This window comes from Lolium perenne, chromosome 3 (genome assembly GCF_019359855.2).
Source record: "Lolium perenne isolate Kyuss_39 chromosome 3, Kyuss_2.0, whole genome shotgun sequence".
NCBI classification, from domain to species: domain Eukaryota; kingdom Viridiplantae; phylum Streptophyta; class Magnoliopsida; order Poales; family Poaceae; genus Lolium; species Lolium perenne.
This window is the reverse complement of record NC_067246.2, coordinates 302,520,011-302,592,099: the sequence shown is the minus strand read 5'-3', so window position 1 is coordinate 302,592,099 and position 72,089 is coordinate 302,520,011.

Sequence of the window (72,089 nt, the reverse complement as noted above, 5' to 3'; positions counted from 1 at the left end):
TGTGAGTACCGCATCTTGGGGTGAGGCCTTTGTGGCGTTGGTGTGCATCGAGCAACCACACCTCAAGGTGAGCCTCTTGTGGCGTTCGGGAGCACTAAGCAACCGCACCTCTCCACCGGAGATTAGCACTCGCAAGAGTGTGAACTCCGGGATAAATCATCGTCTCCCGCGTGCCTCGGTTATCTCTATACCCGAGCTCTTTACTTATGCACCTTACCTTGTGATAGCCATCGTGCTTGAAGTTATATATATCTTGCTATCACATACTTGCTTGTATTGCTTAGCATAAGTTGTTGGTGCACATAGGTGAACTCTTGCTTAGAATAAGTTGTTGGTGCACATAGGTGAACCATAGTATATATGCTTTGGGCTTGACAAAGTAAACGCTAGTTTTATTCCGCATTTGTTAAGCCCATCTCGTAAAAGTTTTAAATCGCCTATTCACCCCCTCTAGGCGACATCCGTTTACTTTCAATTGGTATCATAGCAAGGTCTCTCATTCTTAGGCTTCACCGCCTTGAGAGTAAAGATTTCGGTTAGGGGATTAGATCACAATAACTTGTTTATATTTGATGGCACAAATTATGATCTATGGAAAATTTATGTGCTTAATATTTTGCGGGGTATTTCCCGAACATGGAGCGATTTCTTGACATGGGTTTTTCTTCTCCTAAGGATCCCCAAAATTTATCTTATGAGGAGAAGAAAAACTCTTGTCTCGATGCTCTTGCTTCTCATGTGTTTTCCATTGTTGTGAGCAATGTAGTTACTTCTTCAATCATGCCTTTTGGGAGCGCTCATGAATTATGGACAAAGCTTCGAGATAAATATGATGTGTCCAATATCATTGAGGATGATTGTATTGCTTCCACTTCCGGCCGTGATGAGTTCTCATCTTCATCCACTTCACCAAAGTGTTTCAAGACACAAGGTAATGATATGGTGAGTGGTGATGGAAATTGCAATGTTGGTATTGAGCTTACTATTGATGATCCTTCATCTATATCTCATTGCAATGGTTCATCTTTGGACTTAAACACATCTAGCACTAGAAATGATTTACATGCTTGTGTTGATAGTCCTTGCATATCATGTGTAAGTTGCTTGAAAAATCTAATGATGATATGCTTGCATTGTCTTGTGGCCATGATAAAAATGATTCTATTTCCTCTAGTTGTTGTGTGTCTAACAATGTAGAGGAAACCAAAGATTCTATTGGTCAAGACAAGATCTTGAAAGGAGCCTCAAGTAACTCCTCATCTTTATTTCACGGTCCTCATATATGCCTTATGGCCAAGGGTTACACGGTACCTCCTACCATGGAACCTAATATGTCTCGTGGTGATAAGAATGAGGATGAATATGAAGAAGAGGATTGGGTTGTCTCTCTACGCGATAAAGGTGAGAGTGTATTCAAGGTTCTTTACAAAGATAAAATTGCTAGCTCTCACTTCTTTGAAATCTTGACTACCGCTATTGAGAGCCAAAAACTTATTTGGATGCATGAGAACACCATTGATAAAAAGGGTGCTCTTGAACGAGAGTATGCCGATGATGTAGCATCTTTAAAGAATGATCTTGAAGAAGAACAAGAGACCGTAGCCTCTCTTGAGGAGCAACTTCAAACCCTTGAGGTGTCTCAAAATGAAATATTTGCTAAACTCACTAAAGAAAGAGACCATGCTAAAGCTAAATTAAAATTGCTTAAAAATGAAAAGTTCAAAGTTGGTGTTGGCCATGATAAACTTGTTAAGGATCTAGATGATCTAGACAAGGCCCACAAGGCCTTGGAGAGCGAACACTCTATCCTCACCAAGTCTTATGAGCAACTACAAGCTTCATATTTAAAAGAGCATGCTATGTTACCTTCTCTTCTTAATATGTCTTGTGATGATGCTTGTGCTACTAACTCTACTTCTTGTGAAGCATCTATCTTGAAGGAGAATGTTGAGCTAAGGGCTCAACTTGAATTGCTAACTAGCAATTATGGGAAATTGGAAGAAAATCATGGAAAGCTTTCTAGCTCCCATGAGGATCTTCTAGCCTCCCATGATAGGCTAAAGTTAGCTCATGAGACTATCATATCGAAGGCAACACCTTGTGAGCCTCATGTGGATACTAGCACTACTACCCAAAATGCTATATTGCCATGTGCTAGTCCTAGTAATTCATCCACTCATAGTATTGCTAAATCTTGTGATGAATTATCTTCCTTGCCTTGTTGCTCTAACAATGAAGGTTCTACTTCCTCTAGTACTTGTGTTGTTACTAACCATGTAGAGGAAATCAAAGAGCTCAAGGCCCAAGTCACTTCTTTGAAGACCGACTTGGTAAAGAGTCATGAAGGGAAATGCAAACTTGACACGATGTTAAGTGTGCAACAATCCCCCAATGACAAGAGTGGACTTGGATTCAAATCCAACAACAAGAACAAGTCCAAGAACAACAACAACAAGAAGGGCCAAGTACAAGTCAAAGACCCGGCCAAGATTGTTTGCTTCAAGTGCAAAATTGAAGGGCACCATGTTAGATCTTGCCCTTTGAAGAAGAAGCAAAAAGGGAAGCGGCCTCAAGCTCAAACTCATATTCAACCTCAAGTTGAAGAAATTCCACTTCCCAAGAAGAATCAAGCCAATGCTCCCATTGTGGAGAAATCTAGTGAGAAGAAGGAGAAGAAAAGAACTTGCTACATATGCCGTGAGAAGGGCCACATCTCCTCTTTTTGCACTATTGGTACCTCATCCAACTCTATCTCCATTGATGATGTTTATTCTCTTTGTAAGGATGAGGGTGGCAATGTGTTTGCCAAATATGTTGGTGCTCAAAGTGGTGTCAAGAAAAGAACCATTTGGGTTGCCAAGCCTATTGTGACTAACCTCTTAGGACCCAACTTAGTTGGGGACCAACAATCCAAAACTTGATCAATAGGTGCTTTTTGGAGGGCATTGGAGACTTGGCTACATCATGAAGAATTAAGGGATCTTCATCATTTATATTATATCAAGCCAAGTCTTTTGATTATCTTGCTACAATCATATATCCAATGTTCCTCCTTGCGGTAACATGTTCTCAACTCATTTATATTGAAAGTTACTCGCCCCTTTGCATGTGTTAGTTTTGTTCCTAACATGTGTTTGTATATGTTGTGCTTCCTAATAGTTTTGCTTGAGAAATCAAGTCTATGAATGTTGGGTTGCACACCATGTATTTGTGTTTGTGTTGGAGCCTCTTTGCATCTTGGTGTATCTTATATGGCTCTTATGAGCGATTAATGGACAATCCCATTTTGGGGGAGTGATATTCCTTTGGGAATTTCATGATCCTAAACAATGTGTGTACATGAGGAATGTCACTTAGAATTGATATTGCAAGATTATCTAGTCGCTATGTGGTATGTCATCTTCATGAGAAATTCAAATTCTAATGTCCATTAATATCTCTACTTGGATCTTTTTGCCTCTTGTGAAAATAAATTCCTTATCACATTATGGGGGAGTAATAAGCTTTGTGCATATTACAAGCCTAGAAAATGTGAACATTTGAGGTTGTGTCACATAGAATTGATACCGTAAATTATCTCTCTCCTATGTGGCATGTTTGCTCAAACAAGCTCCAATTTGCTTAAATGGCTTCATTGCTAATATCTTTGTGGATCTTATTTGTGAAAGTTTTTCTTGGCATGGTTTTTCACAACGTGTCCCTCAATACATTTTTGGAAAACCATGTGCTTCAAGTCATACTATTAATTGCTTTGCATGTTGGTATGAATACTATTAATTGCTTCGCATGTTGGTATGAATACTATTAATTGCCTTGCATGTTGGTATGACTAAATGAAGCTATCAAGAAACTATCTTTGCATGATGGTTAACTCTTATCTTTTACCATATGCTTTGTTCATTGTAAATATGATCTTATGTATACTTACAAACTACCACCGGGAAATATTTCCTAATACCTCTTATCCTAGGACAATTGGCAATCTATTATTGGGTAGAAATTTATTGATCATATTTACATTGGCTCTTGTGTTTAAATTGTCTTATTTATTGCCATGAATGTGTTGTGCTTTGACTCCCATGTGTCTTCCTTGCATCTTATGGATCTAATTTGTCTATTCAAACTTTCTTAGCATTTTAGTAGATATAGGTAGCGTGATGATCCTAGTTTTGTGCATTTAGTATTCATATGCAAAATCCTAGATAATGCACTAATCTTGGGGGAGCTCTCCTATATTTGTTAGAATGCTTAACATCTCTTGATCATTATCAAAATTTGGTTTTGGGAGACATAAATTTTCTTTTTGGTACTTTGTGCCATCATAAAAAGTATCGAGGGTTTGGTTTATTTGTTGGAACCTTGCTCTCTTGGGAGTTGGTTATCTCATTCCTTTGTGCTTAGGTTTAATTAGCTTCTTATAATGAGATAAGTCTTTGGAGTCAATCTTGTGTTGATTTGATTCTTTGATATAATTTGGACAACCATTGTCTCTTGGTTTATTTGGTGTTTTGTCCAAATTGTATCTTCCTTTGGTTCTTGAAAGTATTGTGCATGCATATTTAATATATGTATATCTTATGGCATGTGTCACTTTCTTTGATCCAATATATAGGGTAAACTCCATCAAATCCTAATTTGGCTAAGATGTGCATGAAATTCAATTTCATACCTATATGCACATAGAATTGTGGAGTTTGTCCTATATGTTGTAGTGTGTCTAACTACTTCGGACCCAATTAGTTTGGGGACCATTTTGTACTTACCTTTGTGTTAGGTACAATGGATATGCATTGAATGCTTGTCTCACTCTTGGAAAGAAGTGGTGACTCAATGGTAACGTGAGGCAAGCTAGGATGATCAACGAACACATATCTACTACATCCACACCAATGCTATCTTGGTAACAAGTATCTTCTCATGCATACTTTTCTTGTATCCAACCTTATGGTTGCATCTTGGCATGAATCTCTTGATTTGCAAATGTTGTGCTTCTTGCAAAAGTCTTAATGAAACCTCTTTATTGTGAATGTGAGTAATTTGAGATGAGTGCATGTGTTGGGAAGTATTTTAAATCATGCTCATGATTCATCCATCCCAACTATGCCTATCTAGCAATTTTGTTGCATATCAATTCCTCAAGGCTCTCACATGTGCAATATAGATGAAAGTGCAAATTTAGTTACTTCTTTTGGTATCCCCGTTTGTGATACTTGTTGCCTTTCTCAAATGCATCCCAACTATCTTCTATCCCTTGTTGATATTTGTGATGTATTTTAGTTGTTTGTGGTTGAAGTTCATGAATGTACAATAAGATAATATTGAGCCTTTGGCCATGCTATTAAGCAAAAATCTTATTGGTATATTGCATGACTTCGTCTTGGATATCATGCTATTTTTCTTGTGTATCTATTTGGTGTGTGCATGTTTCTTTGTGGATAAATATCTTTGTGATATTGTCCACTTAGAGAAACTTATACACATAAGAGATGATACATCTCCATTTGATATCTTTTTTATTTGTTGCATGTTGATTGGTCATGCTAAGAAATATAATTCATTGAAGACTATGATGATGCTTTTTGCTCATCCATATAATAGTCTTATAATATGCTTTATCATGCCTTTCACATATCTTCTTGGTTGAGCCTTTTATTATGGTGCCTCTTACTTTTTGCTCAACTATTTGTTTGTTGCAAGTGTTAAGCTTATTTCTCTATCTATGATCTATTCCAAATGTTTGTGTTTTAAATGGTAATGAGGGAGTGAGGATTCCATGTTATGCATATTGTATTCAAATACAACATTTTAATTTATGCATGTACCTTGGGGAGCTTCCTCATTTGATTTAGAGCACTATCTTGTGGTGATCATTAGAGTTTGATTCACTTGGTATCTTTTGTTTTTGAATGATATTATGGGAGTGATGATTCCATGTTTGTGCACTTTATACTCCAATGCAAATTGTCTAGTTTTGTGCACAAACCTTGGGGAGCTTCCTCATATTATTTAGAGCAATCTTCTTGATCTTATCATAATATCTATCTTTCTTTTGGTATCTTCTTTGTGGTTCATTTGGTTGCTTGCTTCATTTGTTGAAGCGTCTTGACTTTGTTATCTTTTTGCAATTGTTGATCCTATCTATGGTGTGATTCCTTCCGAATATTCGTAATTGGATATGTGCATTTGATTCCACTCAAATTATGAGAAATGCACACGCTATGGAGGAACTCTCACTATATTAGCCTTCTAAATTTTTCACCCATTTCGGCAATTGGTGCCAATGGGGGAGAAGTTTGGAGGGTTTAAGGGAATTTGGTTATGTCTTTGCTTTGTGCTTAAGCATGTGCCTTCATTGCATTGCATCTTGTTGCTTTGCATAGTTGAATCTTTAGAGGAAACTCCACTAGGCTTTGAATGCCAATATATGCAATGAAAGTCAAGATCATTCACACATGCATATATTATGGGGGAGTTTGCTCTATAGATCCAACTTATTTGTTACTTAAATTCCTTATATAAACCCTCTCAAAGAGATTGTCATCAATTACCAAAATGGGGGAGATTGAAAGTGCTTGGAGCCCCCATGTGTGGTTTTGGTAATTAATGACAATCCCTATGGACTAATGTTTGCATTGAGTTATATTTGTAGGAGTTGTCCATAGGCAATGCTTGAACCATATGTTGGCTTCAAGGTTGCAATAAGAAGAAATTGATGAAGGATATCAAGTGTCAAGTATGTCTTGAAGATGAAGATGAAGTGAGCCCTCAAGTTACTTCAAGACATCAACATGATGAAGAATGAAGAAATGAAGTGCAAGTTCAAGATGAGCCATCTCGAAGAGATCCTTTGCTTGAGTCTTGCCATCCATATGGTGATCATGGATATGTGAAGATGCGCCGAAGAAGAAGTTCTCCCATGGTGGATTATGGGGGAGCAATCCACATGGTGGTCATGGTTATGTGAAGATGCGCCGAAGAAGAAGCTCTCCCATGGTGGATTATGGGGGAGCAATCCACAAGACTTCGTCAAGCAAGCACAAGCAAGAAAGGCGTTCCATCTTGTTGAGGTCAAGATCGTCGTCATCGAGCTCAAGTGGAATGCGCAAGTATAAGGTTTGCTCTTGATAGGGTTTGTTTCTCACCGGTCTCATAGTGTAGTTGGAGACCGGTTTATAGTTTAGTTGCCGTACTATCAAGAGGGCTCTCGAGTGAGTAACTCGATCGTATCGTTCGGAGAGAGCTCAAACCTTTGCATCCTTGCATCATCTTTCTTGGTTGTTATTTGGACCTTATCCATGTGATGTTTTAGAGCTTGTGCTTATTCTCATGACAAGCTCTAGTTCATCGAAAACGGATTTCGCATAGATCACTTGTTGCGTTTTCGAGTTTGGTTCATCATCTTTCTTGGTTTTATTTGGATCTTATCCATGTGATGTTTTAGAGCTTGTGCTTATTCTCATGACAAGCTCTAGTTCATTGAGAATGGTTTTTCCATGGGCAACTTGTTGCATTTTCAAGATTGGAGGTTTTACCGGTATGTCTTTTTGAGATAGGTCAAACCTTTCTTCATTTGTTTCTATCCTCCTTTGCTGGACTATGATGTTTCTATGCATATTGTTGTAGAGCTCATTGTTGTGATTTCAACGAGCCCAAGATCATCGAAATCGGAGTCCGGATGCAAAAGTTATGCCCGTTTTAGTTTTGGTGTTTCTGCAGTTTTCTTAGGCCGGATATTTTGGAAATATCCGGGCCGGATTATCCGGGCCGGATATTTCGGAAATATCCGGCCCCCCCGAAATCGTCTAAGGACCGGAAGAAAAGCAGCTCTGGATAGGGGCCGGATTTTTGGCCGGATTTTGTCCAGGTTTTGTCCTGAGGCCGGATTATCCGGCCCCGGATAATCCGGCCCCAACTTGGGCCGGAATATCCGGCCTGTTTTTGCCCAAACGGCTCGATTTTCTTGGGGTATAAATACCCCCTTCTTCCTCCTTGGGCTGTGCTTCTCTCACTCTCTCTCCCTCCATTGTTGAACTAGAGAAGCTTGCTCCATCTCTCAATCCCTCCATGATTCTTGCCCCCATTTGAGGGAAAAGAGAGAGGAGATCTAGATCTACATTTCTACCAATCAAATCCATCTCTTTGTGAGTGGAACTCTCTAGATCTTGATCTTGGTGTTCTTTGTGAATTCCTTTGTTCTTCCTCTCTTATTCCCCCAATAGCTTTTGTAGCTTTGTTGGAATTTGAGAGAGAAGGACTTGAGCATCTTTGTGGTGTTCTTGCCATTGCATTTGGTGCATCGGTTTGAGTTCTCCACGGTGATTCGTGGTGGTGAAAGCAAGAAGGTTGTTACTCTTGGGTTCTTGGAACCCTAGACGGACTCTAGGCCTTTGTGGCGGTTTGTTGGGAGCCTCCAATTAAGTTGTGGATGTGTGCCCCAATCTTTGTGTAAGGCCCGGTTTCCGCCTCGAAGGAAATCCCTTAGTGGAACCGTGACCTAGGCCTTTGTGGCGAGGGTCACCGGAGATTTAGGTGAGGCGCCTTCGTGGCGTTCGGTGTGTGGTGTGAGTACCGCATCTTGGGGTGAGGCCTTTGTGGCGTTGGTGTGCATCGAGCAACCACACCTCAAGGTGAGCCTCTTGTGGCGTTCGGGAGCACTAAGCAACCGCACCTCTCCACCGGAGATTAGCACTCGCAAGAGTGTGAACTCCGGGATAAATCATCGTCTCCCGCGTGCCTCGGTTATCTCTATACCCGAGCTCTTTACTTATGCACCTTACCTTGTGATAGCCATCGTGCTTGAAGTTATATATATCTTGCTATCACATACTTGCTTGTATTGCTTAGCATAAGTTGTTGGTGCACATAGGTGAACTCTTGCTTAGAATAAGTTGTTGGTGCACATAGGTGAACCATAGTATATATGCTTTGGGCTTGACAAAGTAAACGCTAGTTTTATTCCGCATTTGTTAAGCCCATCTCGTAAAAGTTTTAAATCGCCTATTCACCCCCCCCCTCTAGGCGACATCCGTGTCCTTTCACTTTGTACAGGTGGCATAGAGGTACCCCTTTGTGACACTTGGTTGAAACATATGTAATGCAATGATAATCCATGGAAGTCCGAGCTAATTAGGTCAAGGTGCGGGCACTATTGGTATTCGATGCATGAGGCTTGCAACTTATAGGAGGTTTTATGCATAACACATATTATTACTACCGTTGACTAAATTGTTTCCATGTTTTCAAAATAAAAAGCTCTAGCACATGAGTAATCCCTGCTTCCCTCTGCGAAGGGCCTTTCTTTTACTTTATGTTGAGTCAGTTTACCTACTTCTTTCTATCTTAGAAGCAAACACTTGTGTCAACTGTGTGCATTGATTCTTACATGTTTACTTATTGCACTTGTTATATTACTTTATGTTGACAACTATCCATGAGATATACATGCTACAAGTTGAAAGCAATTGCTGAAACTTTAATCATCCTTTGTGTTGCTTCAATGCCTTTTATTTTGAATCTATTGCTTTATGAGTTAACTCTTATGCAAAACTTATTGATGCTTGTCTTGAAAGTACTATTCATGAAAAGTCTTTGCTATATGATTCAGTTGTTTAGTCATTATCTATTTGTTAACAAACTATAGACCATTGCTTCGAATCACTTCATTAATCTCATATGCTTTACAACGGTATTGATCAAGATTATGATAGTAGCATGTCACTTCAGAAATTATCCTTGTTATCGTTTACCTACTCGAGGGCGAGTAGGAACTAAGCTTGGGGATGCTTGATACGTCTCAAACGTGTCTATAATTTCTTATGTTCCATGCTAGTTTTATGACAATACTCACATGTTTTATATACACTTTACATCATTTTGATGCATTTTCCGGTACTAACTTATTAACAAGATGTCGAAGCGCCAGTTCCTGTTTTCTGCTGTTTTTGGTTTCAGAAATTGGACGAAACAAAAGCCCACGGTCTTATTTTCCACGGAGCCTTCCAGAACACCGAAGAGGAGACGAAGAGGGGCCACGAGGCGGCCACACCATAGGGGGGCGTGGCCCCACCCCTGGCCGCGCCGCCATATGGGGTGGGCCCCTCGGGCGCCTCCCGACTCTTCCCCTTCGCATATTTATTCCTTCCGTCGCGAAAACCCTAGTACCGAGAGCCATGATACGAGAAAAGTTCCAGAGACGCCGCCGCCGTCAACCCTACCTCGGGGGGTTCTGAAGATCGCCTCCGGCAGCCTGCCGGAGAGGGGAATCATCACCGGAGGGCTCTACATCACCATGCCCGCCTCCGGACTGATGCGTGAGTAGTTCATCTTTGGACTATGGGTCCATAGCTGTAGCTAGATGGTTGTCTTCTCCTCTTGTTCTATCATGTTTAGATCTTGTGAGCTGCCTATCATGATCAAGATCATCTATTTGTAATGCTACATGTTGCGTTTGTTGGGATCCGATGAATATGGAATACTATGTCAAGTTGATTATCGATCTATCATATATGTGTTGTTTATGATCTTGCATGCTCTCCGTTGCTAGTAGAGGCTCTAGCCAAGTTGATACTTGTGACTCCAAGAGGGAGTATTTATGCTCGATAGTGGGTTCATGCCTCCATTGAATCTGGGACAGTGACAGAAAGTTCTAAGGTTGTGGATGTGTTGTTGCCACTAGGGATAAAACATCAATGCTTTGTCTAAGGATATTTGTATTGTTTACATTACGCACAGTACTTAATGCAATTGTCTGTTGTTTGCAACTTAATACTGGAACGGGTGCGGATGCTAACCCAAATGTGGACTTTTTAGGCATAGATGCATGCTGGATAGCGGTCTATGTTCTTTGTCGTAATGCCCTAAGTAAATCTCATAGTAGTCATCATGCTATGTATGTGCATTCTTATGCCCTCTCTATTTGTCAATTGCCCAACTGTAATTTGTTCACCCAACATGCTATTTATCATATTGGAGAGACACCACTAGTGAATTGTGGACCCCGGTCCATTCTTTTACATCTGAAATACAACCTACTCCAATCATTGTTCTCTGTTGTTCTTTGCAAACAAGCATCATTCTCCACACCATACGTTTAATCCTTTGTTTACAGCAAGCCGGTGATATTGACAACCTCACTGTTAAGTTGGGGCAAAGTATTTTGATTGTGTTGTGCAGGTTCCACGTTGGCGCCGGAATCCCTGGTGTTGCGCCGCATGATACGTCTCCAACGTATCTATAATTTCTTATGTTCCATGCTAGTTTTATGACAATATCTACATGTTTTATCCATACTTTATATCATTTTGATGCATTTTCTGGTACTAACCTATTAACAAGATGCCGAAGCGCCAGTTCCTGTTTTCTGCTGTTTTTGGTTTCAGAAATCTTACACAGGAAATATTCTCGGAATTGGACGAAACAAAAGCCCATGACCGTATTTTCCACTGAGGGTTCCAGAACATCGAAGGAGAGTCGGAGGCGGCCAGCAGAGGCACCACACCACCTTGCGGCGCGGCCAAGAGGGGGGCGCGCCCCCCTAGGGTGTGGGCCCCTCGGGACTCCACCGACATCGCCCCTTCGCCTATATATTCTCTCCGTCGCGAAAACCCTAAAGAATCAAGTCATATTCCATGAAGAGTTCCGTAGCCGCCGCCATCGCGAAGACAAGTTTCGGGGGACAGAAGTCTCTGTTCCGGCACGCCGCCGGGACGGGGAATTGCCCCCGGAGTCATCTCCATCGACACCACCGCCATCTTCATCGCCGTTGCTGTCTCCCATTATGAGGAGGGAGTAGTTCTCCCCCGAGGCTAAGGGCTCTACCGGTAGCTATGTGGTTCATCTCTCTCTCCCATGGTGTGATCTTTATGTGATCATGAGCTTTGTATCACTATTTATCTATGTGCTACTCTAGTGATGTTATTAAAGTAGTCTATTCCTCCTCCATGATGTAAAGTTGACAGTGTGTGCATCATGTAGTACTTGGCGTAGGTTATGATTGTAATCTCTTGTAGATTATGAAGTTAACTATTACTATGATAGTATTGATGTGATCTATTCCCCCTTTCATAGCTATTGTTGATAGTGTGTATGCTATGTTAGTACTCGGTCTAAATTGCAACGGTCTATTATGCACTCTAGAGGTTACTTTAATATGAACTCCGAACGTTGTGGAGCTTGTTTACTCCGGCTTGAGGTGTGCTTTTGTAGCCCTACACAATGAATGGTGTTTGTTATCCAACAAGAGAGTGTTTAAGAGTAGCATTTATTTATTCAATTATGTGATCATTGTTGAGAGTGTCCACTAGTGAAAGTATGATCCCTAGGCCTTGTTTCTAAGCATTGAAACACCGTTTCCAACAAGTTCTGCTACATGTTCGCTTGCTACCATTTTTATTTCAGATTGCAATTACTACTTATAATCATCCATATTACTTGTATTTCACTATCTCTTCGCCGAACTAGTGCACCTATACATCTGACAAGTGTATTAGGTGTGTTGGGGACACAAGAGACTTCTTGTATCTTAATTGCAGGGTTGCTTGAGAGGGATATCTTTGACCTCTACCTCCCTGAGTTCGATAAACCTTGGGTGATTCACTTAAGGGAAACTTGCTGCTGTTCTACAAACCTCTGCTCTTGGAGGCCCAACACTGTCTACAGGAATAGAAGCGTGCGTAGACATCAAGCTATTTTCTGGCGCTGTTGCCGGGGAGGTAAGGTAAAAGGTATTCACATCCTCCGACTACTAAGCTATTTCCTAGCACTGTTGCCGGTGTGTGAGTGCTCGAAGCTATTTCCTTTAGATCCTGCAATTATATCTTTTTGTTTCTTGTTTTTATTTTCACTAGTTAGGCTTAATGGAAAACAACAAAAAATTTAGTGAACTTTTTAATCTTTTTCCTGAGCTAAGACATGAATGGTTTGATGCGAAAATTAAAAAACCTATGGAACCTTATCTGCATGATAGTAGCAATGTTATTAGTATGAATGCAATTACTGCTAATGCTATGGAAAAGTCTAAGCTTGGGGAAGCTAGTTCTTATGATCTTTTTAGCTTCCCATCTTTAGGGGAGAAAATTTGCTCTGATAATACTTTATCTCCCATATGCGATAACTCTAATGATGCTTGTGATATTTTAAATCCACCTGCTGAAAGTATTCCTTTCAAGATACCTATGAAAATTGTTGAACTTGCTGTGAACAATTGCTATTTTGGAGATGGGACTGCCCATCCTAGTGATCATTTACTCTTTATACATGAATTATGCGAGTTGTTCGAGAATGCAGGTATTTCAAAGGACCAAGTTAAGAGGAAGCTATTCTCTATATCTCTCAAGGGCAGAGCTGCAGAATGGTATAAGATGCTGAAGAATGGCCGATCTATTGGTTGGGAGGAAATTGTACCTCTCTTTTATTCTAAATTTTATCCTCCTCATGAAGTGCATATTGATAGAAATTACATTTATAACTTTTATCCTCGTGATGGAGAGAGTATTTCCCAGGCATGGGGGAGATTGAAGTCACTAATGCTCAAATGTCCCATTCATGAGCTCCCCCATAATGTTATTACTAATAATTTTTATGCAAGGCTTTCAGGACACCACAAGGACTATCTAGATGCCTGTTTGGAGGGATCTTTCACAAGCAAGGAGGTTGAAGCTAGATGGGATCTTCTTGAAAGAATACAAAACAATACTGAAGATTGGGAGAATGACAAAGGTAAAGAATCAGGTATAAACTACGAGTATGATTGCATTAAGTCTTTCGCTCAAACTGCTGATTTTCAAGAGCTTAGTGCTAAATATGGTCTTGATCCTCAAATTATGGTCGATTTCTATATAGCCTTTGCTTCTCATATTAATGTTCCTAAAGAAAATTGGTACATGTATCATGAACCTTTTAAAGACACTTGCATGGAAAATGAAATTGTTGATAATGATTGCAATAAACATGCTCAAACTTCTGAAAATGCTATTTCCTATAAGCATGTTAATTTTTGTGGAGTTCATAGACCTTGTGAAAAGAATAAAATTGAAGAAGAATATTGTATCCATCACAGGAATGAAAAAACTAGAAAGTGGTCTAGGGCTCTAGATGATCTTGGTGAAAAAGTTTGTGCCCTCTATCCTTTTATTTGTGAACTTTGCCATAGAGTGGGTCATTTTAATTTTCAATGCTCCTTCAATGATAATTCGAACCTTATGAGTGCTGCAAATTTGTATTGTGATGATGAAATCACTCCTAATCAGCATGATGAACTTACTTTATTTTTGGGGTGTGAAGAGTTATTGAGAAAAACTTCTTTGGTGGATATGAGTGCTCTTGATATTAATAGTGTCCTGCATGGGTGTCTTTCTTATTGCATTGATAATTGCCACACAAACACTTACATACAAAATATTTTAGAAGATGACACTTTGCCAAAATATGATAGGACCGATGTGTGTTTCGAACTTATTAATGAAAAGGAGGAATCCTCCCAAGTTTCTTCTATTGTTTTTGGAAATAAATCAGGTTATGTGGAGAAGCCTCCCTTCAAGCCTCTTCCTCCTAAAGAAGGGAACGAGCAGAAGGAAAAGAAGAAGAAGAAGGGAACGAATAAGAGGAAGAAGAGGGGGAATAAAAAGAAAGAGGTAACGACATATCCCCGCGTGTATGAGATAACGATAGGTAACCGTAAGTATGTTGCTCCTAATGATTATTATGATAATGAATCTGAGTACAATGATCTTCCTATGCCCTTTACCTATATTAGTGATCATGATTTGGAAGAACACACTACTTTTGATATTGAAGATCTCTGGGACACTAATTCTGAAAATGATGATGTTAATAATTGCCATAGTATTAGTACTATCCATGTTTCTTTCCATAATATAGAAAGTTCTAAGCTTGGGGAAGCTGGTTTTGATGAGCATGATATTTTTAGTTCCCCAAGCATGGAGGAGAAAATTTACTTTGATGATACTTTACCTCCTATATATGATGATTACAATGATGACTATCATATTTTCAGTCCACCTACTATTGAGGGGAAAATTAATTATGATTACAATATGCCTCCTATATATGATGATTATGGTGATGAGAATAATAATGATAGCTATTTTATTGAATTTGCTCCCACTACAATTAATAGTAATGACTATGCTTATGTGGAGAGTAATAATTTTATGCATGTAGCTCACGATAAGAATGTTTCATGTGATAGTTATATTGTTGAGTTTGTTCATGATGCTACTGAAAGTTATTATGAGAGAGGGAAACATGGTTATATGCATCTTAATAATATTAAGTTTCCCCTCTTTATGTTGAGAATCTTGAAGTTGCGCTTGTGTTGTCTTTCTATGCTTGTTGCATTATGCTTGCATGACTTGTTTATTTACAAGATTTCTTTTCATAGGAAGTGGATTAGACTTAAAAGTGTTTCTTATTTGCTTTTGATGCTCTCTTTTGCTTCAACTCTTATTTCTTGCGCGAGCATCATTAAAATTACTGAGCCCATCTTAATGGCTATAAAGAAAGCACTTCTTGGGAGATAACCCATGTTTTTATTTTGCTACTGTTTTGTTGTGTCTTGGAAGTTGTTATTACTGTATCAACCTCTCCTTATCATGTTTATTTTGTTTTTGTGCCAAGAATTGCCTCTAATGGTAAGAAAGTGGTATTTGGGAGATTTGCAATCTTGTTTACTGTTTCTGGTTCGTCACGAGAAAAATTGCCAAAAATCACCAGAACGTAAGTTTGAGCTGCCAATTTACGAGAATCTTCCCCAGGTATTTATCTAACTTTCATTAGTTCAGAGTTTTTCGAGTTACGCAGCGTAACTATTTTTCAAAAATCAATTTTTACGAACTGTTCTGTTTTGACAGATTCTTACACTGTTTTGCATTTGCATCTTTTTGCCCACCTTTTTGAGTTCTCTTGATCAAAGAACCTTATTGAAGTTGTGCTACATTAGCTAATGCTTATTAAAATGCTTTTTATGTCATACTAAACTTTGTAGATTTGATTAATATTATCATTGCACAAACGCTGCTAATGAGATTTGTGATGAGTTTTGTATGAAGGAAGTTTTCAAGTGTAGGAAAGAAGAATGATGAGATGAGATGAAGAATGGACAAAATCTCAAGCTTGGGGATGCCCATGTCACCCCAAGATATATTCAAGAAGTACAAGCGTCAAAGCTTGGGGATGCCCAAGGCATCCCCTTCTTCATCAATAAAAATATCAGGTCCTGTTTCTGTTCACTATATTTTTATTGCTTCATATACTATGTGTTATTCTTGTAGCGACTTTATTTTCTGTTGTGTATTTTATTTTCAATAAAGTGGGCACCATCATACCATGTTTGTTTGGGAGAGAGACACGCTCCACTTTTTCATATGAACACTTGTGTTCTTAATTCATGTTCATGGCGGAGTTGAAAACCGCTTCGTTGATTGCTATTTGGTTGGAAACAGAAAATGCTTCATGTGGTAAATGGTATATTGTCTCGAATAATTTGATACTTAGCAATTGTTTTGAGCTCTCATAGATCATGTTTAAGCTCTTGCATCATGTAGTTTAAACCTATTAGTGGAGAACTACCGTAGAGCTTGTTGAAGTTTGGATTGCATGATTGATCTCTCTACAGTCTAGATATTTTCTGGTAAAAGTGGTTGAGCAACAAGGAGACAGTGTAGAGTCTTATAATGCTTGCAATATGTTCTTATGTAAGTTTTGCTGTACCGGTCCATACTTGTGTTTGCTTCAAACAACCTTGCTAGCCTAAGCCTTGTACTGAGACGGAATGCTTCTCGTGCATCCAAAACCTTGAGCCAAAACTTATGTCATTTGTGTCCACCATAACTACCTATTATGTGGTATTTTTCTTCCATTCCAAAGTAAATTCCTTGCGTGCTACCTTTAAAATTTCATTCCTTGTCTTTGCAATACATAGCTCATGGGAAAATAGCTTAAAAACTATTGTGGTATTGAATATGTCGCTTATGTATCTTATTTCTTATAAGTTGCTTGTTGAGCGGTAACCATGTTTCTGGGGATGCCATCAACTTTTTACACCATTGTTGAATATCATGTGAGTTGCTATGCATGTTCGTCTTGTCTGAAGTAAGGGTGATTTATCATGATTAAATGGTTTGAGTATGCATATTGTTAGAGAAGAACATTGGGCCGCCAACCAAAGCCATGTATCATGGTGGAAGTTTCAGTTTGGACATTAAACCTCAATCTCTTATGAGAATATTATCTGTTGTTGAATGCTTAAGCATTAAAAAGAGGAGTCCATTATCTGTTTTCTATGTTGTCCCGATATGGATGTCCTCAAGTTGAGATCTATCAAAATTGAGAAATCAAATGCGATCTATCTCCTTGGACCTTTGTACAGGTGGCATAGAGGTACCCCTTTGTGACACTTGGTTGAAATATATGTAATGCAATGATAATCCATGGAAATCCGAGCTAATTAGGACAAGGTGCGGGCACTATTGGTATTCGATGCATGAGGCTTGCAACTTATAAGAGGTCTTATGCATAACACATATGAATTATTACTACCGTTGACAAAATTGTTTCCATGTTTTCAAAATAAAAAGCTCTAGCACATGAGTAATCCATGCTTCCCTCTGTGAAGGGCCTTTCTTTTACTTTATGTTGAGTCAGTTTACCTACTTCTTTATATCTTAGAAGCAAACACTTGTGTCAACTGTGTGCATTGATTCTTACATGTTTACTTATTGCACTTGTTATATTACTTTATGTTGACAACTATCCATGAGATATACATGTTACAAGTTGAAAGCAATTGCTGAAACTTAATCATCCTTTGTGTTGCTTCAAAACCTTCTATTAAGAATCTATTGCTTTATGAGTTAAGTCTTCTGCAAGACTTATTGATGCTTGTCTTGAAAGTACTATTCATGAAAAGTCTTTGCTATATGATTCAGTTGTTTAGTCATTATCTTTACCATTGCTTTGAATCACTTCATTCATCTCATATGCTTTACAATAGTATTGATCAAGATTATGATAGTAGCATGTCACTTCAGAAATTATCTTTGTTATCGTTTACCTACTCGAGGGCGAGTAGGAACTAAGCTTGGGGATGCTTGATACGTCTCCAACGTATCTATAATTTCTTAAGTTCCATGCTAGTTTTATGACAATATCTACATGTTTTATCCATACTTTATATCATTTTGATGCATTTTCTGGTACTAACCTATTAACAAGATGCCGAAGCGCCAGTTCCTGTTTTCTGCTGTTTTTGGTTTCAGAAATCTTACACAGGAAATATTCTCGGAATTGGACGAAACAAAAGCCCACGGCCCTATTTTCCATGGAGGGTTCCAGAACATCGAAGGAGAGTCGGAGGCGGCCAGCAGGGGCCCCACACCACTTGGCGGCGCGGCCAAGAGGGGGAGGGGGCGCCCCCTAGGGTGTGGGCCCCTCGGGACTCCACCGACATCGCCCCTTCGCCTATATATTCTCTCCGTTGCGAAAACCCTAAAGAATCAAATCATATTCCACGAAGAGTTCCGTAGCTGCCGCCATCGCGAAGACAAGTTTCGGGGGACAGAAGTCTCCGTTCCGGCACGCCGCCGGGACGGGGAATTGCCCTCAGAGTCATCTCCATCGACACCACCGCCATCTTCATCGCCGTTGCTGTCTCCCATGATGAGGAGGGAGTAGTTCTCCCCCAAGGCTAAGGGCTCTACCGTTAGCTATGTGGTTCATCTCTCTCTCCCATGGTGTGATCTTTATGTGATCATGAGCTTTGTATCACTATTTATCTATGTGCTACTCTAGTGATGTTATTAAAGTAGTCTATTCCTCCTCCATGATGTAAAGTTGACAGTGTGTGCATCATGTAGTACTTGGCGTAGGTTATGATTGTAATCTCTTGTAGATTATGAAGTTAACTATTACTATGATAGTATTGATGTGATCTATTCCCCCTTTCATAGCTATTGTTGACAGTGTGTATGCTATGTTAGTACTCGGTCTAAATTGCAACGGTCTATTATGCACTCTAGAGGTTACTTTAATATGAACTCCGAACGTTGTGGAGCTTGTTTACTCCGGCTTGAGGTGTGCTTTTGTAGCCCTACACGATGAATGGTGTTTGTTATCCAACAAGAGAGTGTTTAAGAGTAGCATTTATTTATTCAATTATGTGATCATTGTTGAGAGTGTCTGATAACCCACAAGTATAGGGGATCGCAACAGTCTTCGAGGGAAGTAAAACCCAAATTTATTGATTCGACACAAGGGGAGGTAAAGAATACTTATAAGCCTTAACAACTGAGTTGTCAATTCAGCTGCACCTGGAAAAGCACTAGTAACAGGGGTGATGTGAAAGCAGCAGTAATATGAGAGCAGTAGTAACAGTAACACAGCAGCAGTAGCAGTAATATGAGAGCAATGGCACTAGAAAATAGTTGATACTACTTCCAATGACATGTAGGACCGAGTATATGATGATGAGAGATGGACCGGGGTTCCCAGCTATCTACACTAGTGGTAACTCTCCAATAACAAATGTTGGGTGAACAAATTACAGTTGGGCAATTGATAGGATTGAAATAGCATTAAGACAGAACATCAAGATTATTAATCATGTAGGCATGTTTCCCATATATAGTCATACGTGCTCGCAATGAGAAACTTGTACAACATCTTTTGTCCTACTAGCCGGTGGCAGCCGGGCCTCTAGGGAATCTACTGGAAATTAAGGCACTCCTTTTAATAGAGCACCGGAGCAAAGCATTAACACTCCGTGAAAACATGTGATCCTCATATCTAAGCCTTCCCCTCCAGTTGTCCCAATTTCTGTCACTTTGGGGCCTTTGGTTCCGGACATAGACATGTGCATACAACTTGTAGATACAATCTAAGCAATAAGTATAGAGCTTAAATCTAAGATCATGCCACTCGGGCCCTAGTGACAAGCATTAAACACAACAAGATTGCAGCAACAATAACTTCACAAACTTATATAGATAGACTAATCATAATGTAACAATCCATCGGATCCCAACATACACAACACCGATTACATCAGATGAATCTCAATCATGTAAGGCAGCTCATGAGATCATTGTATTGAAGTACATGGGGGAGAGAGTACCAACTAGCTACAGCTAGAACCCATAGTCCATGGGGGAACTACTCACGGAGCATGATGGAGGCGGTGGCGTCGATGGAGATGGCTTCCGGGGGCACTTCCCCGTCCCGGCGGCGTGCCGGAACAGAGATTCTGTCCCCCGAATTGGAGTTTCGCGATGGTGGCGGCGCCCCTGGAGTCTTTCTGGAGTTTCGTCAATTGGTATCGATGTTTTAGGTCACCAGGGCTTAAATAGGCGAAGAGACGGAGTCGGAGGGGCCACGGGGCCTCCTCACACTAGGCCGGCGCGGCCAGGGTGGAGCCCGCGCGGCCCTGTTGTGTGGGGCCCCCAGGGCTCCCCTCTGGTCCCCCTCTGACTTTCTGGAAGGTTCCGGGAAAAATAAGGTTCTGGGCGTTGATTTCGTCGAATTCCGAGAATATTGCCCGAACAGCCTTTCTGGAACCAAAAACAATAGAAAACAGCAATTGGCCCTTCGGCATCTCGTTAATAGGTTAGTTCCGGAAAATGCATAAAAACATTATAAAGTGCAAGCAAAACATGTAAGTATTGTCATAAAACAAGCATGGAACATCAGAAATTATAGGTACGTTGGAGACGTATCAGTGTCCACTAGTGAAAGTATGATCCCTAGGCCTTGTTTCTAAGCATTGAAACACCGTTTCCAACAAGTTCTGCTACATGTTCGCTTGCTGCCATTTTTATTTCAGATTGCAATTACTACTTATAATCATCCATATTACTTGTATTTCATTATCTCTTCGCCGAACTAGTGCACCTATACATCTGACAAGTGTATTAGGTGTGTTGGGGACACAAGAGACTTCTTGTATCTTAATTGTAGGGTTGCTTGAGAGGGATATCTTTGACCTCTACCTCCATGAGTTCGATAAACCTTGGGTGATTCACTTAAGGGAAACTTGCTGCTGTTCTACAAACCTCTGCTCTTGGAGGCCCAACACTGTCTACAGGATTAGAAGCAGCGAGTTTTCCCTCAGTAAGAAACCAAGGTTATCGAACCAGTAGGAGATGAAGATCACGTGAAGGTAAGGTTGTTGGTGAAGGAGTGTAGTGCGGCGCAACACCAGGGATTCCGGTGCCAACGTGGAACCTGCACAACACAATCAAACTACTCTGCCCCAACTTAACAGTGAGGTTGTCAATCTCACCGGCTTGCTGAAAACAAAGGATTAAACGTATGGTGTGGAAAATGATGTTTGCTTGCAGAAAACAAAAGAGAACAATGGTTGCAGTAGGTTGTATTTCAGATGTAAAAGAATGGACCGGGGTCCACAATTCACTAGTGGTGTCTCTCCAGTAAGATAAATAACATGTTGGGTAAACAAATTACAGTTGGACAATTGACAAATAGAGAGGGCATAACAATGCACATACATATCATGATGACTACTATGAGATTTACTTAGGGCATTACGACAAAGAACATTGTCGTTGCCTATTCGACGGTACCTCGGAGGAGGGATCCTCACGAGGGGGAGAAGAAGTGGGGGCCATAGGGCGGAGTGCACACGGGATGGTGGTACGCGATTTACCCTGCTTCGGAACACCTGCACGAGGACAGGGCCTACTGCTGCTTGTCTGGAATTATCTGGGCGCTTTCGCGTTGTTACAATGAGTTGTGGTTGTGCCTCTAGGGCTCCCGGGATCCGGCTTATAAAGGCGCACGGATCTAGGGTTTACATGGAGAGTCCTAGCCGGATTACAGATTGCCTAACTACGGTACAATGTCTTGCCGTGTACGTCAAGGATCCGCCTTCCATATACGTCGTACTGGATCCGGGTTCCTCATGGGCCTCCCTGGATCCGGCTTCCTCCGAAGGTCGGTCCGGATCCGGCTTACTGATCCTGGGCTGGACTTCATCCTTCATGATCAACAGCAACTGGGCCGCCCGATGGGCCACACGCCACATCACTGTCTATGGGCCACCCGGGCTTGCCGGATCTAGGCACTGTCGATGGTACACCCATGAAGTATACCCACAACAGTAGCCCCCAGAGTTCTCCGAGATTCTCCCCTTGTTTCCGCCTTGCTAAAACTTTAAAGCTTCCGTCAATCTTGGTAACATGGGGAAACTTGAAGAACTCCAACTTTACATTTTTCTTTTCCAACTCTCAGTCGGAAATCTTCCCCATCCTGCGGGACTTCATCCATCGACAGCACACAGCATGTCTCCGGGTTACTCCCCTGCGGCGAACAAGAGTTCATTTATCTTCATGCTGCAACCCGGAATCTTAAAAGACTCAAACGGTTCCGCCAATTCCGGCACCATTTTCGCGCGATTTGAGCGGTAAATTATCCTTAGCCATTTTTACCGTTTAGGGTTTCGACACGTGTCGCGCATCCAACGGCGCGACGCTTGCATTCCGACCACAGGATGCGGAGCACGAATCTCCTCCCACGGCCTATAAATATCCACCGTCGACCCCTAACCTTCTCATTCACCCCCCCTTTTACCTCTCTGCGAAGCGCCACCCTCGAGCTCTCTCTCCGCCGTGCTGGAGTCTGCCGGAGTTTCACCGGAGCTGCTTCGCCACCGCATAGAGTTCATCCTGTTCTTAACTTCGGCGAGCCACCGCGCAAAAACCTCGTCGCCGGCGACTCCAACCACCGCGGAAACCATTACGGTGAGTTCTCGAGCTTCGCCCTTGCGTCGTAGTTGGTAGGGATGAGCTTTAGGATGCTGACGTTGGATCCGACTAAGATATGTTTCCGCCATTGTTTCTACTTCAGATGTCTTCTTCGACTCCGCCTCCCACTTCCGAGCCAGTCATGGCAACACCCATCTCCTCCGCGCCTCCCCCCTTCGTCCCAGTTCATCTGGAACCTTCCAAGGATTCCGGAAAGAACATAGAGGGGACATCCACTAACCCAGAGAAAACCTCTAGAGCGGATCAAATGGAGCAAAAGGCGGAAGAAGTGGCCGCCAAAAAATCCAAGGCTCGTCAGCGAGACAGCGAAGCCAAGGGGAAATGGTGGCCCTGCACCACCACCGAGATTGAACTCAAGAACCTCGAGGCGGAAGGCTTCCTGAAGCCCGGATCCTGGCGGACAGTTCCGGGTTCTTTGGCTCCAGCTCCCGAAGACGGAGAGATGGTGGTGACCAAGGCGCTGGTGGAGCGTGGCTTCTTATTTCCGCCATCCGATTTCTTCCTAGAAATCCTGAAGGCATATGGGCTTCAGCCCCACAACATATCCCCAAACAGCGTCTTGGCGATCAGTAATCACGTCACCCTTTGCGAGGGCCATCTCCGGGTACCTCCCGAACTTCCTCTATTTCATTATTATTTCTCTGTCAAGAAGGAGCAGATCCGACAGACCTCCGAGTTGGCTACTTGCGGGTCCATCACTTTCATGCTCCGCCCTGGCCACGTCTACCCTCCCACCGACCGCCACGAATCCGCGCGGTACTGGTCCGGAGGCTTCTTTTACCTAAAGGACGTCTCCGACCCGGCGAGCGAAAGGACGCTGCCGCCCTTCAAGAACAGCCCCGCCAGCGAGAACCTGGCCTGGACGCAATGTCCTCATCTTTCCGAGTCGCCTCAGCTGACTCGTACAGTTAGGCGGATTTGCAAGCTGATGGAGGAAGGTCTGACGGGGAAGGACCTCACCATGTCTTGGTTCACCAAGCGGATCCAACCACTTCAACATCGGGACCGCTTGATGTTCCAATATACGGGGCGCGACGATCCTATGCGTGCCTCAAAGGACAACCTCTCCCCCGACGCCATCGACAAACAGATCCGCCTCCTCATCAAGATTCAGCGTGATCTTCACATTCACGTGTCCAACAAGGACATCCACACCAACGGTTCCGGGACCGCGGTACGTTACCTTGTCATGCCTGTTGATTCCTTTATACTTTGAATTTTTTCTAAGTTTTGGCTTGGTAACAAAGCTCGAAGCCCTCGAGGAGGGCGAACTCGGAACTCTCCTCCGGGTCCCCCAAGCGGGCAATACCGACCCGGAGGCCGCGTCTGAAGCGGAAGCTCCCGAAGCTCCGCGTCTCTCCAAGAGGAAGAGGGCTGCTCCCTCCAGCCCTGCAGCCAAACGAGCCCGCGAGGTGCCTAGCACCGCGGCTACCCGTAAGGCGGAGGCGGAGAAGAAACGCCTCAAACTCATCGACACCAGCAACCGTGCTCGGCCCAACATTCAGCAATTCTTCATACCAACTGGGTAAGCGTCTGGTTTCCGTCAAAAGGTCTTGCTGCTGCTGTGAATCAACATACACTAACTTGTTATGCTTCTTTTTCTTTTATTGCAGCAAAAGCTCCGGAAGCCAAGCCCCCAAAATCACCAAGAAGAGGGTCAAGCCATCTCCGGCTTCTATTCCCGTTACCCTAGAAGTAGAGGTTCCGCCCAAGGCCACCTCAACCGCCAAGCCGGATCCAAAGGACGTCATCAATATTGATGATCTTCCGGAGGATCCAACTATCGAGACTGACAAGGGCGATTCCGGCAAGGGCGCCTCCTCATCTGCACCTCCACCTGAGCAGCCCGCTGCTACCTCCACTGACGCTCCGACTGACCAAGTCGAGAGAAAATTCCTCTTAAGCGGCGCCACTGGAATGCCCCAGACTCATCCTCACTTCTTCCCAATTCTGCAAAAGGCCCCCCTTTCACAGCGCCACGCGGAGATCTCCGCCATGATGGAGCAAGTGTGGGGGCCTGCGAACACGGAGGAGCAGGAGCTGACTGAGCTTGAGAGCGGAATCAAGGCTTTTTTCGCCAAGCACAAGAATGTGCGCCAGGTAACACCAGCCCCTAGGCATTGGTTAATGCATTCTTTCCGAGTAACATGTATGAGCCAATGTCTTAAACTTGTAGATTGTAGCAGAAAATCAAAATTTTCACATGCTAAAGATTTGAACTTCTGTCCAGCCCCCAAGAGTTTGAATTTCCGTCTAATCCTTAAACTGTTTTCACAGAACACGCGGAAGCTGCAAGATGACTTGCGCATCCATGTGCTGGAGCAGAAAAAGGAGATAGGACTACTGCAAACCAGGGATGCGGATAGTCAGAAAGCCATCGCGCAACTGGAGAAACGCCTCAAGGGTTATGAAGGTAATAACTCCGAGTGAGCCCCCAGGATCGTCAATGTAAACTATACTATCTGAACTAACTGTGTTGTTGTATTTCTGAATTGCAGAAGAATTTGCCAAGCGCCCCACCATCGATGCCCTTGCCGCCAAGGTCGAAGTTCTTGAGGCGGAAAATGAATCCCTCAAGAAGTTCCTGAAGGAATCCTCCGAGGAGGAAACCAAGAAGAAAAAAGAACTCTTGGAGAAGCATACTCAAGAGCTGTCGGATCTTGCTAAAAAACTCAAGAAGAGCCAGCAAAGGATCCAGACCTTGGCAGCCAAGATCAAGAACTACGAGGCGGAGGCGGAGGCTATTGACAAGATGATCTTCCGTAAGGATCTCTTTTTTCTTTCCTTGTGGCTCCGACTTCTTCAGACTTGTGCTTCTGCTCGCGGAAAAAACTAATCGTACATTTCACAGCGAGCCTTGGTTTTGAGTGGACAAAGGATGCCACCCTCAAGAGGACTGAAGCGTATGAAGAGGCGCAGAGCTCCATTGATAACCTCTTCGAGGTGTGTCGCGGAGTCGCCAAATCGCTATCCCTGAAGAGAGCCGGAACTGCGGTGATCGATACCATGACCAAACTGATCAAGCAGGTGCCGGAGCTCATCAAGGATTGGCAGGAATCTTCCGCCTGCAGAGTTGCTTCACTTGTGTTGGCGACGTGCAAGGCGCACTTCCCAACCATGAACTTTGCTGATGTCGCACGCGGAGACCCCAAGGGCACCAATATGAGGGTCCTTCTCGCGGAGACCCAAGGGTATGAACGGCTCTTTGTCGGACGAGTTAACCACTCATTTTGGTACAACAAGCATGATCTTCCCGCGGGATTCTCTGACGCGGAGGATGAAGATGAAGAGGACTGCCCCAAAGATTTCATTGAGGAAGGCTCCGGGTCGAGCGCGGATCATGAGGAAGAAGACTCCGGCGACGACTCTGGCGATGGCTTCGCCTATGTTGCTTCTGATGAGGATCAATCCTCCGAGTAGAACCTGTGAAACAGTCAAAACTGATGCATCATTTTGGCCCCGGAGTGGGTTTGTAATATAACTTAAATTTTTAAGTAGCTAGGAACGAAACACTTATGCATGGGCGGAAAACTTATCCTGCTATCCTTTAATGTTATTTGCATGTTTCGTTTATTGAAAGCAAGCGCTGATGTTATATTTTTCCGGCTTGCCCATTTGACCTTCAACGATCCGGAAAACCTGTAGCCGGAAACGCTCGCCAGCGGCGACGAAGCCCAATGGCAATCCGTCAATAACCGCGGAAACAAGCCCCCAGCCCAAGTGCCGGAAGTTGCTACCAGGAATCCATGAGTTTGCAACAGAAGATATTTCCACCAGAAAACTTAAGCTTACGTCCTAAAGGACGATTTTGAAAATCACAACTTTCATACACGCCTAGGCGGAAATATCCAGCTCTGCGGTTTTAGTCGGAAAACATACACGATCTAAAATGAACAAGTAAAGGAGGTAAAAGACTCAAAGAGTGAACCAAAAGCTTTATTTCATTGATCATGTATAACTATTAAAATGTATGTAATTCTATGCTAAGTGTGGAAAGGACGTAGCTGTGCAATGTTCCAAGGGCGTTCTGTTTCATCGTAGATATCATCCGCATCCTCCCTCTTGCATTTCCGGTGCCAATTAGTAGGTCTATCCTTTAGCTCTCGGAAATCGACAAGGTAGTATGATCCGTTGTGAAGCACTTTGCTAACGACGAAGGGTCCTTCCCATGGAGATTGCAACTTGTGATCTTTCACCTGGCGAAGGCGGAGGACCAGGTCTCCAGCCATGAACGAGCGATTCCGAACTCGACGACTATGGTAGCGTCGGAGCTTCTGCTGGTAAATGGTGGAACGTTGGTCTGCTAAGTTCCGAGCTTCTTCGATCAGGTCCACAGATAGCTGTCTGGCCTCGTCGGCAGTTTCTTCATTATAGGCGGAGACTCGCGGTGAATCGTGGATAATGTCGGAGGGGAGCACAGCTTCGGATCCGTATACCAGGAAGAACAGAGTGAATCCTGTTGACCTATTGGGGGTAGTTCGTAAACTCCACAGGACGGAGTCTAACTCCTCAGCCCAAGCTCCAGCTGCGCGGCGCAGCGGTTCTTCAAGGCGTGGTTTTATTCCGGATAAGAGGAGTCCGTTGGCTCTTTCGACCTGACCATTGGACTGTGGATGAGCCACTGATGCCAGGTTTAGTCGGATCCCAACGTCATGGCAATAATCCTTCAATTCTCCTTGGGCGAAGTTCGTGCCATTATCTGTGATTATGTTGTGCGGGATGCCGAATCTCGTCACGAGGCTGCAGACAAATTTGAGTGCCGTAGCACCATCGGCTTTTCTCACTGGCTTGGCCTCGATCCATTTACTGAATTTATCAATAGCGACCAGGAGGTACTCAAAACCGCCAGGAGATGATTTCTTTAACTTACCAACCATATCGAGCCCCCAGACCGCGAACAGCCAGGTGATGGGGATGGTCTTCAGCTCTTGGGCTGGAGCGTTTGGTTGAGTAGCGTAGTACTGACAACCTCAGCAGGTTTTTACCAACTTATCAACATCTTCTTTAGCTGTGAGCCAGTAAAATCCAAGCCGGAAAGCTTTGGCAACGAGGGACCTGGGAGCGGCATGATGCCCGCAATCCCCTGCGTGGATCTCTCTGAGGATTTCAATGCCATCTTGATTGGAGACGCACTTGAGAAATACTCCAGTTGCACTTTGTTTGTAAAGCTGTCCATCAACTATTGTGTAGGATCTTGCTCGTCTGATGATCTGCCGTGCGAGGACCTCGTCCTCTGGCAACTTTTGATCAATGAGGTAGTCCAGGAAAGGCTGCGTCCAGGCCGGAATGATGACCATCACTTCCTTTGCCGGAGACACTGCCACCTCTGGGTTTTCCGGGTTAGCGCCCTTGACTGAGGGTATCCGTAGATGCTCCAGGAAAATACCAGGCGGAATTGGTTTTCTGCAGGATCCGAGCTTGGATAGCATATCTGCCGCTGTGTTATCGTCGCGTCTGACGTATTTGACTTCGTATCCGAGGAAGCACTTGGCGATCTCATCAACTTCATCTCTATAAGCCGCCATGACGGAGTTTCTGGCGTTCCAGGTTTCGGCTACTTGTTGTGTCACCAGGTCGGAATCTCCGCAGCAAATTATGTGCTTGATCCCAATTTTCTTAGCGATGCGCAGACCGTGTAGTAGAGCCTCGTATTCCGCCATGTTGTTTGTGGCTTCGAAGTGAATCTGCAAAACGTATTGCAGTTCTTCTCCGGTAGGGGACTTGAGGGTGACTCCGGCTCCTGAGCCTTGATGCTGCTTGGATCCATCGAAGTGCATGACCCATGTTTCTGGTTCCGGCTCTAGATTTGCGTCCGGAGCCTCTATCCAATCTGCAACGAAATCTGCCAAGACTTGGGATTTAACTGCAGTCCTGGCTTTATAAGCGATGTCGAAGGCGGATAATTCGATGCCCCATTTTGCTGTGCGTCCTGTTGCGTCAGCGTTTTTCAGAATCGTCGATAGTGGAGCCTTGCTCACGACTGTTACTGGGTGCTCTTGGAAGTAGTGTCTCATCTTCCGGCTGCCTAGGAACACACCATAGGCTAGCTTCTGAAAGTGAGGGTATCTTTGCTTTGACTCCGTCAGTACCTCGCTAATGTAATAGACTGGTCTTTGGACGTCATATTCATGGCCCTCTTCCTTTCGCTCTACCACGATGACGAGACTGATGACTTTGTTGGTAGCTGCCAGGTATAGGAGCATGGGCTCTGACTCTTCTGGAGCTGCTAGGATAGGTGGAGAAGTGAGTATTTACTTCAATCCCTGAAGTGCTGCATCTGCTGCTTCGTCCCAGACGAAATTGTCTGTTTTCTTCAGCAGTTTGTACAGAGGTAATGCCTTCTCACCAAGACGGCTAACAAACCTACTGTATGCTGCGACACAACCGGTTAGTCGTTGCACATCTTTGAGACAAGTTGGCCTTTTGATACACAGGATTGCCTTGATTTTTTCCGGGTTAACTTCAATGCCTCTATGAGAGACGATGAAGCCAAGGAGTTTTCCAGCTGGCACGCCAAAGACGCACTTCAGCGGATTCAACATCATCTTGTACCGACGGAGATTCTCGAAGGTTTCTGTGAGGTTGCTGATCAAGTCGGATCCTTTCCGGGTCATGACCGTGATGTCGTCGACGTAAGCGTGCACGTTCCGACCAATTTCGTCCTTCAGGCACCGCTGCATCGTACGTTGGTAGGTGGCACCTGCATTTTTCAAACCAAAGGGCATGGTGACATAGCAGTAAGTGCCAAAGGGGGTGATGAACGAGGTCGCCTTTTGGTCGGACTTCTTCATCTGGATCTGATGATAACCGGAATATGCGTCAAGAAAACATAGAAGTTCCGCCCCTGCTGTCGAATCAATGACTTGGTCAATGCGCGGCAAAGGGAATGGATCCTTCGGACAATGCTTGTTCAAGCCGGAGTAATCGATGCACATTCTTAGTATTTCAGTGTTGTTTTTGGGTACAAGGACAGAATTTGCGACCCAGTCAGTATGGATAACTTCTACTACAAAACCTGCCTCTAGTAACTTAGCTAGTTCCATTCCTATGGCGCGGCGCTTCTTATCTCCAAAGCGTCGCATAGCTTGCTTCACCGGTTTAGCCCCCGGATTTATGTTGAGGTAGTGCTCGGCGAGTTCCCTAGGTACTCTGGACATGTCAGAAGGTTGCCATGCGAAGATATCCATGTTAGTGCGGAGGAACTCGACAAGCGCGTCTTCCTATTTGGGTTCCATGTTGGCTCCGACTGAAACCTGCTTGGAGGCGTCTCCTACGATGAGGTCGTGCTTCTTGGTTTCTATCGCGGCCTTGAACGAGGTCTTCTGTTCGGAGATCTGCTTCTTGGTGGTATGCATCTCAGTCGGATCCACCGCGGCTCTGTAGCCTTGCAGCTCCTCTCCAGATATCACAGACTCTGCGAAGGCGGCTTCGCCTAACTCGCATTCATGAGCCTTCTTGTAGTCTCCGGATACGGTAATCATACCTTTTGGACCCGGAATTTTGAGCTTGTTGTAGATGTAGCACGCTCTTGCGTGAAACTTGTGGTAGGTGGGCCTGCCAAAGATGACGTGGTAGGAGCTCTTGAAGGGCACGACCTCAAACGTGATCATCTCTTGGCGGAAGTTATTTGCATCGCCGAAGGCCACGGGAAGTCTGATGCTGCCCAAGGAATTTGCCTTTTTACCCGGAACCACACCATGGAATTCAGTGGTGCTGTGCTTTAGCTGTTCCTTGGTAAGGTTCATCCGCTCCAATGTTTCCAGGTACATGATGTTCAGGCTGGCTCCGCCATCCATGAGGCACTTGGAGAAATCATACCCATCGATGAGGGGACTTACAACCAAGGCGTAGCACTCTTTCGGAATGACAGTAGGGTGATCCTTCCTATCAAACGTACACGGAGTTTCCGACCACCTGACATACTGCGGCACAGCGGGAACTGTGGCGTTCAGGATCCGGAGAGCTGATTTGCCTGCACGGACTGTTGGAGTTCCAAGGAAGGTGTGGTACGCGCCCGCACTCTTTTTATCGAAGGGGTTAGGTTTAGCTGCGGATTCCGGCTTTGGGATCCGGCGAAGCATCATCCTCGTCCATCGCCTCGGAACTGTCTTCCTCCTTGTCCTTGTTTTTGCCCTTGCCTCCTTTGTCGCGTGGGAGGTGCTTCCGGGCTCGCTTGTATCCTGCTTCAGGGTCAGATTTGAGATCATTGACCCACTTGCAGTTGCGGTTGGTGTGAGTGGACTTCCCTCTAGCCGGATCCAGATGGGCCAGGCAGGGCATGTCTCTGTACTCTTCATAAGTTTGGGGGGCGCGGGTTCCGGCGGCGATGACCTCATCACCACGCTGCTGGCCCCTTCCGGCTCCTCCTCCGCGGCCGCGGCCTCTTCCGCCTCCTTGACCTCCGCGCTGGAAGGTCATGGCGATCAAGTCGGATCTGCCACTTCTTTGGTCATCAGGGGGATTTTTCCGCTTGGTGCCGCTGCTGCTACCGTTATCACGGTTCTTCTTTTGCTGATGCAGGGGAATTGCTATAGCTGCTAGATCTCCGCCTGCGTCGTCATCGGCGGCAGTATGATCGCTGGTGATGGTGATCATGTCATCCAAAGTCAGTTTGTTTGCGTTGACCAAGCAGGTCAGCTTGTGCCGCAGCAGTCCTCCTCTCTGCAAGCCACCAATAAAGGCGTGCATTGCTGTGCGGTTATCAACGTTCTCGCACTCGTTCCTGGTTTGCAACCATCGGGTGAGGAAGCTCCTTGATGTTTCACCCTTCTTCTGGATACATGCCTGTAGGTCGCTTGTAGTGGCAGGTCTCTTGTAGGTGCCCCTGAAGTGTTTCTCGAAGGCATTCTTTTGGTCAAACCAGCAAAAGATGGAGTTCTTCTCGAGGTCACTGAGCCAGATCCGGGCTGGACCTACAAGGTACAGCTGAAGCATGCGGCAGGCGATATTAGGGGTTCCTCCGGCAAAGGTTACTGCATTGTAATAATCCTCAATCCAGGTATCCGGCCTTTCCGTGCCATCATAATTCTTCAGGTTTCCGGGTAGCTTGAGGTACATCCTTGGCTTTGGTTCCTCTCGAATCATTCTGCCGAAGCACTTTGGGCCAATGTAATCAGTTTTGTACTCATTGAGGCGTTCTCGGGCATCACGTGGGCCGCCGCCCGGGGTTTTTGAGCGGGAGCGAGATCTCCGGCCACCGCCTCCGCCTCCGCCACTTGGTGGTGGTGAAGGAGACCTGCGAGGGGGCGTGTGAGATTTTTTGCTTCCGCCTTCAGATTCCCGGCGGTCTTCCCGTGGTTCGCTCCGGCTCCGGTGGCTGCCTTCACCTTGGTGATAGTCTCCTCCATCGTTCCGGCTTTGACGTGGTTCCGGCTCACGTTCTGCGTTCCGGCTCCTCCTGGGCTCAGGCTCCCGATCGCTGTTCCGGCTCCTTCTGGGCTCGGGGTCACGATCGTTGTTCTGGCTCCGACGTGGTTCCGGCGTACGCTCCCTGGTTCTCGGTGGTGGCATGTCGCGGATGTTGATTCCACCGGCCCCATGGGGCCTGATGTTTCCGACTGGACTGCGGCAGCGAGGGGGCGGGGGACGCGGGTACCCGTTAGGCAGAGGTGACGGGTTCTGGTACTTGTCCCTACCAGCGTACATTGCATCCTTTCCCTTCTTTGGATCTGACGGACGTGTCTTTGATGGTACGGGGATCGGATTTGGGTGCTCCCTTGTTTTTCTTCTGCGCTCCGTGGATCCGGTGCGCGATTCATCATCAGGGTGGCGATTGAAGCGAGCGTCCTTCTGCGCGGTAGAGACACAGTGATCCGGATTAGATTCCAACCTGCGCGAAGTATCTGCTTTACTCTGCTGCTTCATTGCTGAGGCAACGAGCGTACGAACGTAGTCGATGTCAATCTCCTCGTCCTTCTTTTTCAAGATCTCCGCAGCCTTTTTCATGTTGTCCTTTGGGGTCGCAAGTGGCTGTTGCTCAGTGGGGGTCGCGAAAGTGATCTTGCGAGGGGGGATAGCCTCCCGCCTGATTTGATCGACCTCCTGCTGGAGCTCGGTGACCTTGTCTCTCCAGTGCTGTTGAAGCTCCTTGACTTTTACGAGTTGTTGGTCAACCTCAAGTTCTCGCTGTTGGAAACCTTCCACGAATTGCGCGGCTTGATGACCCACAAGTATAGGGGGTGTATCGTAGTACTTTCGATAAATAAGAGTGTCGAACCCAACGAGGAGCAGAAGGTGTTGACAAGCAGTTTTGATGAAGGATTCACTGTAAATGCTCACAGACAAGTATTCAGGGGGTTTTGATATAGCAGATAAATAAAGTACGAGTAAGTAAAATACGAGAGAAATAATTGCAGCGAGTGGCCCAATCCTTTTTAGCACAAAGGACAAGCCGGTTTGTTTACTTATAATGACCAAACGTTCTTGAGGACACACGGGAATTTAGTCTAGTGCTTTCGCTTCATATAGCTGATTAATCTTCATTGTTTTGATAAGTGTTGTGTGGGTGAACCTATGCTAATGCACCGCCCTTCCTAGTACTAATACATACTTGTGATTATACCCCTTGCAAGCATCCGCAACTACAAGAAAGTAATTAAGATAAATCTAACCACAGCCTTAAACTCTGAGATCCTGCTATCCCTCCTGCATTGATATACCAACGGGGGTTCAGGTTGCCGTCACTCCGGCAACCCCGCAATTAGCAAACGAATACAAGATGTATTCCCCTAGGCCCATAAAGGTGAAGTATCATGTAGTCGACGTTCACATGACACCACTAGAAGAATAACGCCACAACTTAAATATCATAACATTGAATATTACCCAACATAATTCACTACTAACATTTAGACTTCACCCATGTCCTCAAGAACTAAACGAACTACTCACGAGACATCATATGGACAATCTGAACATAAACCTTGGTTCAATGGTTTCACTCAATAGCATCAATAACAAGTAGAAATCAATACCGGGAGAGTTTCCCCTATCAAACAATCAAGATCCAACCCTAATTGTTACAGCGGTGACGAGGTGCAGCGGTGGAGATGGCGGTGATGATGATGGGGATGATGGTGATGATGATGGAGATGATGTCCAGCTCGATGACGGTGACGATGGTGTCGATTTCCCCCTCCGGGAGGGAATTTCCCCGGCAGATTTCAGCCTGCCGGAGAGCTCTTTTCTCTCTGGTGTTTTTCCGCCCCGCAGAGGCGGCTGTGACTATTCGCGACTATCCCCCGGAGCTTAGGTTTTCGGGACGAAGAAGTACGCAAAGGAGAGGAGGCCAGAGGGGGTCGTGGGCCCCCTCCCCACAAGGCGGCGCGGCCAGGGCAGGGCCCGCGCCGACCTATGAGGGGGGCCCATGGCGGCCCTCCTCGGCTCCACCTTTTGGCTACCTCCGTCTTCTGGAAAAATAGGATTTTCAGTATAATTCCCGTTAATTGCTGATCTTCCGAAATATTGCATTCTGACGACGCTTTTTCCAGCAGAATCCTGACTCCGGTGCACGATCCTCCAATAATCATGAAACATGCAAAATAGATGAAATAACATAAGTATCATCTCCAAATACGAAATATATCAATGAATAACAGTAAATTATGATATAAAATAGTGATGCAAAATGGACGTATCAACTCCCCCCAAGCTTAGACTTCGCTTGTCCCCAAGCGAAACTGAACTCAGTAAACAAGACCACAGGTTTATGGAGTGAAGAGTCGATAAATAAAATATGGACAAGAAGCATCATATTAATTTACACAAGACATTCTAGTAGACAACTTCCGCATATAATTCAACTTGAAACAAGTAGAAGGAAATCACAAGTAAAGGTGCATAGGAAATCATAATTGGTGATGACAAACTTCGTTCTTGGTCAGAGAACATTTAATGGATTGTACTAATTTATCGAACAACGCTCTTATATTAAAGCTTATAGCAAAACCTGCATATTCAATCATAATAATCTCCTCATAATCATTGATAATCTTCAAAGCTATATTCATTCAGATAAAATTTGTACAAAACAAGGAAAAAATAAAAGGCATGATTAAGTAGATCACAATATAGATGGTTGGATCACAACAACTCAATTGCTTGCTTAAGATGGAGGGAAATAGGTTTACTGACTCAACATGAAAATAAAAGATAGGCCCTTAGTAGAGGGAAGCAGGGATTAAATCATGTGCTAGAGCTTTTCAAGTTTTGAAATCATATAGGGAGCATAAAAGTAAAGTTTTGAGAGGTGTTTGTTGTTGTCAACGAATGGTAGTGGGCACTCTAACCCCCTTGCCAAACAGACTTCCAAAGAGCGGCTCCCACGAAGGACGTTATCTCTACCAGCAAGGTAGATCATCCCTCTTCTCTTTTGTTTACACATGTACTTTAGTTTATTTAAGGATGACACTCCTCCTAACCTTTGCTTTCTCAAGCCATGGCTAACCGAATCCTCGGGTGCCTTCCAACATTTCACATACCATGGAGGAGTGTCTATTGCAAAATTAAGTTGCTTACTGATGAATCAGAGCAAAACATGTGAAGAGGATTATTAATGAGGGTTAATTAATTGGGGCTGGGAACCCCGTTGCCAGCTCTTTTTGCAAAATTATAGGATAAGTGGATGAAGCCACTAGTCCATTAGTGAAAGCTGCCCAACAAGATTGAAAGATAAACACCACATACTTCCTCATGAGCTATAAAACATTGACACAAATAAGGGATGATAACTTTTGAATTGTTTAAAGGTAGCACATGAAGTATTTACTTGGAATGGCGCAAAATACCACATAGTAGGTAGTTATGGTGGACACAAATGGCATAGGTTTGGGTTAAAGTTTGGATGCACATGAAGCATTCCCTCTCAGTACAGGTCTTTGGCTAGCAAGGTTGATTAGCAAGCATAAGAGTTGAGGGAAACAAACAAATATACATGTGATAGAAACAATCATGCATCTTCCTTGTAAGCACAAACAATTTTAACTTCAGAATACTAAGCTCATAGCTAACAAGAAAGATAATGAAACAACATATCTACATGTATCTCCTCTTTTCTACTTAAACTCAAAGTGTTGTTGCTATTGACCAATGCTAAGTTTGCCAAAACCAAATAGATTTACTCAATGCTCCCAAAGTGATACCAATACTTAACAACAAGATCAATCATATAATAGAGATTGCAAACTAAAATAAGATGTGCAATATGTAAATGATAAAACTTCTCATTAATAGTCCATAACGATAACTCACACCAAGGGATACATAGATAACCAACTAAAGAGAGATACTTCCATACCGCAACACATCTTATATGATAACTTCCCTACTCATGATATGACACTACTTGATAATAAAAAGGTAAAAGATAGTGATGATGTGATACCGCGGCACTCCCCCAAGCTTGGAACAAACCAAGGGGATGCCAATACCGATGATGAATTACTCCTTCGGTGGTGATGGTGAATCCTTGCCATCATCAGACTTCCAAGGAAGAGGCTCTCCATCAACAAACAACATCTTGGTCTCCGGAATCCTGAAACTAGCAGCATAACTTATGTGTTTAAACCTGTTTTCATACTCACAGTTTTGATTCTGAACATCATAGAGTTGAGCTTGGAGTTTGTTGGTAGTGTCGTGAAGCGAGAAGATATATCGTCCCACAACTTTGCAGTTTCCTTCTTGTGTCCATCAATAAGTTTAGACACAATCTTGTGGAAGATGTCCACTTCACGCTCAGCCATCTTCTTGTAGTTGAAGACCTCTTGTTCTAGTTTCTCCACCCTGTCTTCCAAGCTTCCTTCTCCTTTAGGACCATTGACATCTTTGATCTGCAACTCTCCATCTACGAGCAGCAATTCCTTGGGGTGCATCTTCAGCTCGTTCATGTACGGGTTGACGACGTCCTCAAAGAAGCTGTCCTTCGGAGTTCCCGACGAAGACATGGTGGCTCTAGATCCGAAGCAGATCCTGGCAGAAAACAGCTCGAAACAAAACACGACGAGAAAACGATATACGGACCTCCAGGGGTCCGGGAGATTATATAGCAGAAATTTCCGCGACAGAAGGAAAGTACCAGGTCGAACAAGAGTCGGAGAGGGACAACGAGGCGTCGTCCTCATAGGGCGGCGCGGCCAGGCTGGGGGCCGCGCCGGCCTATGGGGGAACGCCCTCGTGCGTCTCCTCCACTCCGTTTCGATCTCGTAATTTTTCATATTTTTCGAAACTAACAAAAACATAGTTCGGAAAGTTAAACGCGGACTTTTTATTACCAGTACTGTTGCCTATTCAAAGTCGAACTCTGCAGAACTGTCAATTTGACCTTTGATGAAAGCTTCCGGAGTCACCACTTGGATAACATCAACATCTTCATTATAAGAATCTCCAGAGATATAATGCTTGAGCCTTTGTCCATTCACTACTTGTGTGGCACCACCTTGCAGAGAACTAATTTTAATTGCCCCTGAACGATACACCTCCACAATGACATATGGTCCTTCCCATTTTGAGAGCAATTTCCCTGCAAAAAATCTGAGACGAGACCGATACAATAGGACTTTATCTCCAACATTAAATTCTCTTTTGATAATTCTTCTATCATGCCATTTCTTAACTTTGTCTTTAAAGAGTTTAGCATTTTCATATGCTTCATTTCTCCATTCATCTAAAGAACTCAATTGTAGCAATCTCTTCTTACCGACAAGTTTAGGATCTTTATTTAGTTCTCTTACAGCCCAATAAGCTTTGTGCTCTAGTTCTAAAGGTAAATGACAAGCTTTCCCATAAACCATTTTATACGGTGACATACCCATAGGATTTTTATAAGCAGTTCTATAGGCCCATAATGCTTCCTTCAATTTAATAGCCCAGTTCTTTCTAGATTTATTAACAGTATTTCCCAAGATAGATTTAATCTCTCTATCTGATAATTCTACTTGCCCGCTAGTTTGAGGATGATAAGCGGAAGCAAACCTATGATTAATACCATATTTAGCAAGAGTTTTTCTAAAACCACCATGAATAAAATGAGAACCTCCATCAGTCATAATATATCTAGGTACTCCAAATCTAGGAAAAATAATATTTAAAAGAATTTTTAAAGAAGTCTCACCATCAGCACTTTTTGTAGGTATAGCTTCCACCCATTTAGTAACATAATCAACAGCGACAAGTATATGAGTGTTACCTTCTGAAGAAGGGAAAGGACCCATGAAGTCAAATCCCCAACAATCGAATGGTTCAATAACAAGAGTATAATTCATAGGCATTTCATTGCGTCTGGAGATATTACCAACCCTTTGACATTCATCACAAGATAAAATAAACTTCCTTGCATCTTTGAAGAGAGTTGGCCAATAAAAACCTGATTGTAGAACCTTTTGCGCGGTTCTATCTCCGGCGTGATGTCCTCCATAAACACTACCATGACACTTACTCAATATCTCTTGTTGTTCATATTCGGGAACACATCTTCGCATAATACCATCCACTCCTTCTTTATATAAGTGTGGGTCATCCCAAAAATAATGCCTCAAGTCATAAAAGAATTTCCTCCTTTGCTGAGCTGAAAAGGTTGGAGGCAAGTACTTGGAAACAATAAAGTTAGCATAATCAGCATACCAAGGACTATCTCGCGAGTTCACCTTTATTACAGCCAATTGTTCATTTGGAAAACTATCATTAACAGGAACAGGATCATAAACAATATTTTCCAATCTAGATAAATTATCAGCAACAAGATTATCAACACCTTTCCTATCTATAATATGTAAATCAAATTCTTGCAAAAGAAGCACCCATCTAATAAGCCTTGGCTTAGCATCTTTCTTCGTCATAAGGTATCTAATTGCAGCATGATCAGTATGAATTGTAATTTTTGAATCAACAATATAGGATCTAAACTTGTCACAAGCAAATACTACAGCCAATAATTCTTTTTCAGTCGTAGCATAATTTCTTTGAGCAGCATCAAGAGTTTTACTAGCATAATGAATAACATTTAATTTTTTATCAACTCGCTGTCCAAGAACAGCGCCTACAGCAAAATCACTAGCATCACACATAATTTCAAAAGGTAAGTTCCAATCAGGAGATTCAACTACAGGAGCAGTTGTTAAGGCTTTCTTTAGAGTTTCAAAAGCTTCCTTACAATCATCATCAAAAACAAAAGGCACATCTTTTTGAAGAATATTAGTAAGAGGCTTTGAAATCTTGGAGAAATCTTTAATAAATCTCCTATAAAACCCAGCATGACCAAGAACACTACGAATACCTTTAACGTCCCTAGGATAGGGCATCTTCTCAATTGCTTCAACTTTAGCTCTATCAACTTCAATACCTCTCTCAGAAATTTTATGTCCCAATACAATTCCTTCATTAACCATAAAGTGGCATTTCTCCCAATTAAGAACAAGGTTAGTTTCTTCACATCTCTGCAAAACTTTATCAAGGTTTCGCAAGCAATTATCAAAAGAATTCCCATAGACATAAAAATCATCCATGAATACCTCTACAATATTCTCACAAAATCCATGAAAAATAGCAGACATGCATCTTTGAAAAGTAGCAGGAGCATTACATAAACCAAAAGGCATACGTCTATAAGCATAAGTTCCATAGGGACAAGTGAAAGTGGTTTTCTCTTGATCTTTAGTTTTAACAGCAATTTGTGAAAACCCAGAATAACCATCAAGAAAGCAAAAATGAGTATTTTTAGACAACCTCTCTAACATTTGATCAATAAAGGGTAAAGGGTAATGATCTTTCTTAGTAACCTTATTAAATTTTCGATAATCAATGCACATTCTATACCCTACAACTACTCTTTTAGGGATGAGCTCATCATTATCATTAGGCACAACTGTCATTCCTCCTTTCTTAGGAACACAATGCACAGGACTAACCCATCTACTATCAGCAATAGGATATATAATACCAGCTTCAAGAAGTTTTAATACCTCGTTCCTTACCACATCCTTCATCTTCAGAATTAGACGACGCTGATGTTCAACAACAGGCTTTGCATCATCTTCCATATTGATAGCATGTTGGCAAATAGAAGGAGAAATCCCCTTCAAATCATCAAGAGTATAGCCAATAGCTCCTCGGTGTTTCTTCAATATTTCCAATAACCTTTCTTCTTCAAATTCTGAAAGCTTAGAACTAATAATAACAGGATATATTTTCTTATCATCAATATGAGCATACTTAAGATTATCAGGCAGTGGCTTCAATTCGAAAACAGGATCTTCCTTTGGTGGTGGTGTTGTACCTAAATCTTCAACCGGCAAGTCATGTTTAAGAATAGGTTGACGAAGGAAAATTTCATCAAGCTCATTCCTTTCTTCCCTAAAGACTTCATTCTCACTATCCTCCAAATGTTGCTGCAAAGGATTATTAGGAGCAAGAGCAATAGACGCACATTGTTCAACTCTAAAATCATTATTAGGCAATTCAGCTTTATAAGGAGTTTTGGCAAATTTAGAGAAATTAAACTCATAAGATTCACCAGAAAATTTAGTCACAATTTTTTCCTTCTTGCAATCTATAACAGCTCCACAAGTATTTAGAAAAGGTCTACCAAAAATAATAGGACAATACTTACTAGCAGCAGAACCAAGTACCAAAAAGTCAGCAGGATATTTAATCTTACCACATAGAACTTCCACATCTCGAACAATACCAATAGGAGAGATAGTTTCTCTATTAGCTAGCCGAATAACCACATCAATATCTTCAAGTTCACAAGAACCAATTTCATGCATGATCTCCGTATAAAGCTCATAAGGAATGGCACTAATACTTGCACCAATGTCGCATAAACCATAATAACAATGATCACCAATTCTAACAGAGAGCATAGGAACACTAGCTTTCCTAGACTTATTAGGATGCGAAACAATATTAGAAGCATCTTCACAGAAAATAATATGACCATCTTCTACATTTTCAGTCACAAGATCTTTAACTATTGCAATAGCAGGTTCAACCTTTATTTGTTCTTCAGGTTCTATAAGTTTCTTTTCACTTTTATTAACCGCACTAGTTATAACAGAATACTCCTTCATTTTAGCAGGAAAAGGAGTTTTTTCAATATATGCTTCAGGAAGAATATGATCAACGGTTTCAATTATAGCACATTTATTTATAGATGAATCAGTTTTATCTTTGTATGGTTCATGATACTTATCAAAATTCTTCCTAGGCAATTCAAAGTGAGAGGCAAAAGCTTTATAAAAGTTCGCAACAACTTGAGAATCAAGACCATAAGTAGCACTCATATCACGAAATGTATCAGTCTCCATAAAAACTTCAATGCATTTATAATCATAGTTTATACCTGACTCTCTATCTTTGTCGTTCTCCCATCCTTCAGTATTCTCCTGAATCCGATCAAGAAGGTCCCTTTTAAACTCTTCTTCATTGCGTGTAAATGATCCAGAACAAGAAGTATCCAGCAAAGTCTTATCTTGAAAAGACAATCTTGCATAGAAATTATCAATAATAATATTACCAGGAAGCTCATGAATGGGGCATTTGAGCATTAAAGATTTCAATCTCCCCCATGCTTGGGAAATACTCTCTCCATCATGAGGCCAGAAATTATATATGCGGTTTTGATCTTTGTGAATTTCACTTGGAGGATAGAATTTAGAATAAAATAAAGGCACAATGTCCTCCCAATCAAGAGAATCACCATTCTTCAGCAATTTATACCAATGCGCCGCTTTACCAGACAGCGATAAAGAATAGTTTCTTTCTAACTTCATCCATAGCATACCTGCACATTTGAATAACCCGCATAATTCATGTAAAAACAGTAAATGATCACCAGGATGGACAGTTCCATCCCCCTCATAGCGGTTATCCACAACACGTTCAATAATTTTCATAGGTATTTTATATGGAACCTCTTTCTCACCTGGCGCCTCATCCACTACCTTTGCAGTAGTAGTAGATTTTCCAAATAGGAATTCAAGAGAAGACCTCTCCATAATGAATTATAGCAGCAGGCAGAAATAAAATCAGCACGTACAGTAAAGGTTTTCCTTACCAATTCCACTTACCAATAGCGCTTCACTCCCCGGCAACGGCGCCAGAAAATAGTCATGATGACCCACAAGTATAGGGGGTGTATCGTAGTACTTTCGATAAATAAGAGTGTCGAACCCAACGAGGAGCAGAAGGTGTTGACAAGCAGTTTCGATGAAGGATTCACTGTAAATGCTCATAGACAAGTATTCAGGGGGTTTTGATATAGCAGATAAATAAAGTACGTGTAAGTAAAATGCGAGAGAAATAATTGCAGCGAGTGGCCCAATCCTTTTTAGCACAAAGGACAAGCCGGTTTGTTTACTTATAATGACCAAACGTTCTTGAGGACACACGGGAATTTAGTCTAGTGCTTTCGCTTCATATAGCTGATTAATCTTCATTGTTCTGATAAGTGTTGTGTGGGTGAACCTATGCTAATGCACCGCCCTTCCTAGGACTAATACATACTTGTGATTATACCCCTTGCAAGCATCTGCAACTACAAGAAAGTAATTAAGATAAATCTAACCACAGCCTTAAACTCTGAGATCCTGCTATCCCTCCTGCATTGATATACCAACGGGGGTTCAGGTTGCTATCACTCCGGCAACCCCGCAATTAGCAAACGAATACAAGATGTTTTCCCCTAGGCCCATAAAGGTGAAGTATCATGTAGTCGACGTTCACATGACACCACTAGAAGAATAACACCACAACTTAAATATCATAACATTGAATATTACCCAACATAATTCACTACTAACATTTAGACTTCACCCATGTCCTCAAGAACTAAACGAACTACTCACGAGACATCATATTGAGCATGATCAGAGGTGATATGATGATGAATAACAATCTGAACATAAACCTTGGTTCAATGGTTTCACTCAATAGCATCAATAACAAGTAGAAATCAATACCGGGAGAGTTTCCCCTATCAAACAATCAAGATCCAACCCTAATTGTTACAACGGTGACGAGGTGCAGCGGTGGAGATGGCGGTGATGATGATGGGGATGATGGTGATGATGATGGAGATGATGTCCAGCTCGATGACGGTGACGATGGCGTCGATTTCCCCCTCCGGGAGGGAATTTCCCCGGCAGATTTCAGCCTGCCGGAGAGCTCTTTTTCTCTCTGGTGTTTTTCCGCCCCGCAGAGGCGGCTGTGACTATTCGCGACTATCCCCCGGAGCTTAGGTTTTCGGGACGAAGAAGTACGCGAAGGAGAGGAGGCCAGAGGGGGTCGTGGGCCCCCTCCCCACAAGGCGGCGCGGCCAGGGCAGGGCCCGCGCCGGCCTATGAGGGGGGCCCATGGCGGCCCTCCTCGGCTCCACCTTTTGGCTACCTCCGTCTTCTGGAAAAATAGGATTTTCAGTATAATTCCCGTCAATTGCTGATCTTCCGAAATATTGCATTCTGACGGCGCTTTTTCCAGCAGAATCCTGACTCCGGTGCGCGATCCTCCAATAATCATGAAACATGCAAAATAGATGAAATAACATAAGTATCATCTCCAAATACGAAATATATTAATGAATAACAGTAAATTATGATATAAACTAGTGATGCAAAATGGACGTATCACGCCTTCTTTCCTTTCATCCAGCATTGCTGCTGCGGTTCGAGCGATTTTTTGGGCTGTTGCCAGCATCTCTTGCCTTTTGGCTTCTAGAGCCTCCGGGTCTGCAGCCTCCTCGGGGGTTATTGGTTTGTTGAGGATCACAGAGTGTGCTATTGCGTCCATGCCTGCCTGCTCAACCAGTTCTTCTGGCGACAGGATTTCCTAACGCGATCGTTCCCGCGACAGCGGAGTACCTGCGTAGGATGGCTGTGGATCGGAAGTGGTGTGCCCATCTGCCGATTCCTGCTGATCCAGCGCGGCCAAGGTTGCAAGAACCTGCTTTGGCTGGGCCGAATCTACTTCAGGCTGCTCACCGTATCCGAATTCCTTCACCTTGCGATCGAACTCGTTGGTATCCATGGAGGGGGTGTCGTCGGAGGTTGGGCTGAGGTTGCCTAGGATCGATTCTTCACCCGGATCATTGCTTTCTCCGACAGCCTCCTGCTGATCCGGAGCAACGTTATTTTCCAGCTCCTCAACCTGCATGGGGCCAGCTCTGACTTCTTGAGGGGCGGCCGCTGCGGTATGGGCTATGAAGTGTACGAAGTGACACCTTTGCTTCTCTAACACCTGGGAGACCCAGGCGGATCTGCATTGGTCTTCCACCATTATTTCCTGCTCAGGGGCGGATTGGGTGGGCTTTGAATCTTCCAGATCTAAGGCGGAATCTTCCTTAGGAAGTTCCTTTGAATCTTCCACCATTATTTCCTGCTCAGCGGCGGTCGCGTCAGCGTTACTTACCAGTGCGTTCCCGTCGGAATCGACGGTCTCGCCGATGAAGATGTGTATCCCGCCGATCGGGATGATGGATAGCTTGACGGGGTTTTCCTTAGCCAGAATCCAGCACTCATCCTCAGGGACGATCGGGAAATTTCTGGCGTACTTGACGCGCCCCACGGCGATGGTGTCGCCGATGCCTCCGAAGGTAGAACCCTCCCGGTTCCGGCATCCAGACGCCGCAGGCCCCACGGTGGGCGCCAACTGTCGTTGCCTATTCGATGGTACCTCGGAGGAGGGATCCTCACGAGGGGGAGAAGAAGTGGGGGCCATAGGGCAGAGTGCACACGGGACGGTGGTACGCGATTTACCCAGCTTCGGAACACCTGCACGAGGATAGGGCCTACTGCTGCTTGTCTGGAATTATCTGGGCGCTTTTGCGTTGTTACAATGAGTTGTGGTTGTGCCTCTAGGGCTCCCGGAATCCGGCTTATAAAGGCGCACGGATCTAGGGTTTTGATACGTCTCAAACGTATCTATAATTTCTTATGTTCCATGCTAGTTTTATGACAATACCTACATGTTTTGTTCACACTTTATGTAATTATTATGCATTTCCGGAACTAACCTATTGACGAGATGCCGAAGTGCCAGTTCCTGTTTTCTGCTGTTTTTGGTTTCAGAAATCCTAGTAAGGAAATATTCTCAGAATTGGACGAAATCAACGCCCAGCATCTTAGAATTCCACGAAGCTTCCAGAACACCCGAGAGGAACCAGAGGAGGGCCACAGGGCCACCAGACAGTAGGGCGGCGCGGCCAAGAAGCCAGGCGCGCCCCCTACTGTGTGGGTCCTCCGTAACCCCTCCGACTCCGCCTCTTCGCCTATTTAAAGGTCTCTGACCTAAATCTTTGATACGGAAAAGCCACGATACGAGAAACCTTCCAGAGCCGCCGCCATCGCGAAGCCAAGATCTGGGGGACAGGAGTCTCTGTTCCGGTACGCTGCCGGGACGGGGAAGTGCCCCCGGAAGGCATCTCCATCGACACCACCGCCATCTTCATCAACGCTGCTGTCTCCCATGAGGAGGGAGTAGTTCTCCATCGAGGCTGAGGGCTCTACCGGTAGCTATGTGGTTAATCTCTCTCTCATGTACCCCAATACAATGATCTCATGAATTGCCTTGCATAATTGAGATCCATATGATGAGCATTGTATCACTATTAGTCTATGTGCTACTCTTGTGATGTTATTAAAGTAGTCTATTCCTCCTTCACGGTGTAATGGTGACAGTGTGTGCATCATGTAGTACTTGGCGTAGGTTATGATCATAATCTCTTGTAGGTTATGGAGTTAATTATTACTATGATAGTATTGATGTGATTTATTCCCCCTTCATAGTGTAAAGGTGACAGTGTGTATGCTATGTTAGTACTCGGTTTAAAATTCAAAGATCTATTATGCTCTAAAGGTTACTTAAATATGAATGCCGAATGTTGTGGAGCTTGTTAACTCCGGCATTGAGGTGCTCTTGTAGCCCTACACAACGAATGGTGTTTATTATCAAACAAGAGTATGTGTAGCACAAACGAAGAGAACTTATATATTTATGTGATCAATGTTGAGAGTGTCCACTAGTGAAAGTATGATCCCTAGGCCTTGTTTCCAAATACTGCAATCATCGCTTGTTTACTGTTTTACTGCATCTTTACTTCCTGCAATATTACTACCATCTACTGCACGCCAGCAAGCACTTTTCTGGCGCCATTACTACTGCTCATATTCATTCATACCACTTGTATTTCACTATCTCTTCGCCGAACTAGTGCACCTATACATCTGACAAGTGTATTAGGTGTGTTGGGGACACAAGAGACTTCTTGTATCGTGATTGCAGGGTTGCTTGAGAGGGATATCTTTGACCTCTTCCTCCCTGAGTTCGATAAACCTTGGGTGATCCACTTAAGGGAAACTTGCTGCTGTTCTACAAACCTCTGCTCTTGGAGGCCCAACACTGTCTACAAGAATAGAAGCACCCGTAGACATCAAGAACTTTTCTGGCGCTGTTGCCGGGGAGGAAAGGTAAAAAGCACTCATACTCCGGTCCCAGGTAACTAAGTACTTTTCTGTTGCCGTTGTGTGTGTGCTCGAAGCTATTTCCTTTAGATCCTGCAATTTCATCTTTTTGTTTCTTGTTAAACACTAGTAAGGCATAATGGAAAACATCTGTGAGCTTTTTAAACTATTTCCTGAGTCAAGACATGAATGGTTTAATGCGAAAATTAAAAAACCTATGGAACCTTATTTGCATGCTAGTAGTAATATTAGTATGAACGCTTTGAACACCATTGTTGATAATGATATAGAAAGTTCTAAGCTTGGGGAGGTCGGTTTTGATGAAAATGATCTCTTTAGCCCTCCGGGTATCGAGGAGAAAGTTTATGTTGATTATGATATGCCTCCCATATATGATGATTATAATGATAGTGGTCTTCTGGTGCCGCCTACTATGGAGGATAAAGTTTATTATGATGATACTATGCCTCCTACACTTGATGAGAATAATAATGATAGCTACTTTGTTGAATTTGCTCCCATTACAACTAATAAAATTGATTATGCTTATGTGGAGAGTAATAATTTTATGCATAAGACTCGTGATAAGAATGTTTCATTTGATAGTTATATTGTTGAATTTGTTCATGATGCTACTGGTAGTTATTATGAGAGAGGGAAACATGGTTATATGCATCTTAATAATATTAAGTTTCCCCTCTTTATGTTGAGAATTGTGAACTTACTCTTGTTTTATCTTCTTATGCTTGTTGCATTATGCTTCATGAATTTGTTTATTTACAAGATTCCTTTTCATAGGAAGTGGGTTAGACTTAAATGTGTTTTGAATTTGCTTTTTGATGCTCTCTTTTGCTTCAACTCTTACTTCTTGCACGAGCATCATTAAAATTGCTGAGCCCATCTTAATGGCTATAAAGAAAGCACTTCTTGGGAGATAACCCATGTTTTTATTTTACTACAGCAATTTTGTTTTATATTTGAGTCTTGGAAGTTGTTACTACTGTAGCAACCTCTCCTTATCTTTATTTTATTGCAATGTTGTGCCAAGTGAAGTCTTTGATAGTAAGGTTGATACTAGATTTGGATTACTGCGCAGAAACAGATTTCTTGCTGTCACGAATTTGGGCAGGGTTCTCTGTAGGTAACTCAGAAAAATCTGCCAATTTACGTGCGTGATCCTCAGATATGTACGCAACTTTCATTCAATTTGAGCATTTTCATCTGAGCAAGTCCAGCACCTCTAAAAAATTCGTCTTTACGGACTGTTCTGTTTTGACAGATTCAGCCTTTTATTTCGCATTGCCTCTTTTGCTGTGTTGGATGGATTTCTTTGTTCCATTGACTTCCAGTAGCTTTGGGCAATGTCCAGAAATGTTAAGAATGATTGTGTCACCTCTGAACATGTGAATTTTTGATTATGCACTAACCCTCTAATGAGTTTCTTTCGAGTTTGGTGTGGAGGAAGTTTTCAAGGGTCAAGAGAGGAGGATGATATATGATTAAGAAGAGTGAAAAGTCTAAGCTTGGGGATGCCCCCGTGGTTCATCCCTGCATATTTCAAGAAGACTCAAGCGTCTAAGCTTGGGGATGCCCAAGGCATCCCCTTCTTCATCAACTTATCAGGTTTCTTCTATTGAAACTATATTTTTATTCGGTCACATCTTATGTACTTTACTTGGAGCGTCTGTTTGTTTTTGTTTTGTTTGAATAAATTCATGCTTGTGTGGGAGAGAGACACGCTCCGCTGTTGCGTATGAACACATGTGTTCTTAGCTTTACTCTTAATGTTCATGGCGAAGGTTGAAACTGCTTCGTTCATTATTATATGGTTGGAAACAGAAAATGCTGCATGTGGTAATTGGTATAATGTCTTGAATAATTTGATACTTGGCAATTGTTGTGCTCATATAGATCATGTTTAAGCTCTTGCATCATGTACTTTGCACCTATTAATGAAGAACTACATAGAGCTTGTTAAAATTTGGTTTGCATGATTAGTTTCTCTAGAGTCTAGATATTTTCTGGTTAAGGTGTTTGAACAACAAGGAGACGATGTAAAGTCTTATAATGCTTACAATATGTTCATATGTGAGTCTTGCTGCACCGTTTTATACTTGAGTTTGCTTCAAACAACCTTGCTAGCCTAGCCTTGTATTGAGAAGGAATTCTTCTCGTGCATCCAAATCCTTGAGCCAAAAACTATGCCATTTGTGTCCACCATACCTACCTACCACATGGTATTTCTCTGCCATTCCAAAGTAAATTACTTGAGTGCTACCTTTAAAATTTCATTCTTTATCTTTGCAATATATAGCTCATGGGAAAATAGCTTAAAAACTATTGTGGTATTGAATATGTTGCTATGTATCTTATTTCTTATAAGTTGCTTGTTGAGCGGTAACCATGTTTCTGGGGACGCCATCAACTTTTACCTTTGTTGAATATCATGTGAGTTACTATGCATGTTCGTCTTGTCTGAAGTAAGGGCGATTTTCATGATCAAATGGTTTGAGTATGCATATTGTTAGAGTAGAACATTGGGCCGCTAACTAAAGCCATGAATCATGGTGGAAGTTTCAGTTTGGACACAAATCCTCAATCTCTTATGAGAATATTATCTGTTGTTGAAATGCTTATGCATTAAAGAGGAGTCCATTATCTGTTGTCTATGTTGTCCCGGTATGGATGTCTAAGTTGAGAATAATCAAAAGCGAGAAATCCAATGCGAACTTTCTCCTTAGACCTTTGTACAGGCGGCATAGAGGTACCCCTTTGTGACACTTGGTTGAAACATATGCTATGCAATGATAATCCATGTTAATCCAAGCTAATTAGGACAAGGTGCGAGCACTATTGGTATTCTATGCATGAGGCTTGCAACTTATAGGATATCTTATACATAACGCATATGCTTTATTACTACCGTTGACAAAATTGTTTCTATGTTTTCAAAAAGGAAAAGCTCTAGCACAAAAATAGTAATCCATGCTTCCCTCTGCGAAGGGCCATTCTTTTACTTTATTGTTGAGTCAGTTTACCTATTCCTTCTATCTTAGAAGCAAACACTTGTGTAAACTGTGCATTGATTCTTACATGTTTACCTATTGCACTTGTTATATTGCTTTATGTTGACCACTATCCATGAGATATACATGTTACAAGTTGAAAGCAATTGCTGAAACTTAATCATCCTTTGTGTTGCTTCAATGCCTTTACTTTGAATCTATTGCTTTATGAGTAACTCTTATGCAAGTCCTATTGATGCTTGTCTTGAAAGTATTATTCATGAAAAGTCTTTGCTATATGATTCAGTTGTTTAGTCATTGTCTTTACTATTGCTTCGAATCGCTGCATTCATCTCATATGCTTTACAATAATGTTGATCAAGATTATGTTGGTAGCATGTCACTTAAGAAATTATCATTGTTATCGTTTACCTACTCGAGGGCGAGTAGGAACTAAGCTTGGGGATGCTTGATACGCCTCAAACGTATCTATAATTTCTTATGTTCCATGCTAGTTTTATGACAATACCTACATGTTTTGTTCACACTTTATGTCATTATTATGCATTTTCCGGAACTAACCTATTGACGAGATGCCGAAGTGCCAGTTCCTGTTTTCTGCTGTTTTTGGTTTCAGAAATCCTAGTAAGGAAATATTCTCGGAATTGGACGAAATCAACGCCTAGCATCTTAGAATTCCACGAAGCTTCCAGAACACCCGAGAGGAACCAGAGGAGGGCCACAGGGCCACCAGACAGTAGGGCGGCGCGGCCAAGGAGCCAGGCGCGCCCCCCTACTGTGTGGGTCCTCCGTAACCCCTCCGACTCCGCCTCTTCGCCTATTTAAAGGTCCCTGACCTAAATCTTCGATACGGAAAAGCCACGGTACGAGAAACCTTCCAGAGCCACCGCCATCGCGAAGCCAAGATCTGGGGGACGGGAGTCTCTGTTCCGGCACGCTGCCGGGACGGGGAAGTGCCCCCGGAAGGCATCTCCATCGATAGCACAGCCATCTTCATCAACGCTGCTGTCTCCCATGAGGAGGGAGTAGTTCTCCATCGAGGCTGAGGGCTCTACCGGTAGCTATGTGGTTAATCTCTCTCTCATGTACCCCAATACAATGATCTCATGAATTGCCTTGCATAATTGAGATCCATATGATGAGCATTGTATCACTATTAGTCTATGTGCTACTCTTGTGATGTTATTAAAGTAGTCTATTCCTCCTTCACGGTGTAATGGTGACAGTGTGTGCATCGTGTAGTACTTGGCGTAGGTTATGATCATAATCTCTTGTAGGTTATGGAGTTAATTATTACTATGATAGTATTGATGTGATTTATTCCCCCTTCATAGTGTAAAGGTGACAGTGTGTATGCTATGTTAGTACTCGGTTTAAATTGCAAAGATCTATTATGCTCTAAAGGTTACTTAAATATGAATGCCGAATGTTGTGGAGCTTGTTAACTCCGGCTTGAGGGAGCTCTTGTAGCCCTACACAACGAATGGTGTTCATTATCAAACAAGAGTATATGTAGCACAAAGGAAGAGAACTTATTTATTATGTGATCAATGTTGAGAGTGTCCACTAGTGAAAGTATGATCCCTACGCCTTGTTTCCAAATACTGCAATCATCGCTTGTTTACTGTTTTACTGCATCTTTCACTACTAGGAAAAGGCCTAGCTGTAAGACTGCCAGCAATGGCGCACCATGACTGCCGTGCGCCACTACTACTTAGCAGTGGCGCACCACAAAACGGTGGGCCACTGTTAAAAAAGTAGTAGTGGCGCACCTTGATTGTGGTGCGCCATAAGTAAGTGGTGACAGGAGGCCAGCTCCTCCCCCAACCTAGTAGTGGCGCACGTCTCCGGGGTGCGCCACTGCTACATTCCTTACCTATGGCGCACGTTGGAGAGGTGCGCCACTGCTAGGAGGTGTCCAGAGCCCGTTTAGAGATGATAGGCTTAGCAATGGCGCACTTCAGTGGTGCGCCACTGCTACATAGGTTACCTATGGCGCATGTCATTAGGTGCGCCACTGCTAGGGGGTGGCCAGAGCCCCTTTAGAGATGAGAGGCGTAGCAGTGGCGCACCACCTAGCAGTGCGTCATTGCTATGTCACCCTAGCAGTGGTGCACGGCTATGTGGTGCGCCACTGCTAACCTGGGACCATTTCCTGCTTTTAACCCTCCACTCACATGTGCCACCCACTTTCCCCAAACACTCTTCCACCACCACCTCCCACCAAATCTGGATCTGGTCGTGTTGCCCCTCCTTCCCACCTCATTTTCACCTCTTCATTCACCAAAATTAAGTTGGTAAACTTAATTTTCTTCATAGGTAAGTAATGGTGAAGCTTTCTTAGCCCAATACCCCTACTCAATCTCAACTTTTTACCGCGCATTCAACACTCTAGGTCTCGCCGTATCGGTAACTTTGTTGGTTTTATGCTTTGTGTGTGACCGGTTCCGATCGTCTTGCACACACGTCACGTACACGTGTGTGTGCACATATGTACGTTATGTGCGAAGCTCGATCATGCATGTGTTGTGCGCATGCGCGAAAAGCGTCACGTGCATGTGTGTTGTATGCGAAGCCTCCGGATCCACATGTGTTGTATATGCGAAGCCTCCACACATGTGTTGCATGTGTTTTTGTTTGCAGGGATTTGAAATGCGATGGAGTTGCCAATATTTTGCCGAAACGTTGATTCATTTCCGTTAGATATAATCAAAGAGCACAACTCAACCTTCACGCGGTGGTTCAAGGACAAGATGCTGACGTACCCTATAGACGAGGATTCTTCTGCGGAAGAAAAACTCATATTCGCCTTGTCACAGGGCGCCGAACACAACCTGATGACATTTCAGGCGTACGATATCAACGGCTACACATTCTACACCGAGGAAAAGGACATGAAGAGCGATTATCAGAACTCCGGGGTAACGATGGAGTCCTACACCGGTGACGTCAAGCAGAGATACTACGGAAAGATCGAGGAGATCTGGGAGCTGAGCTACGCCGGAGAGAATGTGCCGATGTTCCGTGTCAGGTGGGCCAAGAACGTCATAAAAGAAGACCGGCATTTCACCACCATGGTTATACCCGAAGCCAAATCCAAGACAGCGGGCGCAAAGGTCACCGCGAAATATGAGCCATGGGTACTAGCTTCCCAAGTGGACCAATGCTTTTTCATTACCGACCCGCAAAAGCCCAGCCGTGTTGTCGTGAGGAGAGGCAAAAGGAGCATCATCGGAATGGATGGAGCCGCCAACGAGCTAGACTTTGACCAGTACGGTGATCCGAAGATGGAAGATGACGACGACGATGATGAAGAACCATACACAACAAGAAGAAGCAGGACCACCCTACCTAAAGGCCGTCCATTCAAGAGAAGAAGTCAAGGAGTTCCGGGGCTAAATTATTCAACCGCGAGAAAGAAGGGCAAGAAGATTGTGAAAAGATAATTATGTATCATTTTCTTGTATGAATAATGGATGTCATATTGTTAATCTCCACATTGTACCGATCAAAATAGACATATAATTTATATTTTCTAGATTATATAGTATTTTAAATATTCTACATAATTATAATTATTTATGCCTTTTATTTTGGTGTATTATGCTATTTTGGATGTTTATGATAGTGTTAAATCAATTTAAAAAGAAAAGGAAAAAAATGGGGCCGCCAGGGTTCGAACCTGGGCGGCAGGGTTTGGCACAAACCAACCAGGGACAGAGCCAGTGCGTTACGTTTCGAGATATGTCAATCCACCCAGCGTTAGTGTTTTGACCAAATCATAAAGTGGCAGTGGCGCACCCCTAGAGGTGCGCTATTGTTAAGCCTCATAGTGGCGCACCACTAGAGGTGCGCTATTGCTAAGTGTGTCTGGGGACTTAGCCAAATCCCTGCCCTCTTCTTCTCCCCATCCCCATTCACCATTCCCCAATCCTCTCTGACGCCGGTGGTCCTCGATCTGCCTCGCGACGCCGCCCCGTCCCTCGATCCGCCCCCATCCCATCGGCGCCCCCTCCCCTGAGCAGGCGCCACCACTTCTCACCAACGGCCGCCACCCCTCCCCTGAGCAGGCGCCACCACTTCTCACGTTAGCGACCGTCGTGCAGGTACGTCCCCCCTCGATTCACCTCCCCGCCGGCGGTCGCCTCCCCCCTCGATTCTCATCCGCTTTGCCGCCACGCAGATCCTCTGCCTCGAGCCCTCACCGCCACGCCCCCGCAGTACTCGCCCTCGACGCCACGCCGCGGAGCAGCACGCCGCCACGCCCTCGACGCCACGCCGCGGAGCAGGATCACGAGGAGCACTCCGCCACGCCCTCGCCACGCCGTGGAGCCGGAGCAGGAGGAGCACGCTGCCACGCCCTCGACAGCTGACGCCGCTGCAGAGGACCGACGCCGCGCATCCTTCCAAGGTAGCCCAACTCCTCCCCCTCCTCAGTTTATTGCTGCTGCCATGTCCCTGCTGCTGCTGCTGCTAGCTAGGTGCTCCCCTTTGCTTGCTTGCTTGCTGCTAGAGTAAATCGTGCATACGGTTTTGTTCAAATTAATCCTAGCTACCATGTTAGTTTTCAGCTTACTGGATGAAAGCTTGATGTTCTTGCTGCATATGTGTATCATTTAAATACACACCTTATATTATTTTAAATTGGAGCAGTAGTAGATATCTAGTGATTTTAAGCTACTGACTATTATGCAAATAAGCCATAATTAGGCGCCATACCTGACTATAAAACTGTGCATCAGTAGAAAATACGATGGATTTTTAATATTGTTGTGCATAGCTAGGTACCATCATTCATCAAAGCATCCAAATGTTGTTCTCTGGGGTTCATTTGTTAGTTGTTTGATTGGTTTGAGTGTGTGTGTGGTGGTGGTGCAGAGATTGCCGCAGCGACGTCCATCGTCACGCGCACCTTGGAGCAGCAGCTGGAGAAGCACGCTGTGCCGCCCTCGACCGCTGAAGCCACCGCAGAAGACCGTCGCCGAATTTGCACACAGGTAGCCCCAGATGCCCCTCCTACTCCTCTATTGATGCTACTTGCTGGTGCTACCTAGGCTGCTGGTAAGCTGCCGGTAGAAAGTGTTTTAACACTGTAATTGATTCATTTGCTCCATGTCTTTGCAAAATGATGTATTTGCTGGTAGGTGCTTCTGCTAGCATATTAGTGATAGGTGCTGCTGCTACATATAGTAGATGTACATGTAGTTCCTGCTGTTAATGAGAATGCCATTAATTCACCATCAGGTTAACTCTGGCAACATTTGCAACATTTGCAAGGCTGCTAGGCTGTTGTAGCTCTTTTATTTTTATAGTTCAAAGCTTACTGACTTTTTATTTTGAACATTTGCAAGGCTGAGACTTGGAGCAGGAGCAGGAGAAGCACACCCCGCGTCGCCCTCGACTTCTAACGCCGCTGCAGAAGACTGCCGCCACATCCTCCAAGGTAGCCCTCGATGCTGATGGTGCTTGCTGCTGCTGCTTGCTATTGCTGCTAGCTTGTTGCTTGCTGCTTGTTAGCTGCTGCTTCTTGCTAGCTGCTGCTTGCTTGCTAGCTGCTGCTTGCTAGCTGCTGCTGCTTGCTGCTTGCTAGCTGCTGCTTGCTTGCTACTGCTTGCTAGCTGCTAACTGCTGTTGCTGCTAGCTGCTGCTTGCTAGCTGATGCATGCATATACCTAGCTGATGCATGCTGTTGAGTGCTCAGCTGGTGGAGGATCAACTGTACATGTGCCATGGTGTATATGGAGGAACAATTGTGTATGTGCCATGGAGCTCAGCTGGTGGTTTGTTTTGCTAGTGTATATGGTGTCACATTCTTGTGCAGGGATCGACAGAGTTGCCCATTATCGCTGAAATGTTGATTCATTTCCGTTTCGGCGAAAATGGGGCACTCATATGTCCATAAATTAGCATAGGTCATGCCCAATTTTTCCGTGAAATCTTGCGCTAACTTTATGCATTTTTTCCTACTTAGTTCGAACATGGCCAATAACGAAGAGGCCGGCGGCAGTGGTAGCAAGCCATTCTGGATGCTAACCGATGAAATGGAGGTGATGGAGTCACAACCTCGCCGTGACGACGGCGAGGATGATGGCACCGATCCAGAGTACCGAGCGGATGATGCCACCGAGGATGACACCACTGATGGTGCCGACGAGGATGACACCACGGATGGTGCCGGCGAGGATGACACCGGCGCATCGAAGAAGCTACGGAGGGAGCATCGCCCGAATGTGCTCAGCACCGTGAAGCAGGCATTCACCGAAGTGAACGCCAGTGGGCTTCCCACGGCGCCCCCTGATTTAGTCAAAGGGTACGCTGCCCAACTCGGGTGCATCCTCCGGAGCACGGTCTCGATCAACACCGAGAACCTCAGGCATCCTGACCGAGCGAATTTGCGCACCCTCCTCTTCAAGAAGCTGCACGAACGATACGAGTTCCCGGTGGACTGCTCAGAAAAGCGTCTCATGCGGAACAAAGTGCACAATGCCGCCCTCACGAAGATGAGCACCGCCCTCGCTAGTTGGAGGAACCGAGTGAAGAAAATGATTAATAGTGGTGAGAGTTACGAGAAGATCAAGGAGTCAAATCCCTCGATCACCGAGCAAGACTACGCTGATTTCAAGATCAAGTGCGAGAGCGAGTCAACGTCGGATTCTAGTCAGTGGGGGAAGGACATGCGAAAACTGAACTTAGGCACCCACAAACTTGGTCCTGGCGGTTTTAGGGTGGCGCAACCGAAATGGGACGCCGCGGATGAGGAGCATGTGAAGAACGGCCTAGAGCCCCTCTTCCCGCAATACAAAAACAAGCAAACCAGGAACTTTCTCCTGGCCCGGTACCGTATTGACCCGGAAACAAAGGAGCTCACCACCACTCCGGATGTGAAGCAGTTTGAGGCTCTTCTGGTAAGGAATGCACCCGCTTAATTAGCTCCTTTATGGTTGCATTCTTATTGATGAATCCAAATTTCTAAATGGTTCATGCATGTTCCTCCCGTAGGCTAAGGAGGTTGCTGCGGAAAGTGAAAAGGAAGCTAGTAGCGGCGCGGGGTCCACGAGCTCCTCGCAGTGTGCCCCTTGGGACAACCCTTTAAATAGGGCGTTGAATGCCCACAAGAAGAGGGATCCATTGAGTAAGCCGACGTCGGCTGGTCGTGTGGTCGGCGAAGGATGCTCTATGAAATGGTCAGAATACTATAAGTCGGGGAAAAAGGAGAAAAAGGCCACCATCGATGAGAAGGAGGTCGCACATCTCAAGGCACAAGTTGCGCAGATCCCGACATTGGTCGAGGAGCAAGTGCGGCAACAAGTGCAACATATCGTGGAGACCCAACAGAGGACGCAACGACAGCAAGTGGAGGACCAAGTGGGCACGACGCTTAGCTCCCTCATCCCTACCTTGGTTGCCGGTCTGGACGTGTGGTATAGGGGAGGACAAAAGGGGGAACCCCCGGTTCCCAGTTTCGCGGGCAGCAACTCCCACAACGTGGAGCCATCGATGAGTCCGCAGGCGGCAACAATGGTGTCTCCGGCGGCGCCAACCTTGGTGGCTCCCGCGGCGCCAACCGTGGTTGCTCCCGCGGCGCCAACCTTGGTGTCTCCCGCGGTGCCATTACTTCAGCTCAATGCACCCCGTCGCTGCGGATAATACGCCGCCCGGCACCGCGCCAACAAGCGGCCACTCCATCAATTGCACGCCCGCCGCCGGCGGTGCCTCGACCTTAGCCGAGCTGGACGCCATCACGGTAACCAACCCTTGGCCAATGACTTCCATATCCTTGCCTTTGACTAGCTAGCCATCCCTAACGCCCTACATGTTTTCCGCAGAGCTCCGCCGTCGACGTCCCATGCACTCTCATGCAGTTTGTGAATGGCGAGTTGATTGATGTTGCCAAGGCCAAAATCATTCAACCGAGCAACCGTCAGTTACACGGTAGACCCATGCAACCCGACGTGTATAGGATTCAACTGGTTCGGGTGCTTAGCGGCTACGACGATGTGCTACCTTGTCGTCGTGGTGAACGAGCAGATGCCATAGGATGGCTTAGATTGGGGCCGAATGGACGCTAGAGGATTCGGGGGAGGGTTTGCGATTAGATGGGAAGAACTTCCGGATGCTTTCCTCAAGAACACAACCAGAGGCTGGTATACAAGAAGAGAGACAAGAGGAAGAACTCTGTACTAGATCGCTAGCTTCATTGATCTCAACATGGTTACAAGTTCGATTGCCTAATCCTTCCTGTGGTCTCGCGCCTGTAAGAGGCAGTACCCCCTCTCCTTATATAGGGGAGAGGGTGGCTTACAGAACAAGAAACCCTAATGGCATCTTTGACTGGACAAACTACTTTACAAAGCTACTTTAATCACAGATGACGCCGGGGTCCTCTTTAATCAGGGCTGCTGATGTCCTATGGCTTCTTTGAGCGTCATCCCTCTCTTTGGCGCCAGGGCTCTGATTAAAGCCACTTTGCTTAGCTCATCCTTGTCTTCTTGCCCTGAAGAGAATCTTTGACCAGTCCTGCCGACAGGCCCTTCACTCCGGTATCTTCTTTACCGAGTTCTGGCATACCCCTTAAGGATGCCGGCTTGGCTTCACTTAGCCAAACTCCTACCTCTGTTCCGGTAAGAAAGTTAAACCGGTATCTCGATGGCTTAAACCATCCGGTTTGGCATGCCTTTGGCATACCGGGGGTTATCCCCCCAACATTAGTCCCCGAAGCTGGTATAGTCTGGAGGATTCTATCCTACAGACCATGCCAGGTTTTCATCTTTTTAAGATACCGGTTTAATCACTAATGCCTAGAGCTTGGTTCCGGCACCTTTACCCTTGTTCATTTTCTTCTCTTCGCAAGGCATGTTCCGGCATCTCTATTTTCCGGTATCATGTGCCTTTACTCTTTCCTCGGCTAAGTCGAGAATATTTCGGGCCCCGCGCCTGTCAGTGACATGCGCACTGTTAACTGCCACGCTAGTGTCAGTTGTCACTTCGCTTCGACTCCCGCGCGGTCATTAAATGCCCCGCTGCGGATCCCACTACCCACTCGGGATCCCGTGTGCGCTCCCGTGTGGCCTCCCCTTTTCTCGCGTGTACCTCTTCGCCACGTGGCGGCCCAAGGCGCGAACCGTCGCGGGCCGCGAGGCGAACCGCCGTGGCCCAGCGGTTTTCAGCCCATCTTCTCTCTCCTTTATAAGCACAACCGCCCCTTCTTCTTCCTCTTCTTCGCATTCCTCATCCTTCGCGCATAGTGCTCCTCGCCTTTGCGCTTCCGCCGCTCTTCGTCCGCCGTCGCTCGCTCAAGCTCCGGCGCCCGGCGAACTCACGCCGTGCTTCCGCCGGACTTCGCTGCGCAGAAATCTTCAGCAGCACCTTCACCGCGCCCGCCGCATTCGCACTTTTTCGCAAGCTTCTCCGCCTCGCCGTCGACGGTGGTCGTTGGCGACCGCAGATCCTCTCCGTTGCCGGCGAAAGTCTTCCTCAGCGACCGCGCCGCTCAAGGTTGGTAGCAATCTTACTTTGCTCGCCATCTGCTTGCTTTTCAGATCTTGGGTCTACGGTGTTCTTATTTCCTCTTTTTCTTTGGTTTTCTTCTTACTCGTAGATCTTCACGCGGGGTTCAAGAGTGGGATTTCTGTTTTTCCGCCTAGCCATCCAATGTCTGACGAGGAATCTTCCTCCGCATCTTCTTCTTCTCTTTCCGTTAAGCGCCGTAGACAATCTCCCGGCGAATCCACGGCTTCAGATCCGATGGAGACCGATTCCGGCAACCAGCAGGAATCCGGTAGCCGCCAAGAGTCCGGTGGCCATCTAGAATCCGGTAGCTTTAGCCAAGCTTCCGGTAGCCAAGAAACGAGTAGCTCTGGCCAAGCCTCTAGTAGCTCTAGCCAATCTTCCGGCGCAGAGCCTTCCCCAATCACTCGCGGAGCCTGGATGGGCTCTAATGTTACTGAGTTTGAGATCGACTGGCTATACCGGTCTCGAAGGATTCCGGAAGGAGTCACTTGCCGGATTCCTGGTGACGAAATCGAACCGGACCCCGAACCCGGTGAACATGTTGTTTTCCTTGCTCACTTTGAGTGTGGCTTCGGCCTTCCTGCCTCCCCTTTTTTCCGGGAGTTTTTAGATTTTTACGAACTCCAACCTCACCACCTTCCTGGCAACGCCATCTTCTACCTTTCTTGCTATGCCACCTTCATGGAGGCCTATATCGGCATTCGTCCCACTCGTGAGACGTTTGCCCGCTTCTTTTGTTTGCGGATTAATTCCGTCCAGGGCAAGGAGATCCCTAAGCCCAAGCCGCCCGTGGAGTGCGGATCTTGTATCGTTGGCTCCCGCCAAGGGAGCACTTTCCTTAAGTTTTCCGGCCTCGAGTCCTGCCGCGCCTGGCAAGGAACTTTCTTCTATGTGAAGAACAACGGCCGCGCCAATCTTATCGATCTTCCTCCATACCAAGCGGGGCCTCCTAGCAGAGCCAATTGGAGCTACAACCCAAGGACGGATCACGCTGAAACCAACCGGGTGGTGCGCTTCTTGGCCTCTTTGAAGAAGGAGACCAACATCTGCTCGGATGATATCATCCGCACCTTTATATCGCGCCGGGTGCTTCCTCTGAAGCGCCGCGTGCATAGGATGAGCGAGATGTACGGCCCCGGCGATCCTACCAAGATCACAGGCCGTCCCCTTAGCAAGAAAGATGTCGTTCGCAATGCTAAGCAGATTTGCCAAACTGCTATGCCATTTGCCTGGGAATGGGGCCTCCTTCCCCTCAGCACTACTAACCCTCCAACTCAAGAAGTAAGAGATTACGCAATTGGGGTTGTTTTTTGCCGATAACTTTCTGCTTTTGTTAACTTTCCTTTTTTCGTGTTTCAGGCCAAGGACCGCTTCCCCCTCATCGAAGCAGAGCGACGAGGAATTTGCCGGAAGCGTGCCCTTGACTCCTTCGACCCAGATCCCTACATCTTCTGGAAGGATCTGAAGATGGGCAAGACTCCGGCCGCGCGCCTTGGCCGGGACCCGCCGGAGCCTACCGGGTCCTCCGATGACCTGACCATGCTCGAGGTACTTTCTTTTCCGGTTTCTTGTACTTTTCCACTATCGCCCTCTTGCGAATTTTTCCTTAGCTAAGTTTAACTTACAGATCCACGAGCGCGCGCCGCCCCTGCGCGCTGAGGCCGGCCAGGAGTTTGTGGACAAACTCATGGCCCAAGGTCAAAAGAACAAGCAGCCGGCATCTAATGCTGGTTCCAGCCAGGCCCCTCCCTCCAAGCGCTTCCGGACTGAGCCCTTGGGGGAGAAGGAAGTGGGCGTGCGCCGCTACGGGCGCAAGGTGATGCCAACTGCTTCCGGGTAAGTTTTTTATTTTCTTGCTTGCCTCTTTTGCCAAGTTCCTTTTTCCGGTTGCTTTTCTCCAACCATCCTTCTTTCTTTCTTTCAGCCCCGCGCTCAAGCTTGGCTCAAAGCCATCGGGCTCTGAGGGTTCCGCAAGGACCTCAACCCCTCCTCCTCGCTCAAGCCCGGCACCATCTGGTGCCGGCAACACCTCTGCCTCCCTCTCGGGGGGCACAACAAATTCGGGGCGTGCGGCCCCTTCATCATCAGATCACCGCACGGAGGAGGATCTTTCCTTTCTCCAAGAGAAACAAGACACCGGCGCCAGCAACATCGGCGCCGAAGAAGAAGAAGCTGCCGGGCGGGCGGAGCCTCCGGCTCCTCCCGTCCTTGAAAAGACGACACCTTCCGCGCCGGAATCTTCCGCGCCGGAAGGCTCCAAATCGGGTGACGCGCCTAGCGCTCCCCCTTCTCCACGAACTATCCTCATGCCACCGCCAGACGGTCCTCGCGCCAAACCCTCCAGGGCCGCTCCAACTGCGCCGCCGCCCAAGACTTCCGGGGCCGCTCCTTCCGCGCCGCCGCCCAAGATTTCCAAGCTCATTAAGGGGAAGGCGACGGCCTCCAGCGCCCCTTCCGGCGGCCAGCAGCCTCTGGTGCTGCATGTCTCCAAGGCCGCCAGGGATACCGCCACGAAGGCCACCGGTCTTCTTGGCCGTATTACTGAGTTCCAACGCCAAGGCCGGGACCTGGGGCATCTCCTGCCCTACGCCCAAAAGTGGAACGCCGCGGACATGACTCCGGCGACCTGCGGTCTGGGCAAGGACAGGCTGCCGGCACCTGACCCTGTCGGGGACCGGTCTTCCGAGGAGCACTTCATGCGGCTTCGCAGCGCCGTGAAGGAGCTCGACAGCGCGTGGTACGATGCCACGAACAATCTGATGGTATGTTCTACTAACTTTTTTCAATCTTTACCGGTTTCTTTGCTTCCATCTTGCTCTATCTTTTCTTTAGTTCATGCCGGTTTCTCTCTTGTCTATCTTCCCAGTCCCCGAGTTTTGTGGTGAGAGCGCAGCTTTTAGCGCAAAACTTATTTTCTAAAACTTAGCGTGAAACCGGCACTGCCAGTCCCCGAGTTTCGGGTTAAACACCTTGTTTTTAGCACACAACTTATCTCAGAAACGCGCAAAACCGGCACTGCCAGTCCCCGAGTTTCGGGTTGAGAACTTTGTTCTCAGCGCAAAACTTTATCTTAGAAATGCGCGAAACCGGCACTGCCAGTCCCCGAGTTTCGGGTTAAGAACTTTGTTCTTAGCGCAAAACTTATCTTAGAAACGCGCAAAACCGGCACTGCCAGTCCCCGAGTTTCGGGTTAAGAACTTTGTTCTTAGCGCAAAACTTAACTCATTTCTTCTTCTTGAACAGCTCACGGCTGACGCTCGGAAGGCCCTCTTTGAGGAGCTCTTATGGGAGCATCGGGAGCTCGCTGAGGCACACGATAAGTGCCAAGGTAAGTTTTTGTTCTACCGGCATCTTTCTTACCGGAAACCTTTTTTCCTCCTAACATCCGCAATTTCTGTTTAACAGTGATCCCGGAAGCTTCCATTGACGCTCTCAAGGAGCAGCTCGCCGCCGCCCAACGTATAACTTTTCTACTTTCTCCTGTTAACTTGGTTTCCTTTTCATATTTACTAGCATAACCTTGTTAACATCTTCTTTTCCGGGTTGCAGGGGAGAAAGACCAGCTCATCCGGCAGCATCAGGAGGAGCTGAGCGCCCACAAGACCAGCTACCAGGAGCTCAAGTCCCAGCTCATTCAGCTGGGGCTTGACCACGCCAAGGCCCTCAAAGCCGCTGAAGCTGATGCAGCGGCCAAGATGGACGAGGCTCTGGAGGACGCCAGCAACGCCACCGTTGTACTGCGAGCTGAGCTGGAGGAGCTGGCCAAGGCCCGGAAGGGTGCTGAGGAGAAGGCCGCGCGGCTGGAGGAGGAGCACAAGGAATGCAACCAGTTGATCCTGCAAACTGACACACTTGCCTACCGTGAGTCCTTTTCTTTTACATACTTTGACTACTGCATACGAGCCTTTTTTCTTCCGACCCCATTTTCTTTCCGTTATCTTTCCTTCCGGTCTCTTTTTCTTCCGGATTCTTTTCCTTCCGGCCTCTTTTTCTTCCGGATTCTTTTTCTTAGCCTTTTTCTTTCTTCGCACAGGCCTCTTTCCGGACTCCCAGAGGTACGCTGTCAAGAAGGTTGACGAGCACCGCACTGCCCAAGGCCAAGCGAATCTCGCCGTGCCATGGACGCCCTATGACCATCTGGTCGCGCTGAATGCGCGGGTGTCTCATATGCGCGCCATAGATCGCAATCTATCTGACATTCCTGATGTAGCTACCCAGCTCTTCAGGACCCTGTGGCCTGGCGAAGAGGTGCCGGATACCTTCTCCCTCATCAGCGACCGTCTCAAGGGCGCCGGCAGGAGGATCCGCGAGTGGCAGTGCTCTGCTGCCCGTGCTGGAGCGGATTCTGCCCTCCGCGTCGCTTGTTCCTGGTACCCGGAGCTCGACCTGGATGCCCTCACCGGAGTGCGCGAAGGCGCGGAAACCGATCTGGACCCGATTCTCACCGCTAAGCGGCAGGATCGTGCGTACCATATCGCGGAGTACGCCGAAATGCGCACCTTCATCCCTCCCCCTCCTGACGTCAAAGATTATCTTGATGAGGAGGAGGATGAAGCCGAGGAGGAGCCTCTAGACGACGCTGATGCTGGCGACGCTCCTCCGGAAGCTCCTGCTGCCTGATTACCTGCCTTAAAATTTACCCTGTCGTGCTGCTTGGCCCTGCGTGCCTTAAGACAATGTTCTGTTAAATTCTGCCCCGGGATGCCGGGGCTTATGATGTAAAACTTTAAGTCTGCTTGTGGTTGCCGTACAACATTTTATGCCGGTAAGTTATGCCGGTGTTAATTATCTTATGTTTACCTTAGCCTACTTGCTTTTGGTTTTGATTTTATCCTGCACTGCAAAGATTTCCAAATTGTTTCCGCATCCAATTTGATGCACACTTGGTTCTTTTGCCTTGGCTCTGCCTGCCTTCTCTGGGCGTTCTTTGGCGTATGAGCACAAGGTTCTTTCACCAAACAAGCATTTTCTTGAACTTAGAAATAATTTCGAAATTTTGCAAAAAACCGGTTAAACCGGGGTTAGTTAAATTTTCCGGATTGTTCTTTCCTGCTCTCCCTCTTCGCAGTTCATGTGCTTATCTCCTACCGGTTTATCTTGCTTGCCATGAAGCCGGTTTGCGGACAGCAGTAGAGTCGAAGACTCCGGTAGGATTTAGCACACTACTAAACCGGAAAGAAAAAACATTCAATAAGCAACCGGTAAACTGAAAAAATAAACAAGTTACATGCAACCTTATTGGGGTAGTCCCCGAGATTCATTCAAGGTTCCGGCATCTTTTATTCATAGCATATAAGGTACAAAAAGGAACTTCTTACACCACCACTTCAAGAGTAGAAAGGACGCAACAGAGCTACGTTCCATGGACGCTTGCTCTCCTCTCCGGACCTGTCCGCCTTTCCTTTCTTCCACTCCTGCGCATCGATCAAGTAGTACGCATCATTGTGAAGCACCTTGCTTACAATGAAGGGACCTTCCCATGGTGGCAAAAGCTTATGCCGGCCTTCAGTGCGCTGCACTAGGCGAAGCACAAGATCTCCTTCCCGGAAAACTCTCGGGTTAACCTTCCGGTTATGATAGCGTCTTAGGTTTTGCTGGTAAATGGCTGTTCTTGCCAAAGCCAGCTCTCTTGCTTCTTCTAGCAAGTCCACGTCATCTTCTCTGGCCTCTTTGACCTCTTGCTCAGTATAGAGCTGTACCCTTGGTGAATCATGAATGATGTCAGTCGGTATGATCGCTTCTGCTCCATAAACCATGAAGAAAGGAGTGTATCCGGTAGACCGGTTTGGAGTTGTTCTTATACTCCACAGTACTGATGGTAGCTCATCGAGCCAGCATCCCGGTGACTTTTCCACTGCATCAATGAGTCTAGGTTTGATACCGGAAAGTACCAAAGCATTCATTCTTTCCACTTGGCCATTGCCTTGTGGGTGTGCCACTGAGCACAAATCCAAACGGATGTTGTTGTCTTCACAGAACCTTTTGAACTCACCTTGAGCAAAGTTGGTTCCATTGTCGTTGATGATGTCTTTGTGGGGGTATCCATACCGCAAAATGACATCTTTTAAGAATTTCACCGCTGTGTGCCCATCATATTTTGCGATAGGTTTCACTTCTAGCCACTTGGTGAATTTATCCACCATAACCAAGATGTGAGTCATGCTGCTTCTTGCAGTTTTGAATGGGCCAACCATATCGAGGCACCAAATGGCAAACGGCCATGTTAATGGTATTGTCTTTAAACCGGACGCTGGGGTATGATTTTGCTTGGCGTACCTCTGGCAGCCGTTGCACTTTCTTACCAAATCCTCAGCGTTCTCCAAAGCAGTGGGCCAATAAAACCCATGCCGGAATACTTTTGCTACTAGCGCCCTTGATGAGGCATGATGCCCACATTCTCCTTGGTGAATTTCCTCGAGCATTTCTTTCCCTTCTTCCGGTTCCACACATCTTTGAAGGACACCGGTAACGCTTCTCTTGTACACCTCACCATTGATGAATGTGTAAGCTTTGGACCTTCTTTGTATCCTCCTTGATTCATTTTCGTCAGCCGGCAAGGTGCCGTTGATCAGGAATTCCTTAATAGGTTTAACCCATGACGGTGTCTCTCGAACCAAAAACACCGGTGCATCTATCTCCATGCTATCTACCAGCATCATTTCTTCCGGTATGGGTGCAACAGTCCCCGAGCTTGCCGGAGCAGTCCCCGAGCTTGCCGGAACAGTCCCCGAGTTTGCCGGTACAGTCCCCGGGTTTCCTTCATCAATATCCATGGGTACTACATGTGATTCCGGTACGAAAATTGATTCCGATTCTGGACTTGGTTTGATCGATGGTACTCTTAAGTGAGCCAAAGCTATTCCGGGAGGAATTTCTTGCCTAGATGAGCCCAGCTTGGACAAAGCATCCGCGGCTTCATTTTCTGCGCGTGGCACATGGTGAAACTCACAGCCTTCGAAGAATCCGGCAATCTTTTGCACGTGGAACCGGTACGAGGCCATGTTGGCATCTTTTGCATCCCAATCCCCGGAACACTGCTGTACCACAAGATCTGAATCTCCATAGCAAATGATCCGGTGCGCACCGATTTCTTTTGCGACCTTAAGCCCATGGATCAAAGCTTCATATTCAGCGACATTATTCGATGCCCTGAAATGCACTTGCAAAACATACCGGAGGTGATCCCCTTTTGGCGAGGTAAGCACCACACCAGCACCTAGACCCTCTTTGAGTTTGGATCCATCAAAGTGCATTTTCCAAGATTTCTATCCTCTGATCTGGCGGTTTGTATTGCATCTCCGCCCAATCAACGAGGAAATCAGCCAAAGCCTGTGATTTTATGGCATCTCTTCTTTCATATACCGGCACGTATGGTGATATCTGGATTGCCCATTTTGCAATCCGGCCGCTGGCGTCTTTGTTGCACATGATGTCGGAGATTGGTGCTTCACTCACCACCTTCATGGGGTGCTCCTCAAAGTAATGCTTGAGTTTTGTGGCGGCCATGTACACGCCATAAGTCATTTTTTGGAAGTGAGGGTAGTTTTGTTTTGAGAGGGAGAGCACCTCGCTCAGGTAGTATACCGGCCTCTGGACGGTTTTTCCTTCCTCTTCTCTTTCAACCACCACCACTACGCTCACAACCCGGTTTGTTGCCGCTATGTATAATAGCATAGGCTCTCTTTCTAAAGGTGAAGCCAGTATGGGTGCTGTGGCCAGCATTGCTTTTAGCTCTTTAAACGCTGCGTCTGCCTGAGGGGTCCAGACGAACGTGTCAGATTTTTTCATGAGAGCATATAGTGGCAGAGCTTTTTCTCCCAACCTGCTTACGAACCGGCTCAGCGATGCCAAGCTTCCGGTAAACTTTTGCACATCTTTTAGCTCTCGAGGGACAGTCATTCTTTCTATTGCCCGGATTTTTACCGGATTGACTTCTATGCCCCGGCTTGATACCAGGAAACCGAGCAGCTTGCCGGCAGGGACACCAAAGGTGCACTTTGCCGGATTGAGTTTCATCCGGAACCGTCTTAGGTTGTCGAATGTTTGCCGGATGTCATCGATTAAGGTGTTTTTTACCTTAGTTTTTATCACAATGTCGTCCACATAGACTTGCACATTCTTTCCGATTTGATCAAACAAGCATTTTTGCATACAGCGCTGGTACGTTGCACCAGCGTTGCGCAACCCAAAAGGCATAGTGACATAGCAATAAGCCCCGTGCGGGGTAATGAACGCAGTTTTTATTTGATCTTCCTTTTTCAAGGGAATTTGGTGGAAACCGGAATACGCATCCAGGAAGGACAACAATTCACACCCAGCAGTTGAATCAATCACTTGATCGATTCGTGGCAGAGGAAAAGGGTCTCTTGGGCAGGCCTTGTTTAGGTTGGTGTAGTCGATGCACATGCGCCACACCTTCGGAGCTTTTGCCTCCAGGTTCTCATCTTTCTTCTTTTCAACCATTACCGGATTGGCCAGCCACTCTGTGTGCGTGACCTCCACAATGAATCCGGCAACAAGCAGTTTGGTTACCTCTTCTCCTATGATTTTCCTTCTATCTTCAGCGAACCGGCGCAAGGGCTGTCGCACCGGCTTAGCATCTTTTCGGACGTTTAGAGAGTGCTCAGCCAGCTCCCTCGGAACACCCACCAAGTCATCAGTGGACCAGGCAAAGATATTCCGATTCTCACGGAGGAAGCTGACGAGCGCGCTTTCCTATGCCTCATTCATGCCGGCACCGATGCGAACGGTGCGCTCTGGGTAAGCCGGATCCAGCACAATGTCCTTTGTTTCATTTGTCGGCTTGAATGCCGGTGAGCCCAAGTTTCCACTCATTGCCGCTAAGCTCAACTGTGAGGACTGAGCCAGCGCAACAGCTGTTTGCATCCTCTTCTGTTCCTCCGCGATCACCAGCGATTCCGCTAGGTTTGATCCGGCAGATGCGGTTTCCAGTGAGACTTTATAGTTTCCCACAACAGTCAGCGGTCCACGAGGTGCCGGCATCTTCATCTTGAGGTAAGCCGTATGAGTTGTGGCCATGAAGGCTGCCAATGCCGGTCTCCCCAGTAATGCATGGTAGGGACTGTCTAGATCCACCACCTCAAACTCAACATTTTCAACCCGGCAATTGTCACGGCCTCCAAATGCTACGTCCACCCGAACTTTTCCTATCGGGGCGCAGGACAAACCCGGAATGATTCCGTGGAACATTGTGCGTGTTGGCTGAATCATGTTTTCTGTTATGCCCAGCGTATGCATGGTATGCTTGTACATGATGTTTATGCTGCTGCCGTTATCTATCAGCACCTTGCTGAATTTTACTCGAGCTTGTGGCCCTTTCATGATTGGGTCCACAACAAGAGCATATCCACCCGGATTCGGCATGATTTTGGGGTGATCCTTAGATGACCAGGTAATTTCTTGATTGGACCACATCATGTATTTGGGAACTACCGGCATCACGGCGTTTACCTCCATGGAGCGGCGATGCACACTTTGCCTGTCCGTTGGCTCAGTGACAAAAACAACACAGCACAGATGCGGGTCTTCGTAAACATTCCGGCCTAAAGGTGCCGGTGGAGGTGGTTGGTTATCGTTTTGCTCCACCCGGTTAACTTGCTGGTACTGCTGCCGGTTTGGCTGTACCGGTAAGGCGTTTGCCCCGGTAAGCGGCGGTGGTGGCGGTAGCTGTTGTTGCCGCGGCATGTCTTGTGGTGGTTGTACATCTTTTACCGCTCCCTTTTGCATCAAGTACTTTGTCCAGGTACAATCCTTCGTCAGGTGGTTTGACGGGTGTGCCGGATTCGGTGTGTGCCACCGGCATGGTTGGTCCATGGCAGCTTCCATGGTGTATTTTGCGGGTTCTTGCCAGTTTCTTTTCTGGACCCAGGGTTTCTTTTCTACCCATTGTTTCTTAGGACCTGCCCACGGCTGCGATCCGGTTCTTTGCCTCTGACTGCCGCTGGCCTCAGAGTTTTCCTGCACAGCAGCAACTTGCTGCGGACCGTACCTTCGATCCGGAAAATCATCCCTTCTTTTGTTATTCCGGTTATCCCGGTGTTGCTCTTGGCGTAGCTGTTCCGGCTCAGGTTGCACTGCCGGCTGCGTTGGGTCTCCCAACGCATAGCTATCCGCCACACGTATCATCTCTGCCAAAGTTGTCGGCATGTTCCGCTGCAGCTTTTGCCACAACGGTGAACCTCTTCTGCACCCACTGCTAAACCAAGCAATGGCCTGTGCCTCGATTACTCCTTCACAGGAGTTCCTCGTAGTGTTCCACCGGGCCAGATAATCCCGGTCTGTTTCGTTCGGGCGCTGTACGCACAGAGCAAGTTGCTGCGGCCTGTTTGGCCTCTGATAGGTGCTGCTGAAATTGCTCACAAAAGCTTCCTCAAAATCCAGCCAGCCATTTATACTTCCTGCTGGCAAGTTGTTTAGCCAGATTCTTGCCGGTCCAACCAAAAACGATGGTATGATTCTCACGGCCCAACGCCTGTTTCCTCCTCCTGCTACGGTTCCTCCACCGCCTGCGACGTATACCGCGGTCACGTAATCCGCGAGCCAATCTTCCGGCTTCGTAGTGCCATCGTATGTTTTTGTGTCACGGGGCAACATAAAGTTGCGTACTGGTGGTTTTTCTTTCATGATCCTTGGGCCAAAGCACTTTGGGCCTGGAGGACCTTCCTCCTCGATCATTTCTGACAAGTACACTCTATCCAGATGGTGCCTCGCATCCCGTTCCGGTAAGTATCTCTCTCCCAAGCGTTCTCCCAATGCGTTCCGGTATGCTGCCGGTCTTGCAGAATCAGCTTCATCATAACATTCCGGTACCGCGGCCCTTGCCTGCCGGTACCTCGGGGGATCTATTTCCTCCTCATCGTACGCTGCCTTTGCAGCTCGATAATTTTGCCCGGTCTCATATCTACCGGCATGATTGTTTCCGGCATAGCCTCCTTTGGCGTAGCCTCGTTCTGCCCCTTGGCTTTTTCTACCGGCATCATGTTGCCCGGCTTGTTGCTTTCCGGCAAGAACCGGATCGTACACAGTCATCTGCTGCGCATTCACTTCTTTTTCCCTTCTTCTGTCCGGATGGGGGGACGAAGCCTGCCCATGGGACTTGCTACCGGCATTCTTTGTTGAACGCGCGGATTTTGAGGCCGCGGCCTTGTTCAGCTTAGCCAGCTGCTCAGCGTTCTGCTGCTCAATAGTTTCCAGCAGCTCTCTAACACGCTCTTGCTGTTTTGCCAAAGCATCTCCGGAAAGCGACTCGCATAGCTCTACTGCAGCTTTAGCAGCTTTTATAGTTTTATCCGGGACTCTTTGTACTTTAGGTTTTTTCCACGATGCTAACGTATGCAGGTACTCTTGCCGGCATGAATCTCTTTGCGCAAATCCTGATCTAGGTTGCGAGCTTTTAGCCGGTTTTCCGGCATCCTGGCAGCATGCGCGCTAACAGAAGCAAAGCCATGGGCAGCGTTATACTCACGTACGGTTAGGTTCAGCTCGCGCTGCGCCCTGACGATGTCCTTGCCGCTCTCGAGCATCTTCTGGCGCTGCGCCTCCAGCTCCGCCTGAGCCGCTGCCGGGTCGATGTTCTGCGCGATGGGGGTGGCGAGGACATTCATCGCCGCCTGGAGCGGTGTCTCCGGTGGTGCGGACGGTGCTCCCGCTGCGCCTGCGCCTCTCTCCAGCGGTGGCTTGGCTGCACGGGTCGAAACCGCATGCCCAGCGCCTTCACCCACAGCTTCTTTGCCGGCGTCGACCGCGCCTGCCATCATCACCTCCACGCTCCCTGGAGCGCGGCCTGCATGTAGCCATCTTGGCGGATCCGGCGCCACCAGCACCGGCGAGAGGCACTGGCGCACAGGAACGGTGCCGAAGTAGACGCGGTGGCTGCCGAACTCGATGATGCGGCCGTTCTTGGGGAAGATGCCGCCGTTGGCGAAGCAGCCCGCGTTGTCGTTGATGAAGTCCATGGCGTAGATGCGCTGCACCAACGCGGACACCGTGCGCTCGCCGGCGACCTCGAGGATGCCCGCCCGAATGTGAACTCCTTCAAGCGCCACTTCCAGCCCCACGGTGGGCGCCAACTGTCGTCGTGGTGAACGAGCAGATGCCATAGGATGGCTTAGATTGGGGCCGAATGGACGCTAGAGGATTCGGGGGAGGGTTTGCGATTAGATGGGAAGAACTTCTGGATGCTTTCCTCAAGAACACAACCAGAGGCCGGTATACAAGAAGAGAGACAAGAGGAAGAACTCTGTACTAGATCGCTAGCTTCATTGATCTCAACATGGTTACAAGTTCGATTGCCTAATCCTTCCTGTGGTCTCGCGCCTGTAAGAGGCAGTACCCCCTCTCCTTATATAGGGGAGAGGTTGGCTTACAGAACAAGAAACCCTAATGGCATCTTTGACTGGACAAACTACTTTACAAAGCTACTTTAATCACAGATGACGCCGGGGTCCTCTTTAATCAGGGCTGCTGATGTCCTCCGGCTTCTTTGAGCGTCATCCCTCTCTTTGGCGCCAGGGCTCTGATTAAAGCCACTTTGCTTAGCTCATCCTTGTCTTCTTGCCCTGAAGAGAATCTTTGACCAGTCCTGCCGACAGGCCCTTCACTCTGGTATCTTCTTTACCGGGTTCTGGCATACCCCTTAAGGATGCCGGCTTGGCTTCACTTAGCCAAACTCCTACCACTGTTCCGGTAAGAAAGTTAAACCGGTATCTCGATGGCTTAAACCATCCGGTTTGGCATGCCTTTGGCATACCGGGGGTTATCCCCCCAACATACCTCCCTTTCAACCCCATGGTGCCGATGAAGATGAGGTCTTTACCCTCCAGCATTGCTTCAATTGGTCCATGGTTTGGCCAAAGAGCCAGATTCGTTTGGGGGCGAGGGACACCACCCCACAGACAGCACCCCCAGCCGTGCCGGCACCAAGCCATGGCAAGACCACCCCAACGGTGCCGCCATCAGCTGATGTGGACATGCAGATGGCACAGGATCCGAACGATGGTCCGGACGAGGACAGTACGTTCGCCAACCTGGACTGCAACTTCGATTTTGGGGTGATGGACTACGATCTCGGTAGCCAACCCTCTCAAGCTGCCGCCGAGGGGAAAACCTATTGCAACAAGCGGCGCCTATTCTGTTCTCAGGAGACGCCTCCAGCTGCCGACTTCACCGAGACTCAGCCGATAGCCGAGGTGAGAAGTGTTATCAGTCCTAACACACTGAAGAAGGCTTGTGAAGAGGAGAATGCAGTCCCACTAAAAATGAAGCTGAAGGGACGGAAAAGAAAGAAGAAGGAC